The sequence below is a fragment of the Ipomoea nil genome, unplaced genomic scaffold, assembly GCF_001879475.1.
Source record: "Ipomoea nil cultivar Tokyo-kokei standard unplaced genomic scaffold, Asagao_1.1 scaffold1317, whole genome shotgun sequence".
NCBI lineage: Eukaryota > Viridiplantae > Streptophyta > Magnoliopsida > Solanales > Convolvulaceae > Ipomoea > Ipomoea nil.
The window spans coordinates 1,475,632-1,526,261 of NW_017617745.1; the positions used below are offsets into that span (position 1 = coordinate 1,475,632).

A 50,630-nucleotide genomic window follows, 5' to 3' on the forward strand; every position below is an offset into this window, starting at 1 on the left:
CAATGTCATAGAATGTTGTTTTGGGTTATTGAAAATGAGATGGGCTATACTTAGAAGCCAATCATTTTATCCTGTTAGAATACATAACAGAATTATACTTGCATGTTGTTTGCTGCATAATTTTATTAGAAATGAGATGACTGTTGATCCTATGGAAAATGAATTCGTACAAGGTAACATCATACATGAAGATGATGATGTTACACAAATAGAGCCTTTAGAAGTTTGGAATAATTGGAGGACAGAATTAACAAATGACATGTTCAATGGATGGACATCATCTAGAAATTAAGGCCATATTCATTGATGTTTGATTTTGTGATTTGGTGTTTTTCGTAATGTGGTTTATGAATAATGTAGTGTGTTTGAGTTTGATTAATAATTTATTATTTCAATTTATTTGTAGTTAGGAATGACTTCTCCCCATACATCTCCAACCACCGGCTCTCAAAGTGTTGAGCAAACAAAAAAAAGTGGACACCCAAAGAAGAAATTATATTAGTGTCATGTTTGACCGAAATGTATAATGTAGGAAAATATTATTCCGAAACAGGGTTTAAGACATGTTATTTACTAGAACTTGAAAGAATGATTTTGGACAAAATACCAAATTGTACCATAAAAGATAAGCCACATATTGAGAGTAGAATTAAAACTTTGAAAAAAGAATGTGGCATTATTCATGATATGGTGCAAGGTAAAAAAAAATAAAAATAAAAAAATAAAAAATAATAATAATAATAATAATAATAATAATAATTATTATTATTTTTGTACAAGGGCTTTTATGACTTTTAAACATATATTATATTCTTATTCCCTAACCAACCAAACATTGGAATACAGTTCCCAATGTCTATTCCTTCAGCGAACCAAACAACCGAATACAATTTCTATTATATTCCTTACCTATTCCATTCCCTATAGAATAGTATTTCTATTCCCTCCAAATTGATTCCGTGAACCAAACGGGCCATAATAGGTTTAATAGCTTTATAGGTGTTGCAAATAGAAAAATAACACCTTTAATAAATGTAATCAAGCCTTATTTTTAAAAAAATCAAACTAAAAAAAAACCTTAAACCCCTCGCCTTCTTCGGTGAGAAGGCGAGGGACTGCCTTCTCACTGGAGAAGGTGACAATTTTTTTGCAACTGGATTGCCTTTGCCTTCTCACCGGATAAGGTGAAAACGTCTCGTGTTTTTTTTTTTTTTTTTAAATTTTAAATTTTAATTAATTAAATTTGAAATTAATAAATTATTAATTGCAAGTTTGACTAGGTGGTGCAAATAACAAATGTATCATTAGTTGACTATTTACACCACTTACTAATTACTAAAAAATTTCACATTTTTACATTTTCAAAATACTTTATACTCACTTTTAATCAAATGGTGGTACAAATAGAAACAACCATCTAAAATTCATCAGTTCTCTAAATCATAATAATTAGGAGTTTAAGACGTAATTAATTAATTAATTGATCATGCAAAACTGTTCTTCTTCCCAACGTACTGTATCATTTACCAGTTACCACCGTCCACCAATACACTATTGACTATACAGAATACAATATTGCTGTGAAGATTAGAAGAAACAAACCCCAAAAAAAAAACCGCTTTAGTTTTTCTTCTACCTGTTTCTTCGTCTTCTAATCTTCTTTGGCAAATGGCAGAGGCGCAGAGCACTGAGACGTCTGAGAGCAGTAGAACACTAAAATCAGTAGACATAAGAATCAAATATTTAGAATTTTAGAGGAAGAGTGGAATTTTAGAGGAGGCCAGGAGCGCTTTCGTCTTTTGGAGATCCGGACGGGCGGAGCCGCGGAACGGCGGAAGTACGAGGGGGAAGAGTGGAAGACTGATGCGGTGACGCCTGGACTGACAGACGAGTGACGACGGTTTCGCGATTCGCAGTATCGCACTTTCGCCCAAACGGCCCAATTCCCTAGCACTGTAGGCTGTAGCAGTCTAGCAGACCATGAGACCAAGCAAATCAACAAGGATTCAAGGAATAAGGGCTTTCTTATCGGGTTGTTTCAATCTTTTTTTTTTTTTTTTTTTTTTTTTTTTTTTTTTTTTTTACTTTAAATCTTTAATTTTACATGTGTAATGTGTTTGCTCCGTAGTCTGTATCGTACCTGTGTATTGTTGTTTGGTAATTGGTAATCATTGTTTGATTGTTTGATAGGGTTTACAAGAGCGGAGCCACAAAATTCTAAAAACCGGCCTTGACTTCATCAATGCACCTGATGGTCCTGTAAGCAACTCAGGTTAGTAAAAATGTTTTTTTTTTTTTTTTTTTTTTTTTTTTTTTTTTTTTTTGTTTTGTTTTGTTTTGATTTTTTGGGTGCTTATGGAGTTCCTGAATTTACTCATAGATGATTGGAATTGGAATTGGAATTGGAATTGGAAATGGAAGAAAGAGTTTTACTTAGTAGATGACTGAGGTTGTAGTTGTTATTGTTTAATCTCATATACTGATTATCTGATGAGTCCCGACATTCTTTTGATTATGTTCATGCTCTATAATTTTACTTTTTACTCAACATTGTTTCTTGATTTATGAGGAATATATTGAACTGGTGAGTTTAATCTATTCTTTTGTTGTCAGAACAAGCAATTTCCTGATCATCATTTTCCCTCATTTTGTTTTACTGAGAGATTCATTTTCTTCCCACATACACTACAGAGTTTGTATGAACCATGTATTGTTATTTTATGGGAGTTATAATCATGTATGGTATTGATCGTATATGCATATCCACTTTCTGTGTCCTAGCAGTTTCATTCATCATCAATCTATTTGTCTCACAACTGTGTTTGCTGATGAGAAGAGGAAATTCAAACTGTATTCATCTGATCAGATTACAATACTAAAGAGGTAGAGATAACATAAACTTCTCCTACATACTAGGCTAGTCGAAGAAACGTGTATGGGGGTGACACTTTGTATAGACGAAAATATGGGCTTTCAAATTGTAAGGCCGATGAGGGTAGGTAATTAATAAGACACGTTGCTGTTTCAAACGCATAGTCCCAATACTGCATAGGGACCGACCCTTCGGCTAACAAGGCTAAACCGGTTTCGACTATGTGTTTGTTCCGGCGTTCAACTTTGCCGTTCCTGCTCCGAATCCGGAGTTCCGGTCGTGGGTGAAGCAGGATGCCTCGATCCTGTCTCTCCTCGTATCCTCCATGGCTGACGAGGTTCTTCATCTAGCAGTTGGCAGGAATACGTCGAAGGAGGTGTGGGACTCGATCACCGCCGCACTTGGGTCCAGCACGAGGGCTCGTTGCCTCAACCTGCTCGGACAGCTCCAGTCATTGCGGCAAGGTGATCTTTCTCCGGCGGACTACATCGGCCAGGCGCAGCTGATCGTGGAGGCTCTCTCCCTCGCCGGCCGGCCACTTTCCCTCGACGAGCAGAACCTCTGGGTGTTCCGGGGTCTCCGTCCGGAATTCCGAAGCATGGCCTCTTCCCTCACCGCCTCCGGCAAACCAGTGTCTCTCCCTCAATTAGCAGATTTTTTGCAGGCCCAGGAGTTTACTTACTCCGATGATGTTCCGGCTGGTCTTGGCAGTGCGTCCAATAACTCTCTGGCGGCACTCCATGTGAACAGAGGCGGCAACCAGTCTGGAGGGCGCTCAGGTGGTCGCCGCGGCAATTCCGGCCAGGGGCGAGGTAATCGCGGCGGCCAGTGGCGCGGCGGTCGCGGCGGTGGACGTGGTGGCGGACAGCCTCGCTGCCAGATATGTCGGGCTCATGGTCATTCCGCTATCTACTGCAACAAACGGTACACCGCTCAACCGCCGCAGGCCAACTTGACGGTGACCGGAGATGAAACGGCGTCCGCGGCTGGTTCGTGGTTCCCGGACACCGGCGCGTCTGCCCACGCGACCCCGGATTCATCCATGCTATCTCAGTCCTCGGAATATAATGGTGGTGATGTTCTTCGTGTAGGAAATGGTTCAGGTTTGCTTATTTCACATGTTGGGTCCGCATCAATTCCTTCTGTGTCAAAAATATTAAAATTGTCCGATGTGTTACATGTGCCTAGTCTATCTGTGCCATTATTATCTGTCCAAAAATTCACTAATGAGAATAACGTTTTTTTTGAGTTTCATAAACACTGTTTCTTTGTGAAGGATTCGACCACTCGGGCAATCCTGCTTAAAGGGCCCGCTTCGGGAGGGCTATACAGGCTTCCGCTACAGAATTCTCATTTTGCGTGAGGCTAACTGATACCAGATGAGAAGAGGAAATTCAAACTGTATTCATCTGATCAGATTACAATACTAAAGAGGTAGAGATAACATAAACTTCTCCTACATACTAGGCTAGTCTAAGTCAAAACAACTAGCACCACATAACTTAATCCCTATTACAATATAAGAAATAACATATTAAATAATAACATTATTCACATTGCTAAGCAAAGTTCCCTTTTTTCTCAATTTCTTCTGTTCTCTAATAATAAAAAGTAGTTGTCTCCATCTTGATTCCATTATATATTTAAACTGCTTCTGTTTCAATTATTGCGCATGTGTGTATGTATTTGAATTGATAGCTTAGACACAAAATTGAGGTACTCGAGCACAGATAAAAAAATGGGAATTTCCTCAAGATTCCAAATGGACAGGCCATTCTTGATTGCTCCTTATGAGAAAGCAAAGATCTGCAGGAGTCAAGAGTGTACCCAAGGTCTCAAATTTCTCACACTATTTTTTTTTTTTTTTTTCCAGATTTCCTGTTCTTGGGTTTTTTGAGAAATTCAACGATCTTATGGAAATGTTAAAACCTAGAGAAGTTCATTTCTTCCTTTGCTTCTATGTGTTGGTTTCTTTGAAATCATAAATTGTTCAAAAGGCCAAATGGGTTTCTTGCCCACAAAAGGCCAAATTCCCTAGTCATGTCCTCTCAGGCTAGTGTATGGGTAAATTACATTATTAGATGAAAGGACCATTGCATGGCGCCCACAAGAAGCCCACTATTGGGTGTAACTCCCACAGCTGTCAGGGCTTGATCTTGTGTCTTGCCCACAATCTACCGCCTAGGAATCAATTGAGCTGCTTGGGTGGCAGTTCAAATAGGTTTCTTGTTTGATGTAGAAGTTGCTATTGGGTGCACACTTTTTTTTTCCCCCTTCTAGGAAGAGGCATATACTTTGTTCTATTATCTGCCCGGCCAGAGTTTTAATCTGTGACAGAATGTTTCTATCGACTGAAATCTTGCTCTCTATCATTTACTGAAAAGCTACTTGTTTGGTTTTCCTTATTTTGGCATTGTAAACTTGTAGAGGGTGTTCGTGCTGGCGCCAAGGCTGCTGCAATTGCATGTGTTTCTAGTGCTGTTCCAACAGTATGTAATTGCGCCTCATTTGTACTCAAATATCATTTTCATTGAAACACTTTTCTGTTGTAGTATCGGTTCGCATTTTGGACTACGAGACTATCTTGATGCAAATATCTTAATGTGCAAGCTAAATTATGAGACTATCTTGGTTTAAATAATCATGCTTCAAGTTCATGCAAAGCTGCAACGAGCTTCAGAAACCTATTAGACTTGTTAAATTCTGCAATCAAAACAGAATCCTTTGTGGGAGAATTGTAGTAATGCTAGTTGCACTATATTGTTATTTCTTGAATGCTTGGTTAAAGCTGGAGGCTGCATTTCTCTCGTTTGCATTAGTATGATCCTCTTTAGAAAATTGAAAAATATGTCAAAAGAAATAGCATTGAATGGTATATTCTTTTCTCTGCCTTGTGGGATTTCTCTATCTTTATCTTACAGTCGATCGCTTTCTCAAAATTTCAGTTGGTTGCTGTCCGAACAATTCCTTGGGCGAAGGCAAACCTCAACTACACTGCTCAGTCTCTTATTATATCTGCTGGTATGTGATAATTCAAGGAAAATTCTTAGGCACATATCATCCCTAGTACAATCATGTATAGTATATACGTACCTGGGTACCAATGCTAATTTGCACCCTAGAAGTTCTCGATAATTCAATTATATTCAACTACCTGTCTTTTCATACTCTTCTTGTTTCATAAAGTATTCAATATCGTACACGATGACCAACTGGCTGCATAGGTACTAGAAGAACGAAAGTCTTCTATTTCTTAAACTGTCATTGTTGTAAAAATCGGCTTAGGTGCCGGTTAGGCTTTAGGCCCCCTAGGCAGAGGGAATTTTAACTTTAGGCCAACATTAGTCGGTCGGCCAACTAGGCGGTCTAGGCACTCCAGTAAGCCAAACTCAGCTCCCGGGTCGGCCAATTTGGCGCCTGAGTCAGCCAAACTCAGTCGAGTGATTTTTTTAGTGTGCAATATGTACACTGTTGTGTTTTTCTTATTATTATTACTCACCTATCTAGGTGCCCAGGCGCCCGACTAGCGCGTAGAGCCTTCTACTATAAATACTATATAAGGGCCCATATATATATATATATATATATATATATATATATATATATATATATATATATAATAAAATATATAAAATGCTTTTAATGTTTTCTGATGTAGCCTGTAGGGGCGAGGTCTGCGAGGAAGTCGGAAGGAGTTGAGGAGACGCGCATACTCTTAGTCTCGCACCCACCGCCCAAGCTGCTTAGAGTCCAAGCGTCACCGACTCGCCGGTTGCATCTATGCCATAATAACCACTAGGCCTTTTCAACGATAAGAATGGAGTCCATAAAATCTCAGAAGCAAACTTCAAATCCACCATTCACACTCATAGATGACAAACTGCAATTTCACCGGCCCTATTTGCAAATCTGCTATAGCAACCACCAGGCCTTCCGCCTTTGCTTAATCACCTTCACCGGGCCTTCACCTAATCGCCTAATGCCCTAATCTGCAAAGGTATTTTCTGATTTTATCTAATTGTAACCCTAACTAATTCTAAATTTGTCCTTTGCTATTGTTATTCTATTAATAATGCAATTTGGGTATTCCTAATTTCCTGTGCAAATGTGCAATTTTTCTGCCGATTGCTGATTTAATGTATGCCTATATCACTATAAATCTGTAATGCTGCAAGCATGCAATTGTGATTTGTGAACTGTAATTAGGAATTATGAATTTTAACTAAGTGATTTGTGAACTGTAATTTGTATCACAATTGCTGCAAGCTTGCAATTGTGATTTGTGAACTATAATTAGGAAATAGGAATTTTAACTGAGTGATGTACTGCTTAGTATGTTGCCGTATGCTGCTATTTAATATTGCCGTATGCTGTACCCGAATACACGATTCAGTATGAACTAAGTGTTGCACTGCTGTATTATGAACCATAAGAGCAAAAAAAAGAATGTTATAGATAAGAGAAGTTTGTCTTGCTTAGAAGTGAAATTGTGCACAATTTAATTCTAGTAGGATTCATGTGCATAATGAATTGTAAGTTTAATTCTATTAGGATGGATGTGCATAATGAAATTGTAAGTTTATCGTCTTTTAATTCTATTAGGATTCCTGTGCATAATGAAATTGTAAGTTTATTAGGTTTAATATATAATGATTGATTTTATTTTTTAAGTTTTGTAATGTGTTTATTCATTTATTTATGCAGGGATTGAAGGCACATGTTTACTTGTCAGGCAAAATAAAGATTTTTGATTAACTGATTCACAAGTGCAAATGCTTCACAGGTGCTTTTGTTCTTTTTATTTATTTATTTATTTTTTTTTGTATTTTTTTTGTTTGTTTAGATCAATTTTATACTAATTTTCTTATACAATATTGCCTAAAAAACATTTATCTGAAAGTGAAAAAAAAAACAAATTGAACAGTTAATAGATTAACAAAGAAGAGCTATGAATAAATTTATTCAAATAGTAGGATCCTCTAATGAAAATTTAGAGACACCAACCATAGATAATCTTGAACAATCTAATGAAAGTTTGAGTAAGCAAGAGATCATATTGATGAGGATGTTAGTAATTTGAGTGGATGAGATAATGTAATAAATAATAGTTCTTAGGGTAAATTGTGAACATGATAATTTATCAGATGAGTATAATGTTGAAAATATATTAATAGATGAACAAATTACTCCTAATTTTTATATATTTATAACCCTAGAAATTGGTATAATTTTGATAATAAATCATAAGATATTTTGGTTGAAAAGGGGCTTATAAGAGATTTAAATATTGTGTTTGTTTTAGATAATAACTTTAGGCATCTTTCATATGCTTACCACACTAGAAAGTTGAGTACTGGAGAAACTAGTGATCGAAAATGGTTAGTTTACTAAAACATGTGGATAAAGTATATTGTTTTTGTTGTAAGTTGTTCAAATCTAATAACAATACAAGTGCTTTAGCAAATAATGAATTTAGAGATTGGAAGAATCTTAGTGAGAGACTCCAAGAATATGAGAATAGTATTAGAACATATGACTAATATGACAAATTGGAATGAACTAAAAATAAGATTAAATAATAATTAATCTATTGATAAAGATTTACAATATGAAATTTCAAAAGAAAAAGAACGTTGGAGACAAGTTTTACTATACAATGTTTTTGTTGTAAAATGTCTTGCAAAACATAATTTGGATTTTCGAGGATCTAAGGAAAAAATTTACTATGATAATAATGCAATTTTTTTGGGATTGATTGAGATGATTGCAAAATTTGATTTGATAATGCAAGATCATATTATACGTATTCAAAATCGTGAAATTCATCATCATTATCTTGGTCACAAAATTCAAAATAATTAATTTCTATTTTAGCCCAAATGTTAAAGGTTCTATCATAAATATTATTAAAGAGGCTAAATATTTCTTTTATAATTCTTGATTGTACCCCAGATGTGAGTCATCAAAAACAAATGTGTTTAGTAGTACGGTGTGATAATATGTCTAGTAATAAAATAAAAATAGAAGAATACTTTTTAGAGTTTTCTTAAAAGTGGGAATACAATTGGCTTCAGACTTTATAATGAATTGTTAGATGCAATTAAAGATCTAGGTCTTAAAATTGATGATGTGAGAGGTGAAGGTTATGATAATGGTTTTAATATGCAAAGAAAACACTAATGTGTTAAAAAATGATTATTTGAAATAAATTCGAGAACATTGTATATGTCATGTGCTTGTCATAGTGTTAATCTTATTGCTAGTGATATGACATATTCTTGTATTAAAGCATGTTTGTTTTTTGAAATTATGCAACACATATATGCTTTATTTTCAAGTTCTCTTAAAAGATGAAAATTTTTACTTGATAATGTTTTAAACTTGAATGTAAAATCTTTATGCAATACACGTTGGAATAGCCGAATAGAAAGTGTCAAAAATATTATATTTCAACCTCCTCAAATAAGGTTAGCTTCGTTAGAATTATCTAAATCTTTTGATGATGTCAAATCAAAGAATGAAATGAATAGGTTAGTTAGTTGGCGTAAAATTTTATTTGGCGTAAAATTTTATTTGTTATTAACATGGTAAGTAAAAGGTTGAAATCAAAATTTATGTGCATTGGAACTCTTTTACTTAGTTTGAAACATTTTACTTACCATGTTAATAGCAAATAAATAAATTTCATACCAAATAACAATTCTGAATAAAAATTTAAAACACTCCAGTGCATTGATCAAGCTATCCCCTTCACTTTATGATTTGGCATCATCACAAGATTTAAATAATTCTAATAAAGTTAATCTTATTTGAGGTGCTTGAAATCTAATAGCTTTGACACTTTTTATTCGACTCTCCCAACGTGTATTACATAAAAATTTTACGGTTAAGTTTGAAACATTAACAAATAAAATTTTTCATCTTTTAGGAGAACTAAAAAATAAAGCATATATGCATTGCATAATTCAAAAAAAAATGAAACTGCTTTAATAAAAGAATGTGCCATATCACTAATAGTAAGATTAGAATTATGATAAGCACATGACATATATAATTCTCTAGAATTTATTTCTGGTAATCGTTTTTAACACCTTGGTACTTCATTTCATATTAGAACCATTATCATAACCTTGACTTCTCACATCATCAATTTTAAGACCTAGATCTTTAATTGCATCTAACAATTCATTATAAAGTCCTATACCAGATGTATTGTCCACTTTTAAAAATTTTAAAAAGTATTCTTCTATTTGTATTTTATTTACTAGACATGTAATACTTTGTACTACTAAACTCATTTGTTTTTTATGACTCATATTTGTGGTACAATAAAAAATTATAGAAAATGTTTAGCTTCTTTAATAATATATTTATGATATAGAGCTTTAACACTTTGAGCCAAAATAGAAATTAGCTCATTTTGAATTTTGTGACCAAGATAATGATGATGAATTTCGTTATTTTGAATACATCTAATATGATCTTACATTATCAAATCAAATTCTGCAATCATCTTAATCAATCTCACAAAATTGTCACTATTATCATGGTAAATTTTTTTATTGGATTTTCGAAAAGCCAAATTATGTTTTGCAAGACATTTTACAACATAAACTATGCATAGTAAAACTTGTCCAACGTTCTTTTTTTTTTTTTTTTTTTAAAATTTTATATTGTAAAACTTTATTAATAGTTTGATTATTATTTAATCTTATTTTTTATTCATTCCAATTTGTCATATTACTCATATGTTCAATACTATTCTCATGTTCTTTAAGCTTTTCTCACTAAGATGTTACTAATCTCTAAATCTATCGTTTGCTAAAGCACTTGTATTATTATTAGATTGAGTTAATACCCAAAATCATCCTCGACTATAGTGGTTTTTCTCAATTTCGTCCTAAACGACTTTGGTGACCTAATATCGTCCCAGACTTTTGTGTTTTGCTCAATTTAGTCCCAGACTTTTGTGTTTTTCTCAATTTAGTCCCTCATTTGTTATTCTGTCCATTTGGTATTAAATAAATAGACAATTCAGTAATTTTAATATTGGCATCTCTTTACTCATAGACATGTGAACTGCGAAATCCTTTTTTTTACGAATTACCCCCGGAATTACTCCTAAAACTGCGAATATAAAATTTGATTTGCAGGTCCGGGAGTAATTCTGGGTGTAATTCGTACAAGAAAGAGGAATTTCGCACAAGTTGAAAGTAAAGAGAGATCAATATTGACATTACTGAATTGTCCCTTTATTTAACACCAATTTGACGGAATAACAAATGGAGGACTAAATTGAGCGAAACACAAAAGTCTGGGACGATATTAGGTCACCAAAGTCGTTTAGGACGAAATTGAGAAAAACCACTATAGTCGAGGACGATTTTGGGTATTAACTCTATTAGATTTGAACAACTTGTAACAAAAAGAATATGCTTTATTCACATGTTTTGAGTAAATTAATTATTTTCGATCACTAGTTTCTCCATTACTCAACTTTCTAGTATAATAAGCATATGAAAGATGCATAGAGATATTATCTAAACAAACACAATATTTAGATATCTTATATGTCATTTTTCAACTAAAATATCTTTTGACTTATTATCAAGATTATACCAATTTCTAGGGTCATAAATATAAAAATAAGGAATAATTTGTTTATCAATTAATATATTTTCAACATTATATTCATTTGATAATTAATTTGGAGGGGATTCACAACATTAATCTGGAGGGGATTCATTAATATATTTTCAACATGAGCAAAGAATCAAGAAATTAAACTATTCAACTTGAGCAGGCTTGATGGTCTCAAGTTGGTGATGACGAAAGATGATCTGGGCTGAAACCACAAGAAGACACAGGGGAGTTAGGGAGGAGCTTCAACTTCTGACAAACAACGAAGTCACACATTATCTCTTCAAGAATCCTTTATGGCTTACAAATTGGCTACGGTCTACCTAAGGCTCAAGGAGTTCGGTCATATTAATTGTTTGGTAAACTTGAAGTTGTTATGAATGAAGAGTTGGGTAATCCATCTTGTGGTGCCCCTCCAGATGTAGGAATGTTTATTTCGTACTGGTTAACAAACTCTCTGTGTTGATCTATTGTCTTTCTTGCTTTCTTTTATTTTGTCATTTGCGCCAAACTTTGCACTACTCTACGAACTAGTTCTAGACAGGGTTCAGTGTTGAACGTTGTTGCGAAAGTTGAGTGAGTTACAACCCTCTTATAAATTTTAATTGGTATCATAGCGTGTTCTAAGAACTCTCTTCTTGATCAATCGATCCCTGTAACTGTTGTAATTGTCTCTTTCAAGTATGGAAGGACAAGCAGGACCTCCCCAACTTGTTGGTACTAATTATGGCGTTTGGAAAGTTAGAACCAAGATCTTTCTGCAAGGTTTAGGCGTTCCCATATGGCGAGCGATTCTGAATGGATGTGAGCACCCCTATGTCGAAGAGGATAAAACTATCGAGTTAATACCCATGAGCAAATGGACTGCCCAGCAGGCCACAGAGGCTGAATACAACAACAAGGCTCTTACTCTTTTCCTTTATATTTTATAGTTTTATACTTTATACATTTTCTCAATTTTTTATTTCAATTTCAATAGTCTTGACTTACTGATTTAGTGCTTTTATTTATTTACTAGTACTCTACCCGTGCGTTGCATGGTGTGAATATATATATATATATATATATATATATATATATATATATATATATATATATATATATATATATATATATATATATATATATATAGATTTTGGATCCGGTGAGGTTACCTTTGTCAGGCGAGGTGGTGAGGCTTGATCTGGTGCGTTTATTTGGGTTTTTGGATGGATTAGATTTGGCTGAATATAATGCCTTGTGCGTGTGATTTATTTGCATGTGGGGGTGTTGTTGTCTTTTTGGTAGTGTCTTAATTAGGGTGTAATAATTAATTAGCAGATTTTATGGGCTTGTGCACTACTTAATTATGGTATTGTATCGGGTGTGTGCAATGTGTTTTCCCGTGTGTGCATTTGGCTTCAATTCTTTGTTATGCTGTGTGTGCAATTTGTTTTCCCGTGTGTGCGTTTGGCTTAAATTCTTTGTTATGACGGGTATGATCAATCAGCGGTATGGTTGTGGTTTTTGTTACATGCTGATTCCGTTATTCAATTTAAAAATTAATGAACAGAAGTTTGCGTTGTGTTATGAAGTTTTTCTATGTGCATTTTATGTGTTCGGCTTGTGCGTTGGGTCACAAATAGGTTGACAAGTTTTCAGGTCAAATATCTCTTATTTGGACTGTCAACTAGAATTGAGGCACACTTTTACCATATTTTTATAGCTTGGTTTTTGTTTTTTTTACGTAAAGCAATTTTGGTATGTGTATTTTAATTGTAACATGTTATGATCTATTAACTGTTGGTGTGTTGTTATTTTATATATTTATTTGGTGCTTTTTGTTATTATGGTCAGTGCGATTGGGGTTTACAAGGGGGGTGTTTTTTTTTTTTTTTTTTTTTTTTTTTTTTTTTTTTGTTTAAAATTTACACTGGATTCTAGTAGGTCTGACGTTTGTTCGGTTTAGTTTTTGGGCTTGTGCGTTGGGTTCTTAACTCAACGCACCGACTTAACTAAATGGCTGCACAGACAGAACATAACCCATAACACACTTCTATTAAGGTTGCACATACCTCTTTCCGGTTGCACCTTCATTATTGAGGAGATATCCCACCGCAAAACACTATTGCTGAGTACAAATGTTTAAATACAACTCACACTCTATCAACAATAATTTATAACCGTAAATATATTATTCAACACCATAATTAGTTGATCCTTAGCATGAAATATATTCCAATCTATTCCTAACCATATATAGCTCTAATATTACAATTACTTATACACCCTTATACATAGACTACTACCATAGATGGAAAATAAATCTCTTTCAATCTCACCCTTTGATATGTTATGATTTAATGGATGAGATGATGCCCCATTATCTCACCCATCTAAGTGACCTCATGGGATCCGAAGCCTATATATATATATATATATATATATATATATATATATATATATAGGGTTCAGGTGCGTGTATAGCTTCCCGTGCGGTTAAATCTGAGCAATTGATCAAATTTAGATCAGCGACTCAAATCAATGAAAATTTAAACTTTGATAATCCTGGACGTTGATTAAAGCGAGATGGATGGCTCAGATTAAACCGCACAACCGCACCTGAAGCCCTCACCCGCACGAGAACCTAAATCTATCTATATATTGTAAATAACAAACAATTGTCTTCGTTGAAACTTAAATGGTAACCTTAGGTCTGACGGTGTAAGCAACAATCGTGGAATCAAGACCTTCATACCTGCGTTAGTTCCAAAAAGTATTGTGGCTTCAACAACGTGATCTGCTAACTTCGAAATGATTAACCTTGTCCCATTGCATAATCCAGCTGAATGATCTATATTTCGCAATAACATGATGGGAGATCCAACCTTTAAAGTTAGTGAATGATTAGGCAAGCCAGAACATTTCAAGCCATTTAATAACTCTGGGGTGTGTAGTGCGGCAACTGCACCGAGTGTGTTTTCAGTGGGGCATGCGGAATCAGAACTGTAATATGTTCTACATTCTGCAGCGTTCAAACTACTCATGTAATCGTTAACTTCGTCAACAACCTCAAGTGTTGGTGCTAGAATTGCTCGACCAATGAGATAAGTGCCGTTACTCTGATTCTCATGGAACATAGGAAATGTACTTTGCACAATGCCCTGAATTGGATCACAATCTGGCTTTAGGACATGTTTGTGTGGAATTTGAACCTCTGCATGACCATCGTTTGGTCCACCAACTTGTCCATCCCCTATCGCAGCAATCCAATTAGCAAAATCACACAACTCTTTCTTTTCTTCAACAGATCCTACGTTTTGTAGCCTCAAATTCTTTGTCAATCTCAATACCCTACAATGAGTCCATAAATAAGAAGAATTAATGCTTGCACCAACAACTTCTTGTCTAGTACCCCTTGGTATCACTGGCAATATTTGCCTAAAGTCACCCCCCAGAACAACAGTTTTCCCTCCAAATGGCAAGGTTAAACTTAATGGATTAGCAAATCTTAACAAATCTCGCATAGTCCTATCTAAAGCTTCAAAGCAATGCTTATGCATCATAGGTGCTTCGTCCCAGATAATTAAGCTACATTGAATTAGTAACTCAGCTAGATCACTCCCCTGCGATATATTGCAAGTAGAATCCTCATTCACAACAATTGATATAGCAAATCGAGAGTGTGCAGTGCGCCCACCAGACATGAGTAACGAAGCAATTCCACTTGATGCAACATTTAAAACAATTTTACGCTTTGATTGTAATGCCGCGGATAAAGTTTTCCATACAAATGTTTTCCCAGTACCACCATAACCATAGATGAAAAACACCCCCCTGTATTACTGGAAACTGAAGCAAGGACAGTGTCGTAGACTTGTCGTTGTTCATCTGTTAGTTTCTGCACCAACGCCTCGTGTTCTTTAGCCAATAACGTGCAATCATAGGACAATTCCTCAGCCAATAATCGAATCTGGGATGCATTTGAATAACTCATGTCAGGTATAGGCATACACGGATAATCACTCAAGCGCTTGCTCCATGCGGACAAAAGCTTCTCTAATTCAACCAGCCCGTAGTTTTGTTTCTCAACATCTGGCAACCTCAAATCTGCACTATGTTTCACATTATCAAAATTTTGGAAAAAAAATATAAAATGTAGGAAACAAAATATGATATGCACTATAGAAAATTAAGTTATGTACGTAAATAGCGACATTTTACCTGGAATAGCAGACACTCTGCGCTGATTATACTCTGCGTCGTCACACAAGTGCGGCCAAACAACGTCCAAAACCTTCTCAGGATGGGAAATTGAACTTGATGTTAGTAGAATAACAAATAACCTCCTGAGAGTAGAAGCAGTCGACCATTGACTTGCTTCGACTATTGCATCAATATATTCCTTTTCGTCAGATATCAACCCACGCGCATAACATGCATCTCGAAAAGATGAGTATTCAATACCATCAACAGTACGTATGTCTTGAAAAGATCTTGGGCCACGAACTAAATTTAACAAACACCTAAGATAGAAAATTTCACCACTACCAGGTGGCACATAAAACATACGACCTATTGCAAAACCCCTCTGCCTTGGTTGCCACTCACGAATGTTTTTTTTTTCCACACAAAAACGTTAGGCATCTCTTTGTAAGTCAATTGTCGCGCATAGGGGTACCTCCTATTCGCTTCAAACCAAGCCAAAAACATGCTATTCTTCACCGTTTGCCTGTCAAGAACTGATTCTACAGTAGCATCGTCATCAAAAACAATGTTTTGTTCATTTGGCAAGTGGAAGCTCAAGCGTTCAACTGCTGGATTGCGGAACTGAATATCATAGCTAAACAAACGCCACGAAGCCTCGCAAGGAGAAATGTACCGACAATCATAGTACATACTTATTTCATCTATAACTTCAGTACTTTCGTGACAATCAGTGCTCTTATAAAACTGGGCTGTAACTCGATCATGACCTTTGTTCACATATTTAAACAAATACTTGATCGACCGAGATTGGTTACACCATTCTACATTGATGTGTGCTCTATACTTCATTAATAAATATCTATTGTGGGGTACAACAAATCTATTATCCAATTCAACACCACTTTTAAGGATTGTATTACCATCATATCTACGCTTATAAATTGGATACCCATCACCATCAAGAATTGAAGATTCCATAAATTTCTTAGGAAAGTGTTTAGAACAACGCCCCTTAACCATACATGGAGAGTTTTTGTTTGCTACACCACTGGACCATGCATCATAAACTCTCCCACAACTTTATAATATTCCGGATCGTAAGCCTTATTTGGAATTTCTGCAGAGATGAGAATCAATATTCGAGGCAAAATTAAAAGCAGCACCACGGTCAACAAAGAGAAGAATATGTGCATGCGGCAAGCCTCGCTTTTGGAATTCCACTGTATAGATGACTGCAAAAAATAGAAATCACATAAGTAGATCAGCAAACGCCATAAACATAAAAAAACATATTAAAGCAATTTTACGAACACATACCAGCGACAGTTTTCCCAAAAATAGTGCCAGACCGTAGTTCTTTAATCAAAGCATCTAATTTCATTTTAAATACACGACACATAATATCTGGTCGATCTTCATACTTCAAATCCCTTCGTTCCAAAAAACGTTGAATTTCTGGCCACTTGGGATTACATGTAAATGTGATGAATATATTTGGATAACCAATCCAACCACAAATTGCCATTGCATCTTGATAATTTTGAACCATATATCGTGCACCACCAGTAAAGGTAGAAGGCAATACAATCCGTCGCCCCTGAGTCCCAGGTTCAACTTCCCCACGTGTCAACGCGTCAAACAACCCTTTATATGATCCACATCGTAGGCTCTGTTGATGTGTCGAATATACAACAACCGACCAGATTCCACCATTGTATACCCATCAACTAAAAATTGTTGAAATAACCTTCTAGCATACAAAAATGTTGAAATCTCATTAACTCGTTCATGAATACGAAATGATAGGTATTCAAGAAGAGAAACATTGTGCCTAGCTCCTTTCTCAATATTTCTTTCAACATGGAAATGAATATCCTCTCTATAACCATCTTCACCGTATGGAAACAAAATTGGATATTGTAGTGGGAGATATGCTGGATTAAGTTCACTAATTCTCTTAAGAACACCTGATTTACTTTCTATCAATATATCTCGTTCACCCAACATTGGATCCAATCACCAATAACTATAGCAGCAACCTCAGAGACTGTAGGCAGATTGTACGTTTTAGCATCCTGGTTGCGTTTCCCAATTAATTTCATTCTGACATCAACTCTTGAATTTGTGACTATTACATCTCTAGCCATTCGAAATGACTTAACCAAAATATTATTCTCATCCAATGCTAACCGAATATTAGAAACAATGTCTTCATGTAATTCTTTGATCTCATTACCACCCCTACAATAAACAATTAACAAAAATTAATTATACTTATCTCTCTCTCTATGTGTGTGTGTGTGTGCGCGCGCATGTCTCAATGTGTTCGTCTGTAGATGTGTGTATATCTAAACATATTTTTTGAATGCAAATACTGTACTTAACAGAGTTCAAACGATTGAAAATCTCATTCTCGGCATCGTGGATATAAAGCTGTGCGAACTTAGGTTTATTGCCATCAACAGGTAACAGACTGCCCAATAAATGAAAATTCTGGCCATTCAATCTAAAAACTGGAGGTGACCTCCCTGTATTCACTTCTTTGTCAATACGACCTCCCATAGATGTGAAACTAAACATGTTATTGTACGATCGGATATGTTGCAAAAAATGCTTGCTTCTTGGACATGGATTGAAAAAGAAATCAAGAATGGTTTTAGGTGGAACATTCAATTCAGGTAACTTAATTTTGCCATTAGAACAACAAACTAAATATCTTGGGCCAACATTAACTTTGGTACTCTTCAATTTCTCATCCGTCCAAAAGAATGCACCACAATGGTTGCAATTAAAAACGGGATCTCCTATGTCATAATATGAGACTACAATAAAAGTAAAGATTAAATCATTACGGGCAAAAAAATGGAATGAAAGAAAATTTAAATTAATAAAAGATAATTTTCTATTTCTAACACACAATCTAACCTTGATTAGCGAAACATGAACTTTGAATACCCATAGATAGCACATTCAAATTGGTTTGATCACCTAAAAATTTAAACAAATAAATACAAACACATAAACATACATATACAAAAAAAATAATTTAATATAATACAAAAAATATTACAATATTTATATTTTACATATTAAAATATATCATAAATTATACTTTACAATAACACAAAGTAACAAATACCTATTATCATTGGGTCTGTTTTCTCATATTGAATAGTAGAACCATTAATACTACTTGAGCTCGGTGCAACATCTGAGACGATAAGTGACCCAAACTCAACACAACTCGATGGCACATTCTCTGATTTTGTAAACATAAATATGAATTCAAATTAATTATTATATCAAACCATTGCATTTTGAAAATACAAATGCATAATATTATATACAACATCTATATTAAGAAAATTTATTTAGTATTTATAGAATTTAATACTTTGCATAGAAACTAATATATGTAATCTATACAAACAGAAATTAATTCTTCCACTCCAATGAAATATATTTAATATTTGGAGCAGTAAAGGAAAATCATACATAAATAATGTTCATACTTATTAAAATATATTTTAATGTTATTAAATTATGTACCTTATGAGTATGAATTATATATCGTCATTTTAGTATACAATTAGCAATGCTATATGGAAGCTCCATGGTATAAATTGCTTAAAACTATTAAGTAATGATAATATTTTATTTACCTTTTACAAATATTAATTATACTATCAGTAAAATTTATTTTTATTATTATTAATACGATGATACATAGTAATCTTTGTTCTAATAATAAAATATAATAATAATAATAATAATAATAATAATAATAATAATAATAATAATAATAATATTATTATTATTATTATTATTATTATTATTAAATTATTAATTAGTATTAATTATTTATTTATTTTATAAAACATCAGAACATTCATGATCACTTATAGCAATAGGAATTCTTGTATCTTTACATGAAATATTCATCAATAAGGTTTGAATGAAAATATGCAAAATAATATGTACACAATATAACATACATTATTATTATACAATAAAAGGCAAAAAAAAAATATTAATTATAATCTACATTTCAATTATAAGTACCATTATTATTAACTGGAAACGGGTTGAGTTCAAATGAGGACAACAATATATAGAGGACTACACGGACAAAGTATAATATATATATATATATATATATATATATATATATATATATATATATATATATATATATATATATAATCAAATCCTAAATAATAAGATCAAATCTTTATTAAATTCTAAATCTTTATTATCTATAAAAAAAATAACTAAATTCTAAATACAATAAAAATATGATAGTATACTCAATTCAAGTACATTTTTTTATTAAATTCTAGTCACATAAATTAAATTTCCAAAACATGTTTAGTAAACATTATTTTCTTAAACAATAAATTAAAAGAAATATAAATATTAGTACAAAATATACATAATAAGGAAATGATGGTTATACCAAAATCAGCAGCCCAATTCATTATCATTTGTAATACACATATAACCCACTACAAAGCCCAAAACTCAAACCCATTCTATCAATTAAACCCGATCCAAAAACCCGCCCATATACAAACTAAACCTAACCTATGATCTCCGCCCCCATGGCTCAGCCCTCTCCCTACCGCAAATTATGCTGTGCAACCGAATGCACCTTGCAAGGTGCATACGGTTGCAAAACGGCGCCGTTTTGGTTAAAAAAACGCGCGTCCCACTTAAAGAAGAAATCAGGTTCGATTCCCGGCAATAGCATTTTTATATATCCAGAAATTCATAACTATATATCCACAATTTCATAACTATATATCCACAGTGAATGAATGAAGTAAAAATCCACAATGAATGAATGAATGAAGTAAAAATCCACAATGAATGAATGAATGAAGTAAAAATCCACAATGAATGAATGAATGAAGTAAAAATCCACAATGAATGAACTAAATATCCACAATATATGATTGAACTAAATATCCACAATGAATGAACTAAATATCCATAATTTCATAACTATATAACCACAATTTCATAACTATATATCCATAATTTCATAACTATATATCCACAGTGAATGAATGAAGTAAAAATCCACAATGAATGAATGAATGAAGTAAAAATCCACAATGAATGAATGAATGAAGTAAAAATCCACAATGAATGAACTAAATATCAACAATATATGATTGAACTAAATATCCACAATGAATGAACTAAATATCCATAATTTCATAACTATATAACCACAATTTCATAACTATATATCCACAATTTCATAACTATATATCCACAATAATACTATTACTGAGAGTCGAACCTGATTTTTTTTTTAAGTGGGACGCACGTTTTTAATCAAAACGACGTCGTTTTGAACCGTATGCACCATGCGCATGGTACATTCGGTTGCACAGCATAACTATTATCTCCCTACACTCTTACAAACAACAATCTCTTCCCAAAATCTGCGAAGGAAATTATACTACAATTCACTGCGATTTCCTTCTTTCTTTTGAACATTTTCACACGGATTTCTTGGATCTGTGTAAGAAATTAGTTTCAAAAGAGACTGATTTCAATTTCTATTTCCATTTCAGTACATACCCACCTCAGTCCAAATACTATCAGCTTTTACCCAACACTTTCCTTTCTTCTCTTGTATTATTTCTTTTCGATTCTTGGCTCTATGGCAAAGACCACTCTCTAGCCACCATTTTCACTACCTCTGGCGTTCGAAGTAATCGGTTCACACATGCAGTAGCCACCGAACAGGAACCACAACTTGTATAAGGTAAAAATCATATTTTTCTGATTTTGTAGTTATTAAATTATGAGGTTGTTTCTACATAAATCTATGAATCAATTTTAAAAAGATTATATACTTTTCTTGATTTCCAGTGAAGGCGAGGAAGTGCAGAGATCGTCCGAAGATGGAGCTCTGTGTAATTTGGAGAGTCTAGAAGAGGTTTTAAATCTAAAGTATGTGATCCTGATTCAATTCTTAAAATTGTTTGCACCAATTTATAATTTATAATTTTTTTTTTTTGCTATTACTGTTGCTTTGGGGTTAAATATTTCGTTTATTGATATGAAACTCATGTCCATTCAAATTATATTTCTCTTTGTACACTTTGGATTTTTTGCTGTTAAGTTGAGGTTTTTCTTTGATTTCTTGTATAAATGTTTAGTTCATTCAATGGATTATTCGTGTTTGGTATTGAGATTTGATATGACTTGGAAGCATAAGATGTAGCTGTTTCCCTAATTCTTCTGCATATAGATAGTTCAGGCCTATTGTTCTAAAGATTCATTATATTTCTGTAACTTATATTTTGTGTGATTTTTGCTTATTGTAGCAGGTTTTTTACTTGGTTCACTAAAACACAACAGAAATATTTTGCTAAGGGGTTCACTAATGAGGTAAATTCCATATCTGAAATCATCTTACATATACAATTCCATTTATTTAGATTTTTCTACTTAATGGAGATGTTGAACTGATAAAGAACACTGAGATCCTTAATGATATGTAAGTAATGCATTTTACAACTTGACTGGCAGGTGGCAGACATGTTTCAGAACTGCAGAATGATCGTGAGGAAGCCCTTGAGAAACCAGGACTGCATGATCACCGCCCAGGGTAGGAAGGACCACCGTGGAGTTGGCGCCATTGTCATCCAGAATTCGGAGTTCCTCCCGGACGCAACTCTCAAAACCGTCAAGCCACCCATCACCGTCTACTTGGCCCAATCCTTTAAAATATTTTAATAATGTAAGTCTTAACTCTTTTGTGACCATTTTGTAAATTTTGGTTTTTTGCTATTAATTTGAGTTTTTGCTGTGTTGTAGTATAAATTTTTAGTTTACCCAATAGCTTATTCGTGTTTGAATTCCTTGGGTAGAAACTTAATTGTTGATAATTGTGTTATGATTTGATATGGATCAAGAAATAAACACATAACTATGATCCTTTAGATGTGAAGATATTTTTCCATTTCTTACCACTCCAGAATCTGAATTATGTCATGTCTGTTTGCTATTAGCTGTCCAAAAAATTATTATTATTGGATAGTAAGACACCAACCTATGAATCTTGAAAGTTTAGATGTGAGATTTTAGATTTCCAGTGAGTCCAATTTTTCTTAAAATGATGTGTTATGACTATCTTGAGTGTCAACCTACAGAATATGTAAGATTTTAGATTTCAATTAAGTTCAGTTTTTCTTAATTACCTAAAAAATCATAATCTAAAAATTAAAATACATAATATAATATCTGTATTATTATTTGTATACAGATGTCCACAAAAAAATGGCAAGTAATGGTGGCTGGTCGGATTACACTGTGTGTGTAAACTGACAAAAAAAGAGACAAATTGAATAGATTTGAAGCAGATATGGCAAAAAATGTAAAGGTAATCAGAGAAGCAGATATGATTTAATTTGAATCCCGAAAAACAGGTATGATTCAATTGTACCTTTATCTTCCACATCGAATTTTCTTTTCCCACGTATGATAGTTGAGCCATTCAATTTTTTCATTGTTGTTGCAATTCTGAGATATACAGTTGCAAAGTTTCTGTTTTTGAATGAATGTTGAGTGAATTGTGTAGCTTGTTAAATGGTATGTATATATAGATAGAAACTTGTACAGATGTTAAGAAGTCTCAATCAAACATTAGAACATAAGAGTCAACCCTTACCATCAACAATTAATGCCTAGTTCTAGGGATATGTGTATGGGAAAACTATTTATACATGTGTATTGGGTATTGTGTAACTTGTATTGTACTCAACTACTGTTATGGCATTTTTCTGTAGTATTTGCATTCTGATACAATACAGAAAAACTCATTATCTATACACATATATTTGATGAGATACTAACAATCTAAAATGAGAGGCAAGTGATGAGAGAGTAGTGTGATGCTTTTTTTTTTTTTTTTTTCAAACCAGCAATGCAATGCATGTGAATGCAATTTTTAATGGATGCCAGTGTGTCAACTTGTTCATATAATATGAGTGCAATTTTTAATATATCATTCCACATCATGATTTTGAACCACATTTTAGTGTTTCTGATTTCTCAAAACCCATACTGGCACACTTTATATTTTTTCATGTGCTCCTATATTATAATTTTTTTTTAATTATAGGTTTATTTGACATATATAATTAACTGTTTTCCTTTATATAATTCCTTGGAAATAGGACAAAGTTTTTTTTCCTGATAATTATTCAGTTTATAAATCAAAATCCCTTTTTTTGTTTTAGATAATTAATCTGCCACTGTATCAAATTGTTGATATAATCTGGGTGCACTTCCCTTGGTAGACATAGGCTATGTTAAGGCCTTGTTGTGAGCCTTAGGTCACTTTTGGGCCTAAGGCGTTTATTTGTAAAGTTTTTGCCTCTTTGGATTTTAGAAATAAAATTCTTAGTGCACTTTTACATATATCATTTCACATCATGAATTTGAACCACATGTTGGCATTTCTCAAAAACCATATTGCTAGACTTTGTGTTTTTAATGTGCTCCTATATTAGAATTTGTTTAATTATAGCTTTATTTGGTGCGCGCGCACACACATACACACCTATATATATATATATATATATATATATATATATATATATATATATATATATATATATATATATAACTGCTAGCCTTTATGTATTTTGCGTGGAAATAAGACCATAAAAGCATAAGTACATTAGTTAAATTTAGAGCAACCATTCATTACAATGTGAAATGGATAGCCACTGCTACATATGCAGTTTCAAAAGCATAACCATAGTAAAATAGACTAAACACATACTGAAGATATTAGTTAATAATCAAATCTAGTAAAATGTTTCAAGTACTTATTCATTTTCAAGTTTTTTTTTGTTTTTTTTGTTTTTTTTTTTTTTCAACTTGTTAGTATATGATTTGTTGACTAATATGTGTATGTGTTATGTATATCTAACTGAAGATAATGTCTATTTGGTCTCATAGCGAATGGCAATTTAGGTGCTTTATGTTTTTTTTTTTCCTGAGTTCTTAGTCTATTATCATTTGTTGAGTAATATATGTGTTTCTGTAATCTATATCAAACTATATTACATGGTAATGACTGTAGGTTTAAGTGTAAAATATGAAAGTGCTAACAATTTCTTCTTTCTCAAAGTGGGGGTTTTTTTTTTTAGAGTTATCAGTGTATGATGATTTGTTGACTCTGAAGATACTGTCTATTTGGCTAGGAAAACATAGAATTCAAATTAGCATTGGATTACATTACAATTCAATAATAGCTTGCAACTGAGACAAAGCCAGTTTCCAAAATCCAAAAACAAAACCAGCCTACTAGACCTATTCAGCATACTATTTAGCTGAACCTTAAGATTAAGATTAGAGTTCAGTCACTACAGTGATCAGAACAGACCCATACAAAATAAACATTAGGGCAGAATAACAAAAACATAGAACTTAGTCCTAGTGCAAGCCATTTTCAAAAGATTGCCTTTACTCCTACCGAAATTACTTTTCTTTCTTCACAACAACCTCCTTAGGTTTCTTTGAACTCCCAGCCTCATCAAAGTCTTTCATTAGACATCTTTTAAGAGGAACAGCTACAACCTTAGCACCTAGATCCTCAGGGATTTCATCAAGCCCAGCACATTGCTCCTGCTCAAAGTCTTCAGAAACACCATCCACCACAACACAGTCTTCATCATCACTCACAAACACCTGCAAGTTGAAAAAAACATCCTTAACAATTAGGTACTAAATGTTTGTAAATTACAAATAAATTCAGCTTCTATTTCAGATTTGTACCTCATAGCTTTGCCCAACATCCAAAGAACCACCTATCTCAGTTGACACCATCTCAGATTGGCTGCAACCTAACAAACCTGAGCAGTGCTGTGTAAGCACGGCCTCATCCCTACAAAGACTGAGCAGAGTGAACGCAGAGAAATAACTATCTACTTGGTCCTTTTTCATAGCTATGCGGAATAGCATAGACATCCCACGTAAATGTCCTAGCTCCGGTGGAATAGAGTTATTACCCTAGGAAAATTAAAGTAGACCTAATGTGTAAAGATTTTAGCATCAAAAATCAACTACGAAGATTAAAGAAAAAAAATTTACATACCCCAGGATAGCTATCCTTTAAATCACCAGCTGCCATACCAACCAATTCAGGACATTCACAATCCCATATAAGCATATGAGCATCTCCAGTATCATCCGCAAACGAACTATCAGTTTATACCTCACAACTCCTTCTTGCCAATAGTTCTTACACCGAGCACAATAGAGCATTCCACCACTTTCAGAGAGCTTTTTCTTGCAAGAATTAGTCTTGCAAGAAATATAGTACCAATCACATAGACTCTCAACACCAACAATTCGGCCGGCTACCTAATACTCCCCCAACTGCTCAGGAAAACACAATAAACCTATAGTTACTCCAAGGCATATATGTTAAACTAATAAATTGTTAAAATCTTCCATCTACAGTTACCTATTTTATAGTTTAGGTAACTATAACCAAACATAAATAGATTATATAAGGATAAAATCATAGGTTATAACATTTGAACTCTAGATCTTTACCATCAAGCCATTTTCTTATTCTTATTTCTTATCGTAACAATATGAAATCTGCAAGTACTATTTTTACCTTATTAATCTTTGTTTCTGCTATTGGACAATAAGACATGCCAACATGTGAAAAAGGATTTTCTTATTATTCTTTCTTATTCCTTTAATGCAGGCAGTCAGTAGACTACAATCTGTCTCTGAATTTTTATTTTTTTTATTTTTTATTTTTTTAGGTTTTAAATGCATTAGATTTGTTTGCAGAAAATAATTCAAACAAATAGAATTCATAAAATTTTAATAGATATATGTTTTCACATGTAAAGCAGAAATCTATATATATTGTGGAAGCAGAAATAGAAATATAATAACCTAATAATTTATGAAATAGAAATAGAAACAGAAACATAGTTCATTTTACATGGGTACACTGACCTAGAAATAGAAATAGAAATATAAATAGAAACAGAAACATAAATCATAGAAATAGAAACAGAAACATAAATAATTTATGCAATAGAAACAGAAACATAAATAATTTATGCAATATATAATAACCTAATTTTACAGTTTAGATAAATACATAGACACAAAAATAGATTATAATGATAAAACCAAAGATTACATGTTTTTTGCTGTAAATCTCCTCAATAGAACTGACCACCACTTGCTTAGAAGGACCACCACCAGTAGGAAAACCAACACCAAGCATAGATGAGGAATCAATACACCTCAATGGGGTAGAGTCAGTTGTGAAGCTACTAAAAGAACACACCAACAGAACATTTAGTGATTAATTAAAAAACAAAGATAAAATTTGTAAAGATTTTATAGGTACACTGACCTGCTCTTCAATGCAACAAACTCCTTACAGGGGTGAGAGAAAAACAACTGAGTTGCATCAAAAGAGCTGCAAATGCGCACTTCACCATCTGGCAAACATAAATGATTAAATAAGTAAAGGAATTATATATGTGTGCAATAAAGAGCTAGTGTAACTTACTGTCCATAAACTTTGCCCTGCAGAGTTGGATCAAAAGTACCACTGGATCAGCAACATTTATATTGAAATAAGGAATAAGTTGATGCACATGGTCATCCCAAAGTGTGCACTTAATCTGATTTTTACTGCACAAATAATTGAAAAACATATATTTAGCTTGTAATATAGCAGTAAGTTCCTGTAATATATAGAACCAAAATAGAGAAACAAAAATTACCTCATATCTTCAAGCACAAAGTCTATGAGCCTAGTTTTTATGCCACATATTACTTTCTCTAGTGGGGAATAAATCTCAACAATTCAACTAATCACATCTAAAAACATAGGACTACGTTAATAACACAGTATGTCAAACTTTTGTTTGTTTGTTTTAAACAAACAATTTCAAGAGTAGAGTTTTGATTATCAAACCCTTACCCATCAACACTTTCTCATCAACATCTTGTTTTGAAAGTATGGCAGGGAAATTCTTGAACCGAAACATAGTTTTAGGGAAATTGATACGCTTATAGTTCTTCACAATGGTGTCATGCTTAAACTTGATCATATAACGCAAAGTGCTTGTTTTATATTTGAAAAAGTTAGTGATACAAATGAAATTCCTAATCCCATAAACATTCCCCTCCTTGAATTCATTCTTGTATTTGCAAACAATGTCCTTAGGTATGTGTACGTTGATAAACACACCCTACATTTCAAAACAACCAAAACCACATAGTTAGAACAACCTAAAACCAGTTAAAGAGGGAGAGAAAAAAAATTGAAGTAGCTAATGTAGGAATAACACACCTCTTGATCATGAAATACACATTCTTGACTTCTTATGTTGTTTTCTCTCTTTCTTTCAGTGACAACATAGTTCCTTACACAACGGAGCCTAATAGCCTTGGTAGTTAGTTGTGGATGGAGGTTTGCACCAACAATGAATTGGCCATGACCAGACATCCTGCAGAGCTGCTTACTGGAATTACAATTGCTTTAGTGGGCGGGATTGCTTACTGGAACTTGAATTCTATTTCGTTTTCCTTTTCTCTTCGATTGGTGGTAGAACATGTCTCAATCTGTATGTATATATAGCAGCGGAGATGATAACCTTTACATATTATTATATTAAAAAATGTATAGACATCACAGTCATCCCATACCCCTAAAGACTTAGAAGACACGCATACTATCAAGAGACCATACATCTACAAACTCTAGAATAAGCCAACATCCTAAATATTAGCGTACAATCACACGTAAATCTGATATTTTGATTTGGAATACAAATTTAAGTTGAAAACAGGCGGGACATTAGCTGGATTTGAGGAAAAAAAAATAAAATAATTTGACCTGCAAAACGATGTAGTTTTTAGTGGGCGGGAAAATGGAGCCATTTGATTGGCTGAAATCTTGTTGCTTTTATATATATATATATATATATATATATATATATATATATATATATATATATATATATATATATAGATTTAGGTTTAGCGTTCTAGAATTTCAGTTTATCTTCCTTTGACAGTAATTTGATTTTGGTATTGCTGTGTTTATATCTTGAGGCTATTGCTGATTTGCTGTGTAAATTTTCAACCTTAGAAGTTAGAACATCTATATGTTCTATACTTCAATTCATTTCAGTTCTGGAATATCATTCCAGTCACTGGAACTGTATGTCATTCTAGTTCACTGGAATTGGAATTTAATTCAAGTAACTGGAATGTCATTCCAGTTTACATTCCAAGTGAATGATTCTTATTTTAATAATTCGTTAGTAAACTGAAATTTTATTATTGTTTTAATAATGCAGATGGATGATTCTTTATGTTGTCATCAAGGAAACACTCAAGTGACATTCCAAGTGAGACAATTGAACAATCGGTCGGGCAAAAATGAAAACATCCAAATAGTGGACTTCCACCAAAATCAATTGCTCCAAGGTCTGAAGTATGGACTCACTTTACTAGATTGGATGACAACAAGGATAAGTGTACATGTAATTATTGCCATAAAGAATTGAGTAAATACCCAAAATGGTCCCTCGACTATAGCTAAATTCACAAATTGGTCATCGACTTTCAATTTCAACCAATTAAGTCCTTAACTTTGCAATTTTGACACGATTTGGTCTTCCATCTATTTGATCGTTTGTTGACCGTGATCTTTGAGCATATATATGTAGTTTCACGTGCAAAGGTCAAGAGAACGCTCTTGGATGTGACATCGTTGTTTCGGAGGGGGAAGTGCTTCTCCGCTTGCTGCTTGGGGATCACGAGCCGGTTCAGCTTAGAGAACGCTCTTGGAGTTGACAACGCTGTTTCGGAGGGGGGAAATGCTTTTCCGCTTGCTGCTTGGGAATCCCGAGCTGGTTCAGCTTGCCTACATCGCTTGGAGTCACGGCTTTCTCGAATAGCCACTCCAGGGACTTCGGCGATCTATCTATCAAAAGCTATAATCTCGCCGGCATGGGGTGCAGCGCCGGCAGTGGATTCAAATGTAATAGTGCGGTCTAGAAATGCAACCGGAACCTTAAAAAACCGACGATGAACCATGAAATTACATATATATCCTAAAAAAGTCCAGTCAACAAACGGTCAAATAGACAAATGACCAAATTGTGTTAAAATTGCAAAGTTAAGGACTTAATTGGTTGAAATTAAAAGTCGAGGACCAATTTGTGAATTTAGCTATAGTCGAGGGACCATTTTAGGTATTTACTCTAAAGAATTTAAGTGTGCAACAACTGGTGGCACTAGTAGCTTGAAAGCACATAATCAAAGATGTACTGCATTTAAGGACCATTTTGATAGATTTTCTTGCAATTCCAGTTTCTAGTGTTGCATCAAAGTCAGTTATTAGCACTTCAGGTCATATTTTAGATCAATATCGGAGTTCTTTGACACTGTATATGGTAGAGGCATTGATTTTTACACAAGATTGGTTACTGTCTTCACTCCAATTTGATGCTATCATAAGCCTCGTTCAAATATTAGATGGAACTCAGTTTATGGATATGCTTGCAGAAGGTAAGTGACAATTCTATATTTTATTATGAATTTATGTATAGTATATACTATATTAGTTTATGCTTCAATATTTTATTAATCTTGTTTTTTGTTTCTTTTGTTTTGTTGTACAGAGATTTGCAAATCAGCAAGGCAACGTCGATGATGGATGAACAACTTAACAATATATGATTTTGGAATTTGGATTGCTATGATGATTGTGTTTGAATTGTTATGTTGGTATCTAATATTTAGATATTAGACTTTGGATTTGGGTTATGTGATGTTTCATATTTGTAATCTTTGAACATTGGATTTGAACTAGGTGATGTTTCATGTTTGTAATGTTTGAACATTGAATTTGAAGTATGTGATGTTAGTATTTAGTAGTATGTTTAAACTTTGAATTGCTATTTTGTTATATAATGTTTAGAATTTTGGATGTGGATTATGTGATTATGTGAATATGTATTGTTTGGTAATATGTTTGAAAAATTAGGAAATGTTGAAATTTGGAGATCTTAATGTCTTAAACTGAACCGAACACTGAACTGAATTAAATCTTAATCCAAATAGAATCGTTTCAAACTGAATCGAAACCGAAAAAAATGAACCGAAGATCGAAACGCTCAGCCCTTATACAACTAATATGTACTTGATAGCCCCTAGAGATACTTGATAGCCCCTGATACGCCATGGCGGTGATACAGTAAAATGGACTACATACTGCATAGTTTGGGAAATGTACGATTTTGAAATCACATATCAGGTATAAGGGGGAATAATGATATGCAGTGTGCCGGAGTTTTGGAATTAAAGTAGTAGCATGGAATACTGCATTTCCCACCAAGTATCTGGCAAACTGGATATTTGAAAATAATGTTCTAGCAAGCACTTTAAATTAGAAATTTAGCTAAATCATTTCAGGTGTGGACGACATAAGGTATAAAGTGATTCACTGTAATGCCTAATGTCATATAACAATCGTCAAAAGGTGACGAATTGAATTCACTAGCACTATCCCTCCTCATAGGTTTAATAGGATAATCAGGGAATTGGTGATTTGTTCACAAATTCGGCAAATGTCTTGTTCGTAATTGACAATATGCTCACATATGTCCACTAGGTGGAAGTATTGATAAAGACCATAAAAAAATGATCCATATGATGGGTGAATGAGTCCAGAATGTCCCTCGCTCTGTAACTTTTGAAGGAAAAACATGTTACTCAAAATCGACTTTAGAATGTGCAAGCAAAATACGTGTATTCTATAGGCGAGAAGATATTTGTTCGAAGAAGATATTTACTAGTTGAGTCATGACAAGGTTCTCTAAATTATGTATTGTTTTGGTTTCGACGTGGAAACCATTTGACCAAATATCTTTGAAACTGAGCAGAGCTTATTTGGATTAAGGGTACAAAAGAGCATTTTACCGGTTATGAGCTAACAGACCAACGGGCATCAAATAGTATAACATGAATATCTACAATCTACAAATCTAATAAGAGCCAATAAAGTTAGGCCCTTAATGGGAACAAAAAAAATATTGGTGTAATTGTTTGTTGAAATGAATGGTTCATATTATTTTGATTTTAATATTTTTTATTATTTTCCTTATTTACCTTCTATTATATTATTTTCTTCCCTTAAATAACTTTGCATTCTGTTAGTATAAACTTTAGTAACGGAATATTTCGTTAACTATTCATTATTCTTAACTTACTCATTAATTTTTATAAGAAATGTCTTAGGTTCGAACCACATCCCAATCAGAATTGACATAATGGTTAAACATATACTACGAATATGTTAAAATATATTTTAAAAAAATACAATATAAAATTTAACATAAACTTTGGTAAAATATTTAGTCCGACTAAATACATATCATTCAAAGTTGATTATCAAAGATTATAAATCAGGAACCTTGGAAATCATTTCTTACATTAGAAAAAAAAAATTAGGTTGAGTTATTTTTTTTTTCGTTTAATTAATATTCTTTTGATTATTTAGAACAATACCAATATTTCAATTATGCGTTTGCATTATTGGAATGATTTAGATCATTATGGTATTAATATTTTTTTAATGTATTTCTATAATGGTACAATTGTACATTACTTTACAAATATTATACTATTATTTTTTTATCCCACAAAATTGTTCTTACATCACTATCAGACCTAAGCGACCTAACTACAAAATTATTTATCAGAATACAACTACACCTGGACTCTAATACGGTTGGACCATTTTCTAAAGGATTGACAATGTTGACATCCCACCGACACCGATTGAACAAGTTTACACATTATGAATTCTCATAATTTTATCAATGCATGAAAACTTTTAAAGAAATTCAAAAGTTAATTTTTACTATATCATTATTACAATATTTATTGTAACCATATATTTAGAATTATTTATTATTATCCTCTATTGACATGTAGCTATTGTCATTAACAAACTCTCAAAACAATTTGTCTCAACCACGAATGGAAATAAAAAAAAAAATCAATAACTTTATTGTTGTGGTAAATACCTGGCTTTATTACTTTTATTAAATTAAATAAATTAATAATTACAACAAAAAACAATACATATATATTTAATTAATTTAGAATTAGATGTCTATTATGCCTTTATTCAAAAAAAAAAAATATATTATTCATTATAAAAAAAATTAAAAAAGAGAAAATTTCATTAACTAATTTTATCTTTATCTTTATTTTCTCCAATTCAAATATTTCTTACCTTCAAATTCATTAATTAATTCTATTCACTACATTGACACATTGTCCATTGTCTTTTTTTTTACACTATCTTGTAATTAAATATCAAAGTTATAATACAAAATATATTATATATTTATTTATCAATTATTTTATACAAATATAATAAATATTAATATTTTGTTCAACACTTTCACATGATACCACGCACCCTCTATGCTACCACCAGCAATCACAGGGCCGGATTTTGGGCTGTGCAAGCAGCCCAACAGCACAGGACCCCAAATTTTAGAGGGCCTCAAATTTTAGAAGGCTCAAAATTAAATTTTTACTTAACTAGTTACAAATTAAAAAATAAAAAAATTGCTTTTAATGACAAATGTTTTTGCATGTAGAGATGGTAGAATTGTGTTCCCAAAGAGTTTCATAGTTGAGAAATTCATGGTTCGAGTCTTGGCTGCTTCAGCTGTGCACATATCTCTGATTTCTAAAACCTTGTTGTTGTTATAATTTTAATTTGTTGTTATAATTTTAATTTATTGCATAATATGTCTGTTGTCCTTCTCTTTGCGCACAATATTTTACCACTTTATTATTATTATTATTAGAAAAAATTACGGTATTGATTTTAAAAATTAGGCTTTTGATAGGGCCTCATTCATTTACAAGAACGAGGCCACCAAAATCTAAAAATCGGCCCTGAGCAACCCAATTGCACATGACACACTACCAATAAAAAAGAAGATGACAAGTACTGAAGATAAAGACAATGATAATCCTACTCAAAGCTAAGAGAATTAAGAAGATTTAGACAAATTTAAACCAAAAAATAGTATTTATTTTATACTAAGTATTTATGTTAGCATTATTACAAAGTTGTAAATATTTATTTTAGTGACAATTATAATTTATCGTATTTAAATAAACAAATTCAACATTCAATTACATATTCATGAACATCTTTTATATAGTCTTGCATTGATATACTTTGTTATACTTATTTAAAAATAATCATTGGATATTATCACATTTGTGTAATGCGCGTGAAAATTTAGTAATAAAATAAAATTAGAAAGTAAAATTAAATGTGAGAATATCACAGTAAATGAATTTTAAAATTGAAATTTGCTCTATTATTAATTTCCTCTAAAATTGTATGTGAAATTCTTTGTTCATTTTTTTTTTTTTTGGGTCCTCAAGGAAGCGCTTTTAGTGTCACGCAGGTTTCTCCTTCTCTATCCACTCTTCATACGATCTGTACCCCATTGTCATCTTCTTCCGCTCCTTAACCTACTCACTTTTTGAATTTTTTTATTTTTTATTATTTGGGAGGGGGGGGGGGGGGGGGGGGGGTGTTAATTTATCAAATTTAATCCAATATATGCTAAAGGGGTGACCCAGGGGCAGTGAAGCTTCAATTGTTATAGGTGGAACATGGCCCACATAGCTACGGGGACTATGGTCCAGAAACGTCGCCATTTCTTTATGTAAAGAAACGACGGTTGTTATGTTTAACTAATTCCGTATTAGAATAAAATGAAACTACAGTATGTTTAAAATGAAACTGAATATCATACGTTATATATTCAGTGTATATTGTCAAATGAAATTGTAGTAGTTGAATTAGAATGATAGTTTAGTTATGTTGTAATGAAATTACATTGTATCTAAATTAAACTGAATAACATATCTCATATATTGAGTGTATATTGTTAAATGAAATTTTAGTTGAATTAAAATGATACTTTAGTCGTTTTGTAATGAAAATAAAGTATGTATAAAATGAAACTGAATAACATATTTCACAGTTATATTAAACAAATACTTTAGTTGTATTGTAATGAAACTATAGTGTATATAAAATGAAACTGAATAATATGTTTCACATATTTGAATGTATATATTGTCCAATTAAACCGTAGTTGAATTAGAATTATACTTTAGTGGTGTTGTAATAAAACTATAGTGTGTATAAAATGAAATTCAATTACAGGTCTCACATATTGAGTGTATAATGTCAAATGAAACTGTAGTTAAATCAAAATGATATTTTTGTTGGGCTGTACTGAAACTACAATATATATAAAATGAAACTAAAGGCGTCATAAATAAAGAATTAGTTGGATTGAACGATCGAACAAGTGCCTTTCTTTTCATTAAAAGAAATGACACCGTTTTGGACCGGCCATGGTCCATTGTAAAATTTTCCGTGAAGCATTACTCTTGTATTCAGGTTCGGTCTTATTATTTTATAGGCCCAGTGCGTAACAAACAAAAAAAGGCCTTGAATGAAGTTAACGACAAATTATATCGTGGACCAATCCAAAAAGACGTCGTTCATTATAAGTGTCAACTATTTCATCATATTTAATAACATTATCATGTATTATATTCATAATATTTTTTCTATATGTCCACAAACCTAAACCGTAATGTACATAAACACTAAACCGAATGTACATATATCGTATGTATTTCAATTTACTCTATATATAGTAGGTTCATAATGTTCATTTTATTTGTTCATAAAAAGCTTAATGTACATAAACATTATACTACAAACACACCATGTTTAATAACATTTCATGTACTATTTTCATAATATTTGTTCTATATGGTTAAAAACTTAAATCTTAATAATGTAAATAACCACTAAACTAGCTAAATATACATCATATGTATTTCCATCCACTCTATAATAAGTTCATAATATTCCTTCTATATGTTTATAAAATCAAAGCTTAATGTATGTACACATATATACTACAGATCGAAGTATCATGTTTAATACTCCGTAACATTCATCTTGTACTATGTTCATAATATTTGTTCTATATGTCCATAAATCTAAACCATAGTTTTTATAAACACTAAATTAAATGTACATCATCTGTATTTCCATTTACTCTATAGTAGGTTCATAATGTTCTTTTCATGTGTTCATAAAAACAAAGTTTAGTGTACATAAACATTAAACTAAAATAGTGACTTTATTACCTATAGATTTATTTTTTAAAAATATCAATATGGTGTCATTTAATTATAATGTCTCAATTAGAGAGCTTTTTAGTGATTCATTTTTTTAATAAATTAATTAATTTTATTTGTAAAAAAAAAAAAAAAGAGAAAAATAAATTGAAGTTGAAAAACTTAGGGATATGTTAGGTGCATGTAGCAACATGCACCCTGGTCCCCATTATAACTATGAAAAGTTAACATATATTTCCTTAACTAAGAATTATATTACATAAAGAAAAAAAATACTAATGTCAAATAATTTGAAATAAAATTTAAAAGTTTTTAACAATTTTACATACACAATAATAATCATAAATTTTTTTTAGGTGTTTTCTTAAATGCAAAATGACCAATAATTGCATCAATACTTTCATAAATATTACGGAGTATAATTTATTAAAATGAGTTTGCCCTTACCCATGGCCGACCTTGCTCATATTTGAAAGTCACGAGTTTGATTCTAGCTTTGTAACAGTCTCTTGGTCAAGCTAGTCGCGTAGGGTCTTCCTATTGCGATTTATCTCTTCTGTGTGATTTGTGAGCTATTACACATGTGAAAGATTTACCTTATGTACACTCTTAAATAGTGATTGTGAATTTTTCTCGTCACAAAAAAATATATATTAATCTAACATGTTTGAAATTTTGATGAACTGAAAAATTTGTATATTAAAGTTGGCTGAATTGATAATGAAAATTAAAAGTTGAATGTCACTATAATGTGATTGCAAGTGATATTAACTTGTTCAGATATTATACTGTACTAAATTAAACTTTTTTGTACATCAGTTGCCTCTATTCGTTGTTCGTAAATAGTTATATTCCTACTATAAAATAATTAGATCAAATGTAACATACAACATTTGGTATGAAATAATATTTGAACAAAAAATGAACACATAATAAACAAACTGGTCAAGTTTTTGTTTTTGTTTTTGTTTTTTGTTTTTGTTTTTTTTTTTTTTTGTTTTTGTTAATCCTTTACACTTTCTTTCTAATTTTTTTTTTTTGTTCTTATTTTTCCATTTGATCCTTAGTTTAACATTTTTTTTTTGGAAAGCTACTGACTTTATTACATTGAAGTATCTATTCAAACAAATTTTTTTCAATCAACATTAGTCCTTAACTATAATTAAAAATGCATTAGTTTTTTTGTTAATCCTTTACACTTTCTTTCTAATTTTTTTTTTTTTGTTCTTATTTTTCCATTTGATCCTTAGTTTAACATTTTTTTTTTGGAAAGCTACTGACTTTATTACATTGAAGTATCTATTCAAACAAATTTTTTTCAATCAACATTAGTCCTTAACTATAATTAAAAATGCATTAGTGAAATAAGTGACATTAATTTTATTTTTTATTGCTATTTGTGTTGTACATTTATACTTTCTTACCAAGTTTACCCTTAATATTTTATTTTTTTGTCAATTCTACCCTCACTATATAAAATACAAACACATGCATAGATATGTGTGCATTTATTTTCAATAAATATAGTTTAATTTAATAACAAATTTTAATTAATGAATAATGTGTATTTATTTATTTTCACTTATTTAAAATAAATTTGATTTAAAAAAATTATATTTTTCATTTTTATCTTATTTAATGTGGAATATATGTATCAAACTAGCTTATTGTCAACAAAACATTTATATTTCATTTATTATGGTATTAATGCTAAAAGTTAAATATAATCTTTTTGAAACATGATAATTATCAATTCAATTATATAATTTATGTTAGGCAAAAACTTTTATGAGACCGTCTCATGGATCCTTGTTTGTGGGACGGGTCGTGTCAAGATGAAAATGCAATACTTAAATGTAATACTAATAAGGAACAAAATGTTTATTACTTATATGAGAATGTGTAATACGTTTTGAAGAAAAAATATAATACTTTTACATTTTGATTTAAAAATATTACTCTTTTTTTCTCATAAGGGACACTTGACAACATTACTTATAATGAAAATGTAATACTTTTGATGAAAAATGTAATATTTTTAAATAAGATGTAAAAGTATTACATTTTTCTTAATTAAAATATTACACTTTGACCCGACTCGATTCGACCCGTTCACAGATAAGAGTCCGTGAGACAGCATTACACAAGTGTAACCTTTTATGTTAAATAATAATATTTATGATCATAAAAAATTAAAATTAAAATTAAAATTTCTAATTGTAATAATATTATATGTATTTGCCAATGACTTTGTGGTCTAGTAGCGGCAAGTCCCTCTCCTATACAGGAGGTTGTGGGTTTGAGCCTCAGTGGAAGCAGGGCGGTATTGATTCTTTGTGTTTGACTTGTGGTAGTGGTAAAAATATTATTTGCGTTTTCCCAATTAATTGGATCATGTAATTATCCTGTTGAAGATTATTCCATGCATCAGAATAGATCGGAAAATGGGAATTCTCAAAGCCTGAATTTATTCATATATTGTAAACTGATTGATAGTCTTATAATATCTAAAGCAAGCAACTAAGCTGACTCAATTTATTTAATTAGTTAAGTTTAATGTTAGTCTCAATGGTGAGCCCAGCTTTCCACTCCGCCGGAATTATTGCCTTTTCCGACTCCACCCATCTCGCCGCCGCGCTGCTACTCACCAGAAACCTCACCCTCAGTTCTCCACTGGGTGGGTTGGCCAGGTCCCATACTGCCCCGAATGCCCTCCTCATCGATATCCATTGATACGTTTCTTCCTATTAAAAAAAAAAAAGTAGACATGCCGGTTAGGGTTTTCAATTCTTTAGTTTTCTTCCCCAAATCCCGAAGGTCCCACCTTCCAGCTCGACATAACATTTAGAAGAATATAAATAAAAAAGGACTAAAAATTATTAGAGCGCACAAATGATCTGCTCATTTTTTAAATAAGCCCACACTACCATGTAGATGATAGTGTGATGGCATCCCGGTTATCATTCCAAATAGATGGTCATAGGTTCCCGGGGTTTAGATTCTTTGAACTAAAAATGTTTTAAAAAGTATAGAACAAATTCTACCTTGTAAAGAATCATGAGTATTTAAAAATAAAAAAAAAGCTCACACTATGGTTGCCCAAGAGTTATACCATGGACCTGGGTTCACCTTACAAGCTGGACCTAGGTCCTACAATTTAATGTTCACAATACAAATTGTAAATTGTGTATTGGATCCGAATTGTAAGGTGGACTAGGGTCTATAGAAAAAATTGTCGCCTATAGAGTTTCAAATTTAGTGTGTTGCCTAAAATAATATTTACTGAACTAGTGAGTTAAACATGTACAGACAATTATTTTCTTTTCTTCTCTCTCATGTTCTTTCTCCTACTCATCTCATGTTCTTTCTCCTACTCATCTCAGCAAAAACCAAAAAACATTCCGAACTAATGGGTTTGCTCTTAGAGGTGGACGGATAGGTGGTCGGAAAACGTGACTAACCTCGTAGATCTCAACTGCGAAGATGTCACTGGCACCGCCTTGGTTGGTTAGGAGAATGGATAGGTAGTGAGGGTACTGGCTATTGTCGTGGATCTTGACCCTGAGTTTGGCGGCGGAATTGCAAGAAACCCGCCGGAATTCCACGTCCACGGCGCCTTTCTCCGTCAGAAACTCCGCCATCCTTGGCTGCTTCGCTAGTGCTGTGAAGGCGCGGTAGCTCAGAATGAAGTCTGTTTCCTGCCCTTCTACGTAGTCGGTCGCCATTACTTTTTCTCCCAAATCACTGCATAATCCACTGCTCTTACACCTCACCTGAAATCATACATTGTTGCATAACGTTCGGTGGTCTTTTAAGGTAAATCTCTGTCTTCAGTGCTTAGTAATTGTTAGGGCTCATTTTCCACTTGAATCTGTGACCTGATTTTGATACTACTACACCAAAAACTGTAGTTCGTAGCTAATGTATAAATTTAAATTTCAATTTTGGTCCTAAACTATTGTGGATCAGGATTTTTAAAAGTGTTAATTTAGTACCTTGACTATGTAATTTTTATCAATTTTGGTCACCCCAGTCAAATTTCGTCGAAAAAACTTAATTCATCAATTAATGTTTAATCTGAGGGGCAAATTCGTCTTTTGAACTGTGGTCCGGATTAAGCAAAATCAGTTGTTAACCCCGTTTTTCTAGCAAAATTTGACCGACAATTTGGCCAGAGTGACTAAAGCTGATAAAAATTATATAGTCAAGGTATTAAATTAACACTTTTGAAAGTCGTATACTACCATTAACAAGACCCAAATTTACTCTTTTATTTCTTATAAATATTTTGAAAAGGCAAAATATTGGACTTGACCATTTACGTACCTCCGCCCTACAATCCCCTAGCTCCCAACAAAAATTAATGTTATGTATATACCTGATAGCAAGCTCCACAAGCAGCACCGTTCTTGAAAAGCCGACTGGAGACGGCGCAAACTTCACCGGCGTTGGTGTTTCTTCCATAATCGCCGTAGCCACACGCTCCATCTGACCACATACTAAACCCAGTTACGTTGTGACAAATTAAAAAAATACAAAATAAAAAAATAATTTCAAGAATATTATATATATTGTGACAAGCAGGTAAGGCCATCCCAGGCCGGGGAGCAACGAGGTGAGGTCATACTTGGATTACCCATTTCGTCATTTGTTTTGTAATAGGAGGCTCTTGAAGAGAAATTTTGTTGGCAGTAGCAAAGTGGTGGGAGGAGCAAAATCAAGCAAAGTGAAGTGAAAAAATATATGGGAAAGACGGTCATTTTGCTTAGAGAAAATATCTCCATTTGAGAGCAAGAAAAGCAGTGTGTATTGAGTGTATATATGATCAAGGAGGATGATGGATGGACAGTTGAAATGAGAAGAAATACTTACAATATTTATAAATGGAAAATACAAAGAAATGTCTTAGTGCATTGATCTAACGTGAACTCTTATTTTTATTTTTATTTTTTTTTTCTTAAAGGAACTGTTACTTAAAATTTACTTTAGAGAAAAAAAAAATATGAGTTGATTCCATTTTTTATCCTATAGGTAGCAATTCACCTCTTTTTTTTTTTTTTTTTTTTTTTTTTTTTTTTGAAAGTATCCTCATTTGGTCATAGTTTTATTGGAGCATGACCATTTTTAATCCTCTATCAACAAACCGTTTGAATTCTGTAAAATACAAGGACATTTATGTCTACAATTCATATTTTTTTTTAAAAAAATAATAATCAAAAGATAGCGAGTCAATTCACTTTGTATACAAAAGATCGAAATATCCATGTATTTAAAGACATTTTAACAATTTTGTTGACGGACGACTAAAATGGTCATAACACAATAATATTAAGACCAAAGGATGCTCTGAACAAGAAACACTACAAATGAACTATCACCTATAAATTTATGACAAAAAGTGGAATAAACTCAAATAAATATACAGAATTAATGGTGAAGTAAGAAATATTCATATATGAGTGAGACAAAAATTAAGTAATGCATTCCAAAACTCGGTTAAAAATATTTATGACATAATGTAGACCTGTCAAAACAGACCAGACCAACCCAATCAATACAGGTTGACTCATCACGAGTTGGGGAAGAAACGAGACGGGTTCAGTCTAGCACGTTTTGAATCTGGGTTGGAATTTTTGGCCCAACCCAGCTAATAAACATCGGATGGCGGGTTAAACGGACCAATCCGCCAGCACATTTTGTATTAATTAAATAATTAATTGTTTATTACTTTAAAATTTTGTAATTAACCACATATACTAGGGCTCAAACCTTAAACCTACTAGTGAAAACCTCTATAGTCTTTACTCTTTACCCACTAATAAACACAGTGAACTTGTCGAAGAATGTCTTGTGTGCTTATATATAATACTAATCTTTTCTATGTGTCATGTGTAAAAAGATATGCCCAATATTTATATTTTAAAAAATAATTAAAAGATTCTTACTAATTAAAATTTAAGTAAAATAAAATTTATTTATTAGCTCAACTGGTCATAGAGGTGAAAAGTTGGAAGAATATTAATTCAATATATCATGAATATATAATGTCTACAAATATTGTTATTATTAAAGAATATAAGAAAATATATGGTAGATGCATGTGCATGGTAAAAGTAATAAAAAAGATAACAAAAGTTCTAACAGTAAATGTATTTTTGTCTAAAAAATAGTATAGTACAACTCTAAAAAGCACAATGACAAAATGGTTAGCACTAAAAACATGGACATAAATGAATGATATAACTTTGGTTGATACTTATTATGTTTTTAGATATGTTTAGATAATTAAATTTTAATTTATGTTCATAAAATTAGATTTTAATTGGTAATATAATGATAATTTATTTAATTTATATTTAACACTAATATAATTTATATATAATATTTTTATTTTATTATTATAAGAGTTAATGAACGATTTGGTCTCTCAATTATTAGCGAACTGTCAATGTAGTCCCTCAATTACTTATTTATCGATTTGGTCCCCGAAAATAATTATTTTTAGTCGATTTAGTCCCTCCGGCCATCGACGAAAGATTTATTCAATGAACTTCACATCGCAGTCGTCCCATTCACTCCTTGTTCTGTGCCTACCCAGTGCATAAGACCCTTTCATCTTGCTGTGTTGCGAAAAAAAAAAATAGAAGAAACAAAAAATATTAACAAACAAACAAACCGGCACACAGAGGACAATCTTTTGGTTTTGCAGAGGACAAGCTTTTAGAGTCTCCTGCCAACGGGCTCATGTCGTGTTCAGAGTGACCACCAGGCCACTGATTGTTTTTGTTTTATATATTTGGAAATCTTAAAACTTCTGCTTAATATTAAAATGAACATTACAAATGACAACAAACCTTCGATTCTTCTGCTAATTTCATCATTTTTTCATCAGTCTTTCTCTACTCTTTAGCTGCAGCGGAAAGTGATCTTTTTCTTACGACGTTCTGGAAGACAAGAAATTACTAATATTATGAACTATATATGGTATGCTCAAGAAAAATAGTGGCTGATGATTCTATTCAATGCAAGTATTTATTTGTGAAACTAACAACAATATTAAGCTTAACAAAAACATACAGCATATATATAGCAGTGACCTACCACATATTGAGTGCATGTAGTAGTGTCCTTCCCCATCTCTCCCTCCTTTTCTTTCTCCTTCTCCTCATCCCTCTCATCATTAGTATCACTATCGAATAGTAAAATTACCTCCAAAACTAACCATTTGTTTTTATCCTTCTTCACCACCTTCTCCATCCCCTTCCCCTTTTCATTCTCCTTCTCTTTCCCGTTCTCCTTCTCCATCACCCACTCCCGCTTCCTCTCTCCCCTACCACAAAATCCTCAACAAATTCAATATCACCATTTTTCTTCTCCTCATCAGTATCATCATCAACTAAAATTACTTCCACAGCACCGCTCCCCCTCTCATCTGACCCCAACCCATTTCTTTTTCGTTATCTCTTTTCAATGGACTTCGCATCGTAGTCATCTCATCCACTCCTTGTTCTAGGCCAACCCAGTGCATAAGATCATGTCATCCTGCTCTGCAGTGAAAAAAAAATACAGAGGAAAAAAAAATCAGTAACAAACAAACAAACAACACAGGCACATAGAGGACAAGCTTTTGGTTCTGCACTGGACATGCCTTTGAAGTCTCGGGCCAATGGGCGCGTGTCGTGTTTAGAGTGGCCACAAGGTCACTGATTCTTTTTGTTTTATTTATTTGGTAATCTTAACACTTCCATTTAATATTAGAATGAATATTAAAAATGACAACCAATCTTCGATTCTTCTGCTAATTTCATCATTTTTTTATCAGCCTTTCTTAATGCGGGTGCGCTTACTTTATGTGTGTACAACCATACCTTATAACACTGATGACCTATTTGGTTCACAGAATAGGCTAGGAATGACATAACATTCCCAGTAATAGGTCTATTTCTTTGTTTGGTAACTATGTCTATTACCATGAATAATATTCCTAGTAATAGCCTATTACCTCAAATAAGGTAATAGCTATTACCAGCCCCCCTGGTATTAACTTATTCCTGAGTCCTCAGAAATAGATTTTTTTTTTTTCAATTTTAACCTTTATCATTCTCTGCGTTCTCTCCCTACAAATCATTCTACATCTACGATTCCTTCCCCGATTCCTTTTATCATCAGCATCAATCAAACAATTTCTTCCGTCATTCTGCATCAATCTTTGCAATTCTTTCTATCTACATCTACATCAAATTAAAGCTTCAAACAAAGATAATTTTCTGATTTTTATTTTTTACAAATTAATTATTATTGATATTTAATTATATAAATATATACATATATATACTGCTGCGGCGTAAATATATATATATATATATATATATATATATATATATATATATATATATATATATATATATATTACTGCTGCGGCTGCGGTGCGGAGGGTTCCACAGTCACAGCAGTTTATTGTTTTATTTTTTAGTTTATTGTTTATTGGTTTTATATTATTTTTTGGTTGTAAAAGTGTTAATGTTTATTTTTTTTTGTCACAATAGTGTTATTGTTTATTTTTTTTACCGTAGTGTTATTGTAACCTGTATAAGTTATTGTAAGTTTTAAATTAAATTTGCAGTTATGGCTCGATTGTGTTTAATAACTTGTACTGAAAGAAGGAAAAGATGTGTATCTGTGTTGCGTGTATGGTTGGATATGTGTGCTTCTGTGAGTTTATTGTTTATAATGATGATGTCAACCTTGACAATTTTGTGTTCTAATAAAATTCGAGTGAAATCTTATATTATTAATACTTTAAGGTCTCGAGAATATATGTTACGAACTGTGTATTCGTGTGATGAAAAATACATATCTTAACTTAGGATGAATCGACATGCTTTTGTGAAGTTGTGTGCAATGTTACAAACTATAGGAGGGTTAAGGCCAACAAGAAATATGCTTGTTGATGAGCAAGTAGCAATATTTTTTTTTTACATATTATTGCTCATCACGTAAAAAATAGGATCATTCAAAATAATTTTCAAAGGTCGGGGGAAACTATTAGTCGATACTTTAATATAGTATTAAATGCTGTTTTGAAACTCCGAAATCATTTATTCAAAGATCCTGAACCAGTTCCAGCTACCTCTACAGATCATAGATGGAAATGGTTTAAGGTAGTTAAACATATCCCCTACACTTGAGTTATAAGTTTAATTACAATGTGAATATATATTTAATAATATTTGATATTGTTTCTAGAATTGTCTAGGTGTTTTAGATGGAACTTTCATTATAATACAAGTGCAATCAGAAGATAAGCCTAGATATCGATCTCGCAAGGGTGAAATTGCAACAAATGTATTAGGTTTATGTACACCTAATATTCAATTTGTGTATGTTCTTCCGGGATGGGAAGTATCTGTAGCTGACAGTAGAGTTCTTCGGGATGCATTATCTAGAAGGCATCCACTTAAGGTCCCTAATGGTAAGCATTATAATATTAAATTCTAAATATCATGTAATATAATATGCATTGTTATTAAACTATAAACTTTTGTTTCTAGGTTGTTACTACTTAGTTGACGGAGGATATGCTAATAGTGAGGGATTTTTGGCACCATTTAGAGGTCAAAGGTAACACTTAAATGAATGGCGTCAAGGTCATCAACCGGCAACTCCTCAAGAGTTTTTTAATATCAAACATGCAGCTGCTCGCAATGTCATAGAACGTTGTTTTGAGTTATTGAAAATGAGATGGGCTATACTTAGAAGCCAATCATTTTATCCTGTTAGAATACATAACAAAATTATACTTGCATGTTGTTTGCTGCATAATTTTATTAGAAATGAGATGACTGTTGATCCTATGGAAAATGAATTCGTACAAGGTAACAGCATACATGAAGATGATGATGTTACACAAATAGAGCCTTCAGAAGTTTGGAATAATTGGAGGACAGAATTAACAAATGACATGTTCAATGAATGGACAGCATCTAGAAATTAAGGACATATTTATTGATGTTTGATTTTGTGATTTGGTGTTTTTTGTAATGTGGTTTATGAACAATGTAATGTGTTTGAGTTTGATTAATAATTTATTATTTCAATTTATTTGTAGTTAAGAATGACTTCTCCCCCTACATCTGCAACCATCGGCTCTCACAGTGTTAAGCATACAAAAAGAAAGTGGACACCCGAAGAAGACATTATATTAGTGTCATGTTTGACCGAAATGCATAATGTAGGGAAATATAATTCCGGTACAGGGTTTAAGACAAGTTATTTATTAGAACTTGAAAAAATGATTTTGGACGAAATACCAAATTGTACCATAAAAGCTAAGCAACATATTGAGAGTAGAATTAAAACTTTGAAAAAAAAAGGGCATTATTCATGATATGGTGCAAGGTAAGAACACTAGTGGGTTCGGTTGGAATGACCAAAAGCACATGATGTATGCTGAAGATGCCATTTGAGAATCATACTTAATTGTAAGTATTTACCTTTTTTTGTACTTTAATTTATTTTTATTAATGTATACATACAACTAATTTATTTATGTTCATTATAGAGTCACAAAGAAGCTGCACATTTTAGAACAAGAAGCTTAGGTTTTATAATGAGTTATCTACAATATATTCTAAAGATCGTGCAACTGGAAAAGATGCACAGACAGTAGATGATGTAGTTGAAGAAATACAAGCTGAAGAACAGAATGATATAAGAGCTGACACGGAAGATAGTGCATTTGTTGGTTTGGATGATATTGATTTAATGAGTACACAACATGAGCCACAAAATGATGGTAGAAAAAGAAGCAATTCAAGTAAGAGAAAGAGAAGTCATGATGAAGCTATTGAGATATGAGCTGAGAATATACTTAATGCTGCGAAGCTAATAAGCAATACAATGTCAGAGGTTTGTAAGAATTTGTCCGATGGTTTTCAATATAATCGTGATATGGATATGTTTCGGAAGCTTGAACGTGCATTAAAAGAGGTTGATGGTTTGGCAAATGATGAAATGAACCTTGTTTCGTTTAAGCTCACTGGTCATCCTAATAAAGTAGCTTTTTTTTTTTTTTTTTCTCAGTCTTGATCCTGTTCGAAGACTATCACGGATCAGAAGATTCCTCACTATCAATTAATCATTCTTCTTCATAGTTATATTTTATGAACATTGTAACTTTCATTGGATTGTTTTGAGTATTTTGTTAAAAATAACATATGTTATGCTTCTTCTGAATATTGTTAAATGTTTTTAAAAAAATTTTGTTATTTATATGACTATTTTGTTTCATAATTTATATATCATTGCTTCTTCTGAATATTATTGATGCCTAATAATAATAATAATAATAATAATAATAATAGTAATAATAATAATAATAATAATAATAATAATAATAATAATAATAATAATAATAATAATAATATTTTTTGTACAAGGGCATTTATGTCTTTTAAACATATATTCTATTCCTATTCCTTAACCAACCAAACATTGGAATACAGTTCCCAATGTCTATTCCTTCAACGAACCAAACAACAGAATACAATTTCTATTCTATTCTATTCCTTACCTATTTCATTCCCTATGGAATAGCATTCCTATTCCTTCCAAATTGATTCCGTGAACCAAACGGGCCATGATAGTAATATATATATATTTTTTTGGTGAGGAATGATAGTAATATTTTTAGTACTTATGTTCGTTACACATTGAAATTTCACCGTGAATCTTGAATACAAGATGAACCTTAGAATTCTACTTGATTTTAATTTATGCAACAATCGTGTTCATTAATTAGGTTATTTAATCAAATGTAAATAACTGAACTTGAAAGCATAAAATAAAATAAGAACACAGATAATTATTACGCAGTTCAGAGCGCTTCTCCTACGTCTGCGGGGCAACCTACGTCTACCCAATCCACTATAGATGTTCATTAAGGAGTTATACAAAAGGTAAGTACAAAAGACTACCAGCTGTTACTACCACAACACCTTCCTAACATCTACTCAGGATTGTACGTGCATACCGTGACGATCTTCAAATGAAGCTTCAGCTGAACCAGGTACAGCCTGTGCAGCTCAGATTTAAACTCTCAAGAAATAATATAATAAAATGATTAATATAAAAGTTTTGTGTAGAATTTCCTTTCTCTTAATATAGCAGCTCTCAATTCGTGAGTTTCCAAAAAGGAATAGCTTCCTTTTATAGTAACTTTTAATCCACAAGATTTGATCCATAAAGATAGCATCCACAATCTTCACCAAACCACATCCACACATTCTATTTTGAACTTCCCTCACTATATGCTCTGGTGACTTTCTCTTCTTAAATTTCCAATAAATGATAGCCACTTAAAATAATCTTATAAGATAGGAAATGGTCCAAATAGATTTAAACTAATCTTAAATCTAATTAAATTGATACTAAATAAATTAGCCAACCAGGGTTTTAATGTGTACTAAAGTTGTACACATACAATCTCCCCTTTGGCAATTTATTTGGTAAAACTATAGTATCTTATACTTTAGACAAAATAAGATAAACAATTTAATTTTATTAAAGGCCCTTAGTATATGTACTAAACAATACCTTAAGAAAAACAATTTAAACTAAAAACCTTTTGGACCATATTCCATCCGTGTAAACCAATGAACCTGTAACCGTCAAGCACATCCGGCAAGGATCAAGGGGGATTTCGTTGTACCCCCTTATTCTAACAAAAACAACCAGAACATACCAAACCAAAATTTCAACAATTTTACCAAAACTCCCCCTTTGTACTTAATTCATACTTCCCCATTGTACTCCCCTTTTTGCCAATAAATTGATAAAGGTGAACATCTATATTCTTGGATTGAGTCTGACAAAATGCCCTATGCGATTGAACCTGTATAAGAAGATTAGAAACAACGAGAAAAGCATAACGGGATAACAAATTTTAACAAATAACATATAAGCACAATTCAAGTTGGAGCAGATTAAGTAGGTAAAACATAACAAGTAGCAAACGCATTCAAGCACAAATTCGTAGCAAATAACAAAAAGCACACAATTGGGTCACTCAAGAAGACAGATTGGTAAATAAGACAGTAAGCACATTCAGGTAAGGCATATTCAACCAGAGATTCAAACAGAGCAAAATCAGGCACAAATTCATATAAATCAACTTCAGACAAGAATTTATAACAGTTAGCACAATAAGTATACAAGCAAACACAGATACGGTCATGACCGGACCAACAAAAACACATTCACATAGTAACACAGGAGAATACAAATATTAAACAAATTGCATCAAATTTTCATTCAAGTAACCATAGAGAATTCAAAGATTCAACACAAGAAACACCAATAAAATAACCTAAGCAAAAATAGGTTTATCAGTTCAAAAGCACTCAAAACAACGCAAGTAGAACATTAGTAAACACATAGAAAATAGTCAAGAACAAAATGCAAAGAATTAATCTGCAGTTTAGTAAACACATAGAGTAGTAGGCAACAAAAAGGACTAATTGCGAGAAAATTAAAAAAGATAAAATAGAGGGAAAATCAATCATAGACACACTCCAAAAAAAACATATATGCAATGTGAGAGCATGTAGGAACAGAATCATTAATTCAAAAGATAATTTCCTTGATCCTAAAACAGATCCTATCACAGATACAGAATATTACACTGGCAAAGATGAAGAATTGTCAAGATTTGATGAGTGCAAGGATATTGAAGTAGAGGGCACCAAATTAGGTAAAGGAACACATAAAAACTTAGCTTTAGACATAGGAAAATTTGCAGGTATTTCACAGGATTCATTAGACAATGGCACCCTAAAATATTCAAGAAATCAACAAAAGGAATTAGAGAGTAATGAACCTATAGACCTTATCACCAAAGATGATGGAAAAATTACTTTTGAAGATGGATGATCTATTGTGGATGCGTGTTGGAATGTCAATGTCGTCTTGATCAATATCAGATTCTGATTCTGGTTCTGGGTCAGGTTAAGTTGGCGTGGGTGATGGCGTAGGCGACACTGGATTTGGTTCAGGAGTTTCAGAACGGTTTGCATCAAGTTTTGTCACTGACTCAGGTTGTGAAACTTCAACAATATCATTTGGTTGATCATCAATTACAACATTTGTAGACTCCATGATGGTCTTGGTCACTTTGTTGTATACACGATATGCCCTGCTGTTCGTTGAATAACCGGGAAAGATCCCTTCGTCGCTTTTTGGTTTAAATTTTGCAACAGGATTTCTATCCTTCAAAATAAAACATCGTGAGCCAAAAATGGGAAAGTATTTAATATTCGGTTTCTTACCTTTCCATAATTCATACGGTGTTTGACTTGTGCCTGGTCGAAGATAGACTTGGTTGGGGATGTGACATGCGGTGTTTATAGCTTCTGCCCAGAATTTTTGAGGTAACCATTTGCCGTTGAGCAGGACTCGTCCCATTTCTTGAATGGTGCAGTTTTTTCATTCAACGACTCCGTTTTGTTGAGGTGTGCTAAATACTCATGGGTAATTCTTGATTGATTGCAAAAGGCATCGAACAAGTTGTTGTCGAATTTCTGCCCGTGATCACTTTGAATTCGAATAATAGGCTCATTTCTTTCCTTTTGGAGTTTCT

At 32.4% G+C, this 50,630-nt stretch overlaps 3 protein-coding genes across 8 annotated transcripts; 2 read left to right on the forward strand and 1 right to left on the reverse strand.

The window, feature by feature from the left end:
- The first annotated feature begins 3,197 nt into the window (after positions 1–3,197).
- Positions 3,198–4,177, forward strand: LOC109185229. Its single transcript, XM_019335211.1, has 2 exons — positions 3,198–3,975; positions 4,149–4,177. The coding sequence occupies exons 1-2, from the start codon at positions 3,198–3,200 to the stop codon at positions 4,175–4,177; spliced, it is 807 nt and encodes a 268-aa protein (XP_019190756.1).
- A 257-nt stretch (positions 4,178–4,434) lies between these two features.
- On the forward strand, positions 4,435–30,432 carry LOC109185133 (early nodulin-93-like). Of its 6 annotated transcripts, none has more exons than XR_002054941.1 (6): positions 4,435–4,704; positions 5,300–5,361; positions 5,818–5,893; positions 6,531–6,869; positions 29,080–29,216; positions 30,409–30,432. XR_002054941.1 is itself a non-coding variant. In XM_019335106.1 (4 exons), the coding sequence occupies exons 1-4, from the start codon at positions 4,611–4,613 to the stop codon at positions 6,078–6,080; spliced, it is 354 nt and encodes a 117-aa protein (XP_019190651.1). In that variant the 5' UTR covers positions 4,435–4,610; the 3' UTR covers positions 6,081–6,173. The 6 variants fall into 6 exon arrangements, 3 of the variants coding, with proteins under 3 accessions (XP_019190651.1, XP_019190652.1, XP_019190653.1); XR_002054940.1 differs by lacking the exons at positions 29,080–29,216; positions 30,409–30,432 and adding exons at positions 7,577–7,655; positions 11,676–12,142; XR_002054942.1 differs by lacking the exons at positions 29,080–29,216; positions 30,409–30,432 and adding exons at positions 7,577–7,655; positions 11,676–12,142 and having other exon boundaries at positions 6,538–6,869.
- Positions 30,433–38,436: 8,004 nt separating this feature from the next.
- LOC109185131 (expansin-like B1) lies at positions 38,437–40,834 on the reverse strand. Its single transcript, XM_019335105.1, has 4 exons — positions 40,623–40,834; positions 40,374–40,483; positions 39,457–39,768; positions 38,437–38,739 (listed from the first exon to the last, which is right to left on the reverse strand). Exons 1-4 carry the CDS (start codon positions 40,777–40,779, stop codon positions 38,539–38,541), a joined length of 780 nt encoding a protein of 259 aa, XP_019190650.1. The 5' UTR covers positions 40,780–40,834; the 3' UTR covers positions 38,437–38,538.
- Between the last annotated feature and the right edge of the window lie 9,796 nt (positions 40,835–50,630).

What these genes read in the sequence shown, in the direction of transcription:
- LOC109185229 (XM_019335211.1), top strand. Translation starts at nt 3,198, where the DNA reads ATGGCTGACGAGGTTCTTCATCTAGCAGTTGGCAGGAATACGTCGAAG. An exon ending in TCGTGTAGGAAATGGTTCAG is followed by an intron (nt 3,976 to 4,148) that starts GTTTGCTTATTT and finishes TTCTTTGTGAAG; the next exon opens with GATTCGACCACTCGGGCAAT.
- LOC109185133 (XM_019335106.1), top strand. Translation starts at nt 4,611, where the DNA reads ATGGGAATTTCCTCAAGATTCCAAATGGACAGGCCATTCTTGATTGCT. An exon ending in GAGTCAAGAGTGTACCCAAG is followed by an intron (nt 4,705 to 5,299) that starts GTCTCAAATTTC and finishes GTAAACTTGTAG; the next exon opens with AGGGTGTTCGTGCTGGCGCC. An exon ending in TTTCTAGTGCTGTTCCAACA is followed by an intron (nt 5,362 to 5,809) that starts GTATGTAATTGC and finishes TCGCTTTCTCAA; the next exon opens with AATTTCAGTTGGTTGCTGTC.
- LOC109185131 (XM_019335105.1), bottom strand. Translation starts at nt 40,779, where the DNA reads ATGGAGATATTTTCTCTAAGCAAAATGACCGTCTTTCCCATATATTTT. An exon ending in TGACGAAATGGGTAATCCAA is followed by an intron (nt 40,484 to 40,622) that starts GTATGACCTCAC and finishes GTATGTGGTCAG; the next exon opens with ATGGAGCGTGTGGCTACGGC. An exon ending in CTTGTGGAGCTTGCTATCAG is followed by an intron (nt 39,769 to 40,373) that starts GTATATACATAA and finishes GTATGATTTCAG; the next exon opens with GTGAGGTGTAAGAGCAGTGG.